Source organism: Acipenser ruthenus, chromosome 38 (genome assembly GCF_902713425.1).
Source record: "Acipenser ruthenus chromosome 38, fAciRut3.2 maternal haplotype, whole genome shotgun sequence".
Classification (NCBI taxonomy): domain Eukaryota; kingdom Metazoa; phylum Chordata; class Actinopteri; order Acipenseriformes; family Acipenseridae; genus Acipenser; species Acipenser ruthenus.
The window spans coordinates 3,330,864-3,390,249 of NC_081226.1; the positions used below are offsets into that span (position 1 = coordinate 3,330,864).

General features: G+C 40.5%; 5 protein-coding genes and 1 long non-coding RNA gene across 8 annotated transcripts; 4 read left to right on the plus strand and 2 right to left on the minus strand.

Moving 5' to 3' along the window:
* Positions 1-3,188: 3,188 nt before the first annotated feature.
* On the minus strand, positions 3,189-7,863 carry LOC117433972 (uncharacterized). Its single transcript, XM_034056448.3, has 2 exons — positions 6,672-7,863; positions 3,189-5,261 (listed from the first exon to the last, which is right to left on the minus strand). Exons 1-2 carry the CDS (start codon positions 7,590-7,592, stop codon positions 5,061-5,063), a joined length of 1,122 nt encoding a protein of 373 aa, XP_033912339.3. The 5' UTR covers positions 7,593-7,863; the 3' UTR covers positions 3,189-5,060.
* Positions 7,864-18,721: 10,858 nt separating this feature from the next.
* On the plus strand, positions 18,722-23,296 carry LOC131707106 (uncharacterized). The gene is made up of 3 exons (XR_009310977.1): positions 18,722-18,819; positions 22,711-22,785; positions 22,958-23,296. It is a non-coding gene; the product is annotated as an uncharacterized LOC131707106 (long non-coding RNA).
* Positions 23,297-23,826: 530 nt separating this feature from the next.
* On the plus strand, positions 23,827-28,534 carry LOC131706899 (uncharacterized protein C6orf132 homolog). The gene is made up of 8 exons (XM_059008842.1): positions 23,827-23,848; positions 24,577-24,936; positions 25,204-25,392; positions 25,850-25,891; positions 26,003-26,044; positions 26,162-26,203; positions 26,657-26,745; positions 26,912-28,534. The coding sequence occupies exons 1-8, from the start codon at positions 23,827-23,829 to the stop codon at positions 27,053-27,055; spliced, it is 930 nt and encodes a 309-aa protein (XP_058864825.1). The 3' UTR covers positions 27,056-28,534.
* Positions 28,535-36,281: 7,747 nt separating this feature from the next.
* LOC131707136 (major histocompatibility complex class I-related gene protein-like) lies at positions 36,282-39,712 on the plus strand. Its single transcript, XM_059009357.1, has 7 exons — positions 36,282-36,547; positions 36,745-37,011; positions 37,456-37,743; positions 38,355-38,462; positions 38,657-38,689; positions 38,907-38,954; positions 39,235-39,712. The coding sequence occupies exons 1-6, from the start codon at positions 36,361-36,363 to the stop codon at positions 38,951-38,953; spliced, it is 930 nt and encodes a 309-aa protein (XP_058865340.1). The 5' UTR covers positions 36,282-36,360; the 3' UTR covers position 38,954; positions 39,235-39,712.
* A 2,225-nt stretch (positions 39,713-41,937) lies between these two features.
* LOC131706936 (BOLA class I histocompatibility antigen, alpha chain BL3-7-like) lies at positions 41,938-45,572 on the minus strand. Its single transcript, XM_059008886.1, has 6 exons — positions 45,506-45,572; positions 45,135-45,353; positions 44,787-44,894; positions 44,232-44,264; positions 42,951-42,998; positions 41,938-42,859 (listed from the first exon to the last, which is right to left on the minus strand). Exons 1-5 carry the CDS (start codon positions 45,555-45,557, stop codon positions 42,952-42,954), a joined length of 459 nt encoding a protein of 152 aa, XP_058864869.1. The 5' UTR covers positions 45,558-45,572; the 3' UTR covers positions 41,938-42,859; position 42,951.
* A 153-nt stretch (positions 45,573-45,725) lies between these two features.
* On the plus strand, positions 45,726-57,953 carry LOC131706935 (uncharacterized protein C6orf47 homolog). Of its 3 annotated transcripts, XR_009310882.1 has the most exons (9): positions 45,726-45,828; positions 47,009-47,079; positions 47,834-47,892; positions 48,183-48,226; positions 48,871-48,920; positions 49,821-49,875; positions 50,105-50,156; positions 50,790-50,896; positions 57,090-57,953. XR_009310882.1 is itself a non-coding variant. In XM_059008885.1 (2 exons), the coding sequence occupies exon 1, from the start codon at positions 54,274-54,276 to the stop codon at positions 55,129-55,131; it is 858 nt and encodes a 285-aa protein (XP_058864868.1). In that variant the 5' UTR covers positions 50,944-54,273; the 3' UTR covers position 55,132; positions 57,093-57,953. The 3 variants fall into 3 exon arrangements, 2 of the variants coding, with proteins under 2 accessions (XP_058864868.1, XP_058864867.1); XM_059008885.1 differs by lacking the exons at positions 45,726-45,828; positions 47,009-47,079; positions 47,834-47,892; ... (3 more) ...; positions 50,105-50,156; positions 50,790-50,896 and adding an exon at positions 50,944-55,132 and having other exon boundaries at positions 57,093-57,953; XM_059008884.1 differs by lacking the exons at positions 45,726-45,828; positions 47,009-47,079; positions 47,834-47,892; ... (3 more) ...; positions 50,105-50,156; positions 50,790-50,896 and adding an exon at positions 50,945-55,132.
* Positions 57,954-59,386: the final 1,433 nt, after the last annotated feature.

The following is a 59,386-nucleotide window of genomic DNA, read 5'->3' on the forward strand; positions in this document are numbered from 1 at the left end:
TCTGTACAGATGTCCCCTCTGTACAGATCTTCTCCAACAGCCTTTTCAAGTTGTAAAAAGGGGCAAAATACAAGTTGCATTTGCTCAGTACTCTTATTTGCATGTTTTGTGTGCTGGTCCCACAAAGTCTGCTCACTAAAGCACCTTATGAATAAGCGCACTGTTAAAAAAACAAACAAAAAAAAAAAAAACTAGTTTGCATGCAGTCTGCCTGCTACACCAGGAGCATAATCAGGAGGTTTTTGCATTTATGAGAAGAGGCTGGCCTACACACAAAGGCTGCTTCAGATATAGATGTAATTCACCACATTAGAATTGTACATTTTATACCATGTTACTTTCATACACAGATTCAGAGAGGCATGGGTTTGAATCAGCTCAAGTCACAGTGGTCTCAATTAAATAGCCCCCAGACAGACAGTGGATATTAGTGTCGTCCTATTCAACACACAGGGCCAGTACTTTGTGTTCAGGTCAGCATTAGGGGTGTCTCTAGGACTCTGCCTTTGCTTGTGGAAGGGAGCAGTTCAGTCTCCAGGACTCAAGCCTGCCCTGGACTGGAAGGAGCTCTGCTAACTATTTGTTATTGATTTAGTTTCTTCTGCCAATGTACCAACAGCTATGGCTAAAAGATTTGCATCACCCTATAGAATTAACTAACTTCATAAAGTCGAATGAAACCTGCTGAATAATGTTAAGTTATCATATTGAATTACATACCGCTTTGTAGTTTTCCATATACTTAACAAAAAAATTGTGACATTTCTAAATCTAAAATGAAATACTTTCCTGTTATAGGCTTCCAGTAGACTTGCGATATCATTGTGTAGTTTTTTTTTTATTATTATGATATTAAAGATCTAAATTATGTTCTCATATATATATATATATATATATATATATATATATATATATATATATATATATATATATATATATATATATAAAGGGATCCCTGTACAAAAAGAAAGCCATTTTTATTACATCAAACATATTTAAGTAAAAATGAATGGCTTTTTGTGCACATTTCAAACTGGCAGATCATACTTGCATTTAAGCTGCCGACACTTCTGCACAGGCACAGCAACGTCGTTGTTCTACCAGATACAGGTTATGTAAGCACAGTAAATTACCAGAAGGCTGCAGCAATGCTCCGATCAGCCACATTCACTAAATCATCCATTTACAGTCTGTCTTCTGCAGTTACGTTAACACACTGCGAAACCCAGAAATATATTTTGTTGTTGATCTCTCTTTCAGGTGGACAATGTGCCTCGTTAAAGCCACCCACTCCTGTCTGTCCCTGGCGAAGCTTCTGTTTGCCCTGGAAGACGTATGAGTCGATGTATGGGGCAACTGAAGCCATTCCAGCTCCTACAGAATCAACTGGCTACAATGGCTAACGCAGCGACGTAGTTTCTTCATACTCAGGACTGGAACAACGATGTTGAGAAACTCATCTTAAACGTAGATCTTCTTCACGGGTCAATTGCAACGAACTGAAAGCAGCGTACTAACTGGGGATGAGCCAAGTTAAATACCAATTGCAACGAACTTGGAGGCAGAAGTTAGTCACCAGCTGCGTACTAAAAAAGGTCTCAATCGCAACGAGCCCAAAAATAACCGCTGCTGCCCTCTAGAGGATACTAAGTACGGGACTAACTTAGTCTAACTCTTGCTATGGACTAAGAATTTTAGTATCGTACTGTAGCGATCTGTGTATTGTTTGCGTAATGTATTCCCTCTTGTTTCTACTGTCTGTGATGTTAATGCCACTGTACTGTGTTCCTCTCCCCCCATCTGTATTACCTGTAGTTGCGAGCTATCCTGCACGCATGGTGCGCCCTGGTCCCTGTCATTGGCTGTTGTTTGTGTGTGCCCATTGGTCCTGGTGTACGGCTGAGGACCAATGGGATAGCTGTTCGCTCTGGCACTCGATTAACATAAAGGGGCGGGGCTAGGGTATAAAACGGGGCGTTGCAGGCTGATTGTGGTTTGGTCGAGAGTAAGTGGATAGGGTAGTGTGTTCAGTATGGTGCTGAAAAAGCCTAAATAAAGCCTTGAACCTGGAAGCAGCGTGTTGTCTCCTTCTTTTCTGTTTACTGCGTGAAACGCTACAGTACTAAATGGATTAGTGAAAGACATGTGAAAGTCCCAGAATGTACTGGCAAACTTTTCATTCCCTTTAATTTGATGGGACTCCACACTGGTGGTTCTTAGGGGCGAGCAGGGATATTGAGGTGTAGGGACACGGTGGGTAGAATGTGAGTTAAGTGTTATTTTACGTAGTAGGACCTGGGGTCACATTGAAAAATAAAATAAACAGTGCTCTTCTCAGGGTGAAGTTATCTATGATTCTTCTTCGGAATACCACCCTTCCCTGTTTTGTACTTGTTGTGGTCCAATGAGAACGGTGTCGAAACAGCCCGTATGTGTTGAGTGTCAAAAACCAGCTTTGCTAGTTTATGTCATGGCATTGCACTTGGCTGAGTATTTTACAGGCAGTCCGTGTGCCCTGATAGGGAGTATTTTACCATGCATATATATCTTAAATAAAATTTTAAAAATAGATATTACGTGCACACATATAAATATATGTTAGAGACGAATTCATATGTATGTATAAATGTCGGCCTATTTGTAACATTGTAAAAATGATTATTAGCTCATAATATCGTAAAATACATACATTACTGTTACAAATATTTCAAATGTTCTGATTCAGAGCCACCCCGCCTTGCGCCGTGTCTGGCTCCCTGTAAAAGGATGAAGCGGTTCGGAGAATGAATGAATGGAAGAATAATTCAGAGCCCCCTTCAGTTCCTGTTTGGTAACAACAACAATGCTTGATCCTTAGTACCGTACTAATGCTGGGTATCAGCTAGTCTCCAACTTTGTTCCTGTTACCTGTACATGCATTTCACTCGTTCTATGTAATACTGTTTCTTCTGTTAGAACTCCTTCTAATCATTTACACCCTGCAGGGATAATAAATGACGTGCTCAGAATTAGTATGTGTTTTTCATTGCTCACAGTAGTATTGAACAGAAGTTCCACTGCAGATCATAGGATTGTATAATGCTTATATCACTGCACAACATACATAGTATCTAGACACAATATACCAACACCTAGATTTGACAAGCATATTTATTAAGCTCTTATTTGACAAACTGAAGAGAGAGGAATTTTTCAAAAAACAAAAGTTTATTCGTTTCAAAGCTTCTCATGAAAGACTGGCATACACCAGACCGGGGGTGTGGGGGGTGAGGGGGTTCTGTTCTGGCAGGCCCTCAACGTCCTGCTTTATCTGAGCACCGTTTAGGGTTCTTAAAAGTACAGACAGGACTTCCAGTTGTCAAAATACAAGCTTAAAAAAAAAAAAAAAAGTCCTGTTCACATGTATACCTAAGAGTTCCTTTTGGAATTACATAACTTAAATTTTGCATTCTTTAGATTGACAAAAGAATCAGTACGATAAGGGTTAACATAAGCACTGAATTGGCTTAAGACATTACAAAAAAATCATTTTTTGTAAAATGACACTAATACTTTAGGCAGGCACACGGGGCCCTATTGCCAACACTCTGGTTTATTGAATGTTTGGTCACGGACATGTTATTAGTCCTTATAAACTAATTATATTAGGCTTGGAGTTCATGAAAACTACTTAAGAGCTCATTAGAAGCTCAAGTTTCAAGCAGCATTTACTGCAAGAGAATATTTACAAACACTATTCAAAAACAGTCCTATGGTGGGTTTTTTTTTCAAATAGAACCCACTGGGTCCCTTTGCTTTCTCTGCAGCACATTACAAATGAAATGATTCTACACAGACCAGCTGATCATTACAAATGAAATGATTCTACACAGACCAGTTGATCTTCCTACTGAGATGAACCAGTTAACAACATCCCCCACAACTTTTTTTCAACATAGTGCACAAACAAAACCAAAAAGATAATCATGGCTTGAAATGGAAACCCTAATAAAATGAGTTTCAAAATAAATACATTTTAGTTTCCAAAGAATACAATTGGGTGATCTCGATTCCTTTGTACCCTCTGTGCTGTGAATACTGTTTGTGTAGCACAGTCCAGGAGGTGCAATGGCAGTAATACAGATTCCTTCTGCTACAAGGATTATTACACAACCACAGTTATTTAAAGTCACTTTAAGCAATGCAAGATAAAATAAAACACATGCACTCTGCTACATGATCCAGCGAATCACGTTTCGTCAGGCAATTCACAGTCATTTTATACTTTGGCACTTTGCTATGGTAATGCTGCGTTATTTAATATGGGTGTAAAGACTCCTTTTAAATACGTGTGGATCGCTGTGTTCTTAACAGCACAGCAGTTTCAGCTATTGCAGGTTTTACTGCGATTATCTAAGCTCGTCCTTTGCAATGCAATTGCAGTCTCTATTAAGAGTAAGCAGATACTGTCTCCTTACCTTGTGTGATGTCTGCAATCCTTCTCATTGGTTCTTATTGCAATTACTCAAGTATTGTGCACAACAGAGTACTGCCACTAAACTAAAGGAAACGGGGTTCCAAAGTAGAAGACCATGCGATGGCCCAGGCTCTTAATTCTATAAAAAGACTTTGGCTGATGAAGCCTGGGTTACATCTATGGCAGGCAACCAGAACTGCAGAGCAGCTCCCGAGTTCAGGTGAAAGCACATGAACACGGACAAAAAACAAACAAACTGTACTTGAGTAACTGCAAATTACAAACATCATAAAAACGTGGCAGAAAAATGGATTTGTAGCTACTCTTTTAAACCAGACCAAACATAAAACGTAGAATGTTTCCTCCAATTCCAGGTTTTAATACCAGCTTGATTAGCCATAGTGCATAGCTAACAAGATCAGGTATGTCTCATTAAAAACTCAAGAGTAAAACCAGGACTGGATCAAACTGCTACGCAATGGGAGGCTTATTTCAATCCCTGGAATGGCTCAAACTGATCTGTAAGGTATTTATTAAGCTGACAGAATGTGAAGCATCAGTCTTGTGACGCCACGCAGACAGTCTGGGTGGTAGTGGCTGCTGTTCAGTCCTGTACTGAAGCCTGCAGGCGTTCTCTCTGTGTCCTCAGAGCTTCTATCCTGGGTTCCAGCTCACGCCTGGCCTCTTCACTCTGCGCGGGGTCTGTGCGTCTCAGCAGAGCCTCGAACTGCCTCTCCGTCTGCTCAACTTCAGCGTTGACCCTGGCCATTCCATCGGAGAAACCACCGCCCTCCCACTGACCGCTCTGAAAAAAGACCTTCCCATTTAAAAGCAGTGCCTTCTACAGTCCACTCACAACCATGTTCAGTATTATTGAGTAAAGCCAACTAGTTTCAAGGTAAAACTAAGTTTAGGTCAGTTTTTTTTTTTTTCAGCATTGAGTTGCACCTCAAAATGCAAGGCTGGTAATAAGACTCCTGTTGCACAGCAGTTTCATCCATTCCAGGTTTTACTACAAAAATGTCTAACCACAGTCTACCTGTAACAGACTCAGGGGTGTCTTATTAAACTACTAGTTCAACCAGGAATGGATCAAACTGCTATGCAAGGGGAGTCTCATTTCCATCCCTGAAAAATATTCAGTTTCTGAAGTGAATTATTATTATTATTATTATTATTTATTTCTTAGCAGACACCCTTATCCAGGGCGACTTACAATTGTCACAAGATATCACATTATTTTTTACATGCAATTACCCATTTATACAGTTGGGTTTTTACTGGAGCAATCTAGGTAAAGTACCTTGCTCAAGGGTACAGCAGCAGTGTCCCCCACCTGGGATTGAACCCACGACCCTCCGGTCAAGAGTCCAGAGCCCTAACCACTACTCAACACTGCTAAATTAAAACATCTGTGCTGCTGTACAATATATCGTGGGTGTGGTCTTTAGCAGGTCGGTCTACAGGAACAGTACTGTACACTAAAGGGGCTCCAGGCAGTGGTTTGCAGTAGTTATCAGTAAGGGTGGAATATGAAGCTACTACTAGCATAGCAGTTTGCGCCATTCCAGGTTTTATAATGAGCAGACACAACTGCCTGGAGCTTGCAATCTACACACTGGCGAGAAGTTCAAAGAACAAAAAAAAAGACGCTGCAGAATCTTAACGTGCGGCACTACTAACTAATAAAATACCAACACTGTACAATATAAATCTGTTGTAGAAGGCTAATCCATCTATTTTATTAAGTCACCCTGCACTGTGCAGCAACACTGCTATGTGTATTCTTTACGCATTACATTTAGATACCAAACGCAATTCTTTTTTTTTGTTTGTTTAGGGTAAAACAACCAGTACGCAGCTTACTTGGAGCGACGTTTAGTGTTCTTGACTCAAGAAGGTGAGCAAACTACTGCACTCACCTGCACGCCAAGGGCATATTAAGCTCCTTTTCCCACGAAGTAAAAACTACGTTTTAAAAAAAAAACAAAAAAAAAACAAAAAAACGTTTTGTGCACAATACAGTAATTTTAAATTGCTTATGTATTTCTCGAGTTTCAATGCGGTTAGGCCAATTTGCCCTTGAGTAAAGTTCAAAATCTGGCGTATTTTTTTTTTTAAGGACGGCCAAATCAGAACACCTCACAACGTATGTTGCACACATTTCTTATACCGTGCAGTTAATAATAATAATAATAATAATAATAATACTTACGGTTTCTTGTATCATTTCTTTTGCTCTCGTTGCCCGTTCAGCAACTGTATCCAACTCCTTTCTTAGGTGACCATTACAAATCGCAGACTTCATGGATATATCGACATTATCACTATCAGCAGCCCCGACCCCGCTGGAGGTCAGCGGCTTACTGCTGGATAGCTCCCCGGGTTTGTGGCTCTGAAAAACGGTACCAAAAGTCCTTTGGAAAGCTGAAGACAAGGCGTCGGTGCAACAAAAGCAGGCTCGACTAAAACTACTCCATCCCGACGGCCAACACAATACAGCGGCTCTATGTGAGCACTTTGACGGCAATAGAAACACGCTGATGCGAAGGATTGCATGTGTTGCCGCACTGTCATCATTACACGAGTACAAATCCACGTTTCTAGTATTGATTTTAGAGGCGTTGCTCCAAGCGGTCCATCTGTCCTCCTGTGTCGGATTGCTTGGCAGCCTCTTCCCCTTGTTTGTTCGAGAACCCAAAACTGATTGAAAATAACCACACAGTTTCCACATGGGGCACCGCTCTGTCTCTCCAGCTAAACCCGCTTTCTGACCGGCTGCGAGTCCACCCGCAGTCCAAAGTCCAGACCCCCGGGTTGGTGAAACGTGTAGGTTGAAACTAGAAGTCTGACCTGGACGCTGTTGTTGTTTCCGAGGACCGGTTTCCCATTTTAGCACGCATAGCAAGCCGATTTTAAATGAATTGTGTTGCTTTGTGTTCAAACCAAACGGAATCCATTTCCAAGTATCCGCCCAGCCGCGTCCAGTGTCCGTCGCAGCTGCTTTTACCTCCGGGGCAGACCCGTACTTTAGTCCGCTGTTGGAGGAGGTCTTCTTAGCTTGTTTTCTTCCAAATATATTACCCCGGCACCGGATAACGGCAGCCCTGGCAGACGAAGACGGCACAGATGCCATGACTGGGTGTCCAAACCCCCTGCAAAATTAAGTTTGCATAGACAAATTTAAAACATTATATTTGGCCTAAGTTCTGTAAATGCCATGCCTCCGACTGCTGAACGTGCTCCGTGCTTTTTAATTTAGGGGCGCAACATTAGGAAATGGACTCCGCCTTACTACTGCCATTGGTAGAAATAAACGCTAGACTACCCCGCGAAATCACCATGACTTCAGGGAGGACTCGCCTGTCACGTGTTATCGTTATTTTCGTACCAAGATGATGTAAGCGATACTGTACATTTGGCTAAAGAAGGGACCTGCGCTACCCTCGTGATTACGCGAGTGGACTGCTTTTCCCAAAGATAATGCTGAGAACTAGAAAGAAAAACGCTTGCCTGCAGTATGATACACTCCACATGGATCTCTGTAGTTCCAAAAAAAAAAAGAGGATAATAAAATATTTATTTGGCGTCTAACTGGCCCTACCCGGATTCTCAAAACGTTTTAAATAGTCGTAACTTGGACGATACACTCAGTTACCTCATGCATAAGTTATAAATGGTCCTGCGTATGCGCCATCCATGGCTCATGTTGCTGAATGCACTCAATGGCCTTAGAGAAGAGGCGGGACCGTCTGCCGTGTGCTTACCATTGGTGGAAAGAAATGTTACACAGCCCTGTAGAATCACCTTTTAAAATGAACCCACTGAACCACCCAGCCCCCCAGACTGGAACCCAGACCTGCAGAGAAAGGTGCAAGGCTAGTCTGATGCATTAACATTAACCCACTGAGCTAATGACCCTCTTAGATTGGAACCCTGTTTTATGAGGCAAATTTGTCATGAAGATAATAAAATGCTTGATTTAAATTAAAGTCAATGAATTGTTATTCATTACGGTAGCACTGTGTCTGTTTGTTAACAGTGAGCGGATGAGTCAGTAATCTCAGTGGAATGGGGTTCAAGTTGTTTAGAGGCATTTTAAATACAGAATGACTTCTTAAAATTATATCAATATATTATAACAAACTTTTCAAACAAATATTTAGTTTAAAACCTTTAAAAAAAAGAGCAGCATAATAAAAGGTCAAGCGAAAGTTCTCATTTCCTTGTTGCCATGCTTACAAAATTAAAAAGCAGAGCCTGCTTTCATTAGATTTGCATTAAACCTGCAGGTGCTGCTTACCAGCGTGTGAGAGAGAGAGAGAGAGAGAGAGAGAGAGAGAGAGAGAGAGAGAGAGAGAGAGAGAGAGAGAGAGAGAGAGAGAGAGAGAGAGAGAGAGAGAGAGAGAGAGAGAGAGAGAGAGAGAGAGAGAGAGAGAGAGAGAGAGAGAGAGATAGATATGAACAGAAGTAGACCGGCTGGGGATTGTGTTACCCACGCTACCCCACTAGACTGGGTTAGTGTGGGGGTCTGGGCACCACAACGGGTTCATGCATGAGTCCAGCCTTTCACCTTTCTCCGAGGCCTGGGTTCCAATCTAGCGGCACAGTGGCTTACTGTTAAAGCACTAGATTATCCTTTCATCTCTATACAACCCGGGGTAATTTAATGACACTTAAAACCTGTCTTGTAACATTTTTTTTCAATGAAAGTGCAATTCAACACAGCTTTAAAAATTCCATGTAAACGGTGGAATAATTTCAGGTAAAATACATTTTTATACATCTAAATGCTTTATTTTCATCAATATTGGTGAAACTGAGATTACTGTTAAGTGTTATTTACAAAACTCAAATGGAACCTATTGCAGCTGTCTAAGTAAGAACCCGATTGGACAGAACTGCATTCCGTAGGCGTAATCAAGACACGTCAGTCTCATTTGAATAGTCTATGTCAGTGCTGCCCAAACACAGTCCTGGAGAGCCCCTATCCAGTAAGTTTTGTAGGTCACCCTAAATCGCTAATTTCTGGTATCACATGGAAGACTGGGAACACATGGAAGTTATTGATCAATTAAGCAAATAACTTGTTCAATTAAGGGAACTCTGGTCATTGGGCAGTTTACATGCTGGAAAATGTCATGACTTGTTTACTGTCATGACTTATTTAAGGTGGTACGGTCTGGATAAACAATTTTAGTTAGTTTTGGTTTAGGTTTAGTTTCATGTTTGAATACAAATGTAATACATTATACAAAAATCAAATACAACATGAAGTTTCAAAGCAGGAATTTGGTTTGTTAAATTAAACAAACCAAAACTATCTAACATTATAATTCAGCTGCACCACCTTAAATAAGTCATGACAGTAGACAGATAAGTCATGACATTTTCCCAGCATGTAATCCAGGCCATTGAGGGCTGAAAAGGGTAGTTAATTTTTTGTACCAAATGATCTCTAAATGACTTCATTTAATAAATCACCTGCTTAATTGATCACAATGAAATTGTTCCAGCTGTTAAGAAATTGATGATTAAAGGTTACCTATAAAACCTGCTGGATAGGGGCTCTCCAGGACTGGGTTTGGGCAGCACTGGTCTATGTGGTCCCTCATGAGTCACACATGGGGTCTGTAGGTGATCACAACGCAATGAACACAGCTAGACAGGATGCACCCTGTAAACTTCAATTATATCTGTGTGGCAAAATAATTATACAAACGTGTTATACGCAATCCGGAGACTAATTATCTTACATATTTTAGAGATATGAATTATATGCTTGGTGTCAGTAATTTATTCAAAATACCTTGTGTATTTTTTATTTTTATTAAATAGTAATTCCAAACACAACACCGTACATTTTTTAAGATATTATTGTTTTTGTAAAATAAATGCTGTTCATCTTATTAGCATAAGTGTCGCTGACGTCACTGAGACGGACAGAGACATTTTCACTGAAAAAGAGATACCCCGTGTTTTACCCCCTAGCTCAACACAGGGGCGTAGCTAGGAATAGAAATTTGGGTGGGCCCCAACTTCGGGTGGACGGGCAAGTACCAAAGGTCTGACGTCACAGGAAAGCAATTAAAACTCTGAATACATCAAATATCTCCCCGGGGTTTGAGCAGCACAACGTAGCCAAGACTGAAAATGTATGGTGCCGAGTGAAGCAAGGCGAACATGTTTTGCAAAAACCGTTTCATTTGACAAAGTGCAAACAGAAACTAACAAAATTGTGAAAACAAAGTCATTACTTACAAAAATAACATAAAAGGTTTTTTTCACATTACCCTACTGCTTACATACAATTACCCACTTATACCCCTGGCTCAACAATCCCTGGGGCAACAAACTTGAGAGGGCTCGGTAGATGTCCAATGTCCAGCTAAAGAAAGCCCGCCGGCCACTCCCCCCCACGCACACTGGGGGTTGTACGCCCCTCGCCGGCCGAATGGCGAGCGTTTTCCTAAAGGGTTTTTTTGCAAACTGTATAATGGGATTTCCCATAGACTGATTAAAGAAGCATTTATTTAAAGTAACATACACCCCAAAATAGTTTTTTTTAAAGGATTGCTCTGAAATTTGGTGTGCAAACGTGTTTTTTCGTGCCCTACAGATGAATGGGATGGATGGTGGGGCTTTATTTGACGCTGCGACTCTGCAACCCCGAGAGATACAGCCTAAAATGCACTAATTACAATCAAATCCAATGCAATAATAGTGCTTTTGTTCCATATATTTTTTTCGAACCTCTCTACATAGAGATCAGAAGGCTTTACTGGCCGCTCTTACCTCGAGTACCTTAGTACTATATTCTGTGTAATCTAAGAATAATTAAACAATATAGCAAATTTAGTGTGTTGTCATTTCTGATACGAGACATCTGATATCTGATGCAGACATTTCAGATGACTGTATCACATCAGTATCAGGGTTACAATGTATATAATACATTAGTAAATTAATGTTCAATGCAAGTATATCGGAAATGGATTTTCTTATGAGGGTTGTAATAACGTCTGTCTCAATCTTAGCACAGTATTGATTTGCATGCTGGGTTGGGTGTGACAGTGCGATCTCGTTAATGTGCAGGTGTTAATACAGCAGCACCTTCATATCCAGCGAGCAGGACACAGAGACAGACAGCAGCTACTCCACTCTCTAGCAGGTAAGCACACATCTAAATTATGACACTGTAATCCGGATAGTTGTTGTGAACGATGGTGGATTGGAGACAAGTCCTCGTTATGTCTCCGCAGAGCAGGGATAACACAAGCAGAGGCAATGGAAGCTTTTTAAATTATGTGTTAGTTTATTATTTTTTTTTTTTAAGAAATAAGATTTTTTTGTTTACGGAACCTGCTTTTCTCTGTATTGTCAATGTTGTAACATGTAATATGCGCATTTTATTGATGTTTTTCAAATAATAAATACATCGGCATTGCGTTCTAAATAAACCATTTAATCATCATTACATTTATAAAGGCTGTATTAATTAATGCGCTTACGTTTCCATATAATATATACAAAAGTAATAATCGTTAATTATTTGCGGTATGTAATGTATGTAAAAAAAAAAGAAGACAATGTGCAAGTATTGTTGAGAATGGTCTGGATGTCAGCGTATTTTAAAAATATTGCTTGATACTCTCTGATTAATATACTGCGCTCCGCTTCTTTGGAAACTGTTCAATTATCCGTTTGTTTCTAGTGCAACAATACTGTTAAAACGGAACCCTATAAAAATGTACCACGGGATTTTGGAACAAGGTACGATGGTATCTGTGAAAGTACAATTGTATTGTATAATATATGTATCAGTGTGGCAGAATGAGGGTACTGGCCTGTGTATATGTGTGTTTTGTAGTGGTGGTGGGTAATTAAAGGGTTAATTCACTAGCACTTTAAAAACATGTGAGAATGTGGTGGAGGGTTTAATTGATTAAGTGGGTGTAAATTGCTGCACAGGTGTGTGTATATAAGGGAGCACTGAGAGCACAGGTTTAGTTGGTGTTAGGATTCTGGAGAGTGTAGATCTCTGATCGTGTGTGTGTGTGTGTGTGTGTGTGTGTGTGTGTGTGTGTGTGTGTGTGTGTGTGTGTGTGTGTGTGTGTGTGTGTGTGTGTGTGTGTGTGTGTGTGTGTGTGAGAGAGTGAGAGAGTGAGAGTGAGAGTGAGAGTGAGTGAGTGAGTGTGAGAGAGAGAGTGTGAGAGTGAGTGATCGATCGATCTGTGTTTGTTTTATTTAATAAATACGTGCCGTAGCGCTTTCCCCTGCACATCCTGACTCTCAGTCTCCTTACCCTGGTCAGCCTGTCACATTTGGCGTCAGAGAAGTGGGATAGCGCCTCTGGAGACTTGGAGCAGGAGTGCAGGATTTTTTTGCTTTGTTTAAAAAAAAAAAAAAGGAAAAAAAGGAAGAGAAGATGAGGTGGAAGAAGGCCCGGGAAGCGAGGGACAGGGAGGAGGAGGAGTACATCAGGGCCAGGTACCCGAGGAGCTGTAGGTCACCACTGTTGTGCCCCCTCTGTAACCAGCAACATCAGTTTGCCGCCTGTCCCTTCCGGTACTATGAGGAGCCCGAACATCCACGGCCCGAGAGGAAGGAGTCGGTGCGTCCACGGCCCGAGAGGGAGGAGTCGGTGCATCCACGGCCCGAGAGGGAGGAGTCGGTGCGTCCACGGCCCGAGAGGGAGGAGTCGGTGCGTCCACGGCCCGAGAGGGAGGAGTCGGTGCGTCCACGGCCCGAGAGGGAGGAGTCGGTGCGTCCACGGCCCGAGAGGGAGGAGTCGGTGCCACCTCCACCAGCAGGGGAAGATTACCTGCTGTCTCTTCCTCCATCGCCGCCACCAGCAGAGGGAGCATGCCTGCTGGTTCACCTGCTGCTGCCGTCCCGAGAGCTAGAGGGGGAGGAGCCATCGCTGCCGTCCCAAGAACCAGAAGGGGAGGAGCCATTACTGCCGTCCCAAGAGCCAGAAGGGGAGGAGTTACAGGCTCAACCCCCTGAATTTTTCTGGGGGGGAGAAGGGCAGGATGCTGGTGTCCCCCAGCAGCCTCTATTTATGCTGCTGAAGGGAGCACGGCGCACACCAGCCCAGCCGCCATGACAGAGGGAGCCAGCACCACCACAGCCTCCCTCTGAGTGGCCAGCATCAGCCCCATCACCACTGCCGAAGGAATCAGCAGCCTTTCCGCCACCTCCACCGCCAGGAGCAGAGCAGCAGGAGCTGCCTCTGTCTCCACCACCGCCAGGGGCAGAGCAGCAGGAGCTGCCTCTGTCTCCACCACCGCCAGGAGCAGAGCAGCAGGAGCTGTTCCCACCTCCGCCACCAGAGGGAGACGAGCTGCTGTTCCCGCCTCCGCCACCAGAGGGAGACGAGCTGCTGTTTCCGCCTCCGCCACCAGAGGGAGACGAGCTGCTGTTCCCGCCTCTGCCACCAGAGGGAGACGAGCTGCTGTTCCCGCTTCCGCCACCAGAGGGAGACGAGCTGCTGTTCCCGCCTCCGCCACCAGAGGGAGACGAGCTGCTGTTACCGCTTCCGCCATCAGAGGAGCTGGAGCGGGCTCTACCTCCTGTTGCCAACAGGAAAGAGGAACTCTGGCCGCTGCCACCCTGGCCGGAGGTTCCTGCACTATTGGCAACGCCCGAGGTTGCCGTGCTGTCTGCTGCTCCACCTGAGGTTGCCGTGCTGTCTGCTGCTCCACCGGAGGGTCCAGTGCCAGTGGTTCCGGAGGGTCCAGCACCAGTGGTTCAGGAGGACCCAGCGTCAGCACCAGTAATTCCAGTGCCAGCGGAAGGACCCAATCCAATGCCTATGCTGCTAGGGGCGGCCAACCTGCCTGGGCCAGCTGACGGGTATCCAGGAGGGACCCGAGAAGGGACAATAAAGACATTGGGTTTATGGGGTAGGCCGGGGGTTAAACAGGCACCCCCTTACATAAGATCAGGGGTCACCACGGAGGTTAAACGGGCGCCCCTTTACAGAAGCCCAGGGGTAGTCACGGGGGTTAAACGGGCACCCCCTTACAAAAGCCCCATGGAGGTGAAGGAGTGCTGGGGAGTGTTGGGGCCAGCGGACTCCAGACGGCAGGGTGCACAAGGGGGGAGGACTGGCCCTGCCCGTCTGGTGTTTGACAGGGGTCGACTGGTCCCCAACATTTCCTCCCACCCTCCCTCCCAAATCTGGTGGAATGGGGGGGGGGGGGGAGGTGGCCCGTTGAGGGCCTGTATGTGCTACGCACATAAGGGGGGAGGAATGTGGCAGAATGAGGGTACTGGCCTGTGTATATGTGTGTTTTGTAGTGGTGGTGGGTAATTAAAGGGTTAATTCACTAGCACTTTAAAAACATGTGAGAATGTGGTGGAGGGTTTAATTGATTAAGTGGGTGTAAATTGCTGCACAGGTGTGCCTCCGACTGCTGAACGTGCTCCGTGCTTTTTAATTTAGGGGCGCAACATTAGGAAATGGACTCCGCCTTACTACTGCCATTGGTAGAAATAAACGCTAGACTACCCCGCGAAATCACCATGACTTCAGGGAGGACTCGCCTGTTACGTGTTATCGTTATTTTCGTACCAAGATGATGTAAGCGATACTGTACATTTGGCTAAAGAAGGGACATGCACTACCCTCGTGATTACGCGAGTGGACTGCTTTTCCCAAAGTTAATGCGGAGAACTAGAAAGAAAAACGTTTGCCTGCAGTATGATACACTGCACATGGATCTCTGTAGTTCCAAAAAAAAAAATGAGGATAATAAAATATTTATCTGGCGTCTAACTGGCCCTACCCGGATTCTCAAAACGTTTTAAATAGTCGTAACTTGGACGATACACTCAGTTACCTCATGCATAAGTTATAAATGGTCCTGCGTATGCGCCATCCATGGCTCATGTTGCTGAATGCACTCAATGGCCTTAGAGAAGAGGCGGGACCGTCTGCCGTGTGCTTACCATTGGTGGAAAGAAATGTTACACAGCCCTGTAGAATCACCTTTTAAAATGAACCCACTGAACCACCCAGCCCCCCAGACTGGAACCCAGACCTGCAGAGAAAGGTGCAAGGCTAGTCTGATGCATTAACATTAACCCACTGAGCTAATGACCCTCTTAGATTGGAACCCTGTATTGTGAGGCAAATTTGTCATGAAGATAATAAAATGCTTGATTTAAATTAAAGTCAATGAATTGTTATTCATTACGGTAGCACTGTGTCTGTTTGTTAACAGTGAGCGGATGAGTCAGTAATCTCAGTGGAATGGGGTTCAAGTTGTTTAGAGGCATTTTAAATACAGAATGACTTCTTAAAAGTATATCAATATATTATAACAAACTTTTCAAACAAATATTTAGTTTAAAACCTTTAAAAAAAAGAGCAGCATAATAAAAGGTCAAGCGAAAGTTCTCATTTCCTTGTTGCCATGCTTACAAAATTAAAAAGCAGAGCCTGCTTTCATTAGATTTGCATTACACCTGCAGGTGCTGCTTACCAGCGTGTGAGAGAGAGACAGAGACAGAGACAGAGACAGAGAGAGAGAAAGAGAGAGAAGAGAGAGAGAGAGAGAGAGAGAGAGAGAGAGAGAGAGAGAGAGAGAGAGAGAGAGAGAGAGAGAGAGAGAGAGAGAGAGAGAGAGAGAGATGAACAGAAGCAGACTGGCTGGGGATTGTGTTACCCACACTACCCCACTAGACTGGGTTAGTGTGGGGGTCTGGGCACCACAACGGGTTCATACATGAGTCCAGCCTTTCACCTTTCTCCGAGGCCTGGGTTCCTGTGTTCATTGCGTTGTGATCACCTACAGACCCCATGTGTGACTCATAAGGGACCACATAGACTATTCAAATGAGACTGACGTGTCTTGATTACGCCTACGGAATGCAGTTCTGTCCAATCGGGTTCTTACTTAGACAGCTGCAATAGGTTCCATTTGAGTTTTGTAAATAACACTTAACAATAATCTCAGTTTCACCAATATTGATGAAAAGAAAGCATTTAGATGTATAAAAATGTATTTTACCTGAAATTATTCCACAGTTTAGATGGAATTTTTAAAGCTGTGTTGAATTGCACTTTCATTGAAAAAAAATGTTACAAGACAGGTTTTAAGTGTCATTAAATTACCCCGGGTTGTATAGAGATGAAAGGCTTGTTTTTGTAAAATAAATGCTGTTCATCTTATTAGCATAAGTGTCGCTGACCTCACTGAGACGGACAGAGACATTTTCACTGAAAAAGTGATACCCCGTGTTTTACCCCCTAGCTCAACACAGGGGCGTAGCTAGGAATAGAAATTTGGGTGGGCCCCAACTTCGGGTGGACGGGCAAGTACCAAAGGTCTGACGTCACAGGAAAGCAATTAAAACTCTGAATACATCAAATATCTCCCCGGGGTTTGAGCAGCGCAACGTAGCCAAGACTGAAAATGTATGGTGCCGAGTGAAGCAAGGCGAACATGTTTTGCAGTTTATAACAGTAGTGGCACGTACACACTACACATACAAAGCACATATGCATGCAACCTACAGAAATAAACACACTGTGCACAGTAACTGCGAAAACCGTTTCATTTGACAAAGTGCAAACAGAAAGTACAAAATTGTGAAAACAAAGTCATTACTTACAAAAATAACATAAAAGGTTTTTTTTTTCACATTACCCTACTGCATAGCACGACTTCAAAAATGAAAAACTATAATAAAACAAACACTTCAAAACAAAATATCGTGTAACCAGCTGTAAACTGGTTATAAGTAGGCCTACATACACAATTGTAAAATCGAAATAAAATGAAATGAAGGTACTTGCATTACTGGCGCGTTTGTTGATTTGTCGGTTCGTTTACTTTTTACAAAATTTGTCAGGCCATTGCTAATGCGTAAGACACAAATATAGCTACGGTTACTGCAAAGTTGGCTAAACATTCTGTATTATATTTCTTAGCATACGCTCTTATCCAGGGCGACTTATAATTGTTACAACATATCACATTTTTTACATACAATTACCCATTTATACAGTTGGGTTTTTACTTGCTCAGGTGTACAACAGCGGTGCCCCCCACCTGGGATTGAACCCACGACTTTCCAGTCAGGAGTCCAGAGCCCTAACCACTACTCCACACTGTTGCCCTCTGTAGGTACTTAGATAGCTAATTGCAAATGTAAAAAATAACTAAACAGCAGCTGCACAAGCTGGTTGCTTGCATGCCGAAAGAAACGTTCCTGTACGTATGCTGGCGAGTAATTTCAATACTATAGTATCGAAGACGTAAGATCTCATATCGCAGCCATCCTATCACCAATCTTTTTTTTTCATAACCACGACAACGGTGCTCAGGTGGGTGGGACGGATATATTTTTTGAACCACAAGGATGAGCTAGACTCGCCGCAGGGGATTACAGTCTGATACGGTTTGGTATGAAATGTTTTTAATTGTCAATCGCTCCATAACTGGGTGGGCCCATGAGCAAAATGGGTGGGGCCAGGCCCTTCAGGCCCAAGCGTGGCGCCGCCCCTGGCTCAACAATCCCTGGGGCAACAAACTTGAGAGGGCTCGGTAGATGTCCAATGTCCAGCTAAAGAAAGCCCCCCGGCCACCCCCCGCCCCACGCACACTGGGGGTTGTACGCCCCTCGCCGGCCGAATGGCGAGCGTTTTCCTAAAGGGTTTTTTGGCAAATTTTATAATGGGATTTCCCATAGACTGATTAAAGAAGCATTTATTTAAAGTAACATACACCCCAAAATAGTTTTTTTTAAAGGATTGCACTGAAATTTGGTGTGCAAACGTGTTTTTTCGTGCCCTAGAGATGAATTTGATGGGTGGTGGGGCTTTATTTGACGCTGCGACTCTGCAACCCCGAGAGATACAGCCTAAAATGCACTAATTACAATCAAATCCGATGCAATAATAGTGCTTTTGTTCCATATATTTTTTTCGAACCTCTCTACATAGAGATCAGAAGGCTTTACTGGCCGCTCTTACCTCGAGTACCTTAGTACTATATTCTGTGTAATCTAAGAATAATTAAACAATATAGCAAATTTAGTGTGTTGTCATTTCTGATCCGAGACATCTGATATCTGATGCAGACATTTCAGATGACTGTATCACATCAGTATCAGGGTTACAATGTATATAATACATTAGTAAATTAATGTTCAATGCAAGTATATCGGAAATGGATTTTCTTATGAGGGTTGTAATAACGTCTGTCTCAATCTTAGCACAGTATTGATTTGCATGCTGGGTTGGGTGTGACAGTGCGATCTCGTTAATGTGCAGGTGTTAATACAGCAGCACCTTCATATCCAGCGAGCAGGACACAGAGACAGACAGCAGCTACTCCACTCTCTAGCAGGTAAGCACACATCTAAATGATTACACTTTAATCCGGATAGTTGTTGTGAACGATGGTGGATTGGAGACATGTCCTCGTTATGTCTCCGCAGAGCAGGGATAACACAAGCAGAGGCAGTGGAAGCTTTTTAAATTATGTGTTAGTTTTTTTTTTTTTTTTTTTTTTTTTTTTTTTTAAGAAATAAGATTTTCTAAGGGTTTCGGAAGCATGTCAGTCTGGAAACTCATTTCCTTTCATAAAAAATAATGCATGTAGAAAAACGAAAGTGACGTTGAAAAATGAAAATAAAATTATATATATATATATATATATATATATATATATAATCATGCTCACCACCTAATGTTTAACCATTTGTAAAATTCAAATAAATAAAATGAAATACATACAAAAATACTCGCAGCTCTAAGTCTCAACATGTAAATTAATAGTGTGCAAACGATTTAGACATCCTTTATTCCCAATATAGTTTATTTGCTAAAGGTTAATTACAGTATATTTACTAAAGTACTACAGCATAAACTTATTTCTTAGTCTGCTAAGAAATAAATAATAATAATAATAATAATAATAATAATAATAATATTAAACAAATCTGCTTATCCGTATACGCACAAATACATTCCTCTTCAATCACTAAGAATAAGATCAAGTACATTCTCATCAGGAAACAGGTTACAATTCATTGTTTAAATGAATACAAAGTAAATAAGAAATACATATTTTTAAAGTGAATAAAGAAAATAATCGCCCTGTCACACACACACACACACACACACACACACACACACACACACACACACACACACACACACACACACACACACACACACACACACACACACCCATCTCGCACTCACGAGCCTCCTGTAATCAAATCAGGGAGCTGTTTTTCAATTTTGTAATCATGGCAACAGGAAAATGAGAACTTTCAGTTGACCTTTTTTAACTAGTCATTTATTTTCCTTTTAATGTTAATGTAAGATAAACTTTATGAAATGTTAATTTACTATATATATATATATATATATATATATGATCTTCTATTTAAAAAAAAAAAAAAAAACTAAACTGAATGGTTTTCTTCTGCAGATCTAGAAGCCGAAACGTCTTATATCAGTTATTGGAAACGAATACACAAATCCTGATGTCACTGAAAAGTTCGGTGTTATTTATTAATATTAGCATGTACATTCACCGTGGATGTGTTTAAACCTTCAATGCATCTCTCACTAGAGTTATCCAGGCAGGGGGGAAATTCCAGGCATTATTGCAGAGGCAGTATTTAACATTAAGTAGATAGATTACGTTTACAGTTAGCCATGCTTACAATGTAAACTTAGAGCACAGCACACAATCAGCAAGAAGTGAAGTGAACATATTTAATGACTGGTGAAATACAATTCAAAGCTGCTGCATTTCAAACCTTTCCACTAAACACACATTACACTTTAAAACTGCAGTGTCCAGCGCAAACCCACATCATGAAAAAACACATGTGCAGGTGAAATACGCTCAAATAGAAGTAGCTACATTAAAAAATATATATATAAACACGTGACATTTTCGGTCCATTAAAATAAAGGGCTTTACATAATCTCTGCAAGCATGACATTGCAGTGTCCAGTGTGAAAACAAAACCCGAAACATACATTAACAATACAAGACAACCCTAACCCTAACCCTATCCCTAACCCTCACCCTAACCCTCAATCATTCAATGCACAGAGCAACCACTTCTAGTTTTCTCTATCACGTCAGCAGCAACATTTCCTCCCATGCGTTATTTGCGTATATTAAAACACGGAAATTAACAACAGTGTCTACCTGCAAGACGGACGACACACGCCTCACACCCCAAGCCTGACACCCCAAGCCTGGTACCCTCATAACTCCGCCTCTACAGTGACGCAATTTCCAAGTCCTCGCATTGATGCTCTGATCCCACCCATGTGAAGTCTTTTTTTTGTTTGTTTGTTTACGGAACCTGCTTTTCTCTGTATTGTCAATGTCGTAACATGTAATATGCGCATTTTATTGATGTTTTTCAAATAATAAATACATCGGCATTGCGTTCTAAATAAACCATTTAATCATCATTACATTTATAAAGGCTGTATTAATTAATGCGCTTACGTTTCCATATAATATATACAAAAGTAGTAATCGTTAATTATTTGCGGTATGTAATGTATGTAAAAAAAAGAAGACAATGTGCAAGTATTGTTGAGAATGGTATTTTCAAAATATTTCTTGATACTCTCTGATTAATATACTGCCCTCCGCTTCTTTGGAATCTGTTCAATTATCCGTTTGTTTCTAGTGCAACAATACTGTTAAAACGGAACCCTATAAAAATGTACCACTGGATTTTGGAACAAGGTACGATGGTATCTGTGAAAGTACAATTGTATTGTATAATATATGTGTCCTACACCATCAATGTACAATTCCCTGTGTTACAATAATGCAGTACAACCATAATAATAATAGTATAGCTACACTATAGAACCGTGGTACATTTTTATAGGGGTATAGCTTCACACAATCTACATTTACTTAATCGCATTAAAGTAAGAATGATGTGTGTCATTCTCATCTTATTTACAATGTAAAATTGACATGCTTATATGTCTGTATAGGTTAGCCTAGGTATACACAATAAAATCTAGGAAGCTGAAGTTCAGGTAGTCACTCATATTATTTGCATCCCAGTTTTTGTTCTGTCCTTTAAGCTCATATGCCAATTGATTTATCAGAGTTGAATGATGATCCCTTTGTTTAAGTCCCTTTGGTCATATCCTGTTGACCTGCTTTTTGTCTGTGAGTATCCCACAAGGATCATCCCTTCTACAAGTGCATGTAACCTGGCCCAACATGGATTTGTGTGGTACATATGCCAATGGAGTTTGTATGTCATAGCTAAATATCCCTGTGCCATGTATTTACATATCCTAAATGAAATACAGACTGAAATTAGAATTTCAAAGTAGATGTAAAATAAAAATACAGACCTACGTAAATCAATAACATATATATATATATATATATATATATATATATATATATATATATATATATATATATATATATATATATATATATATATATATATAATTATGCTCACAACCCAATGTTTGTAATCTGTCAAGTGTTATTTAATCTGTAGTATTTTGTATTTAATTATATCCTGATGTAACTATCACTGGCACTGTTATCTGCTCCGTTACTGAATCGTATTTTGTCACACTTGTACTTGCTAGAACCAAAGTGATTGTATTTATCTTGCTCTTAATTGTGTTATTACTTGTACTGTGATTCTTGAAATGTATTTTTGTTTACAACTGTAGGTCGCCCTGGATAAGGGCGTCTGCTAAGAAATAAATAGTAATAATAGTAATAATAATAATAATAATAATAATAATAATAATAATAATAATAATACAAAAACCACGTACAGTAAATGCAAGTCTAATGTAGTAATGGTACAAAGGTATATACTACTCTTTTCGTATTCTTAATTATGTTAACAAAAAAAGGGGGAACCAATCTAAATACCAACGAGCTCCTGAAACCAATGAACAAGCCACGGAGCTGACTCTAGTGATTATGAATGCATTTCTAGCTTTCTATCAGAATCCAGCTGGCATTATCTGAGCCTGTAGAATCCCAGTAACCAGCTCCTGATACAGAGAATAAAGATTCAAACTCAATATTTGAGCAACAGAACTCAGAACCAGTCAAACATCATAAAGGTGAAAATAAAATGCCATGTGATGCTCTGTCCCTGTGAAATACACACTGAGGTGCGCTACACTGAAGGGCATGACATCATGGCTTATTCTTACTGACATCATCGTTGCTGGTAATTTGTTTTTTGTTTGTTTCTAGAAAACACCCCCCGGAGTGACAGGGCATTTCTGAGCATCGCAACGATGTGCAGACTGACGGTCTTCATTGTGGCTGGTAAGTTCCAGTCTGCCATACTGTCCATTCTGTGAGGTGGGGACGCATATCCCGAGGTGGGTAGCCAGAACCCGGGTCGGGACCTGGGTGGGAGTGCCAGTGTGAAATGGGGTTTGGTTACATATTCTTACACGAACACTGCACTAGTCTCTTATTACTACTGTCGTTGTAGTCTGTGCATTGATGGTGGGTCTCTCAGTCTGCTGCCCCCCAAGAAGATACCACGTCAGCAGAGATACAAAGACCTGGGACCAAGCTCGTCAATACTGTCAAAGTAATTTCATTGATCTGGTTAGTGTTCCCAGTGAAGAGGAAATGCTGGCAGTCAAGGCACTGATTTCCCGGGTCTCAGAGTACACGTTTTGGTTGGGTCTGCGCAGAAACACAGTCAGCTCGCCTTGGGAATGGTCAACCGGTGTGGCCTTTCAATACAGCAAATGGCTGAGTTGGGAACCAGATGCTAATGGAGATTGTGGAGTCATGATTCCCACCGGAGAGTGGGGAGCTGAACCTTGTGCTGACCTTTACAGCTTCGTCTGCTTGGCAGGTAAGGAGAATCGCTTTTTGAGAAGAGTTCATACGGATGTTTACAATCAATCGATTGATCTGCATGTTGCATCATCTCTGTTATTTTAAAGCTTGGGGAAACTGTCAGAATATTTTTGGGTGCCACAGTATTGTGTACTATTATTATTACAACTCCTACTAATAATATACAATACAAAGAAATACTGTCCCCTACAGCACTGTATGTGGGGAGGGGCGTTTGCTGTAAATCACAACATGGTGCAACTTGTCCAGCCCTCTGTTGCTATTTCATTAGCACCTCTCCTTTCTTTGAATTGGAAACTGCCTGTGTGTGATTTGTCCCCAGGCAGCAGCTTCACTTCCCACTAAAGTGTTGATATAATATTGAGAAGTGCAACGCCATTAGAATGTAGGAAAGAACATGGAGATGCCAAAATAATTCCAGTAAATCTCATCTAATATGAATTATTATCATTTTGTAGGTCTCAATTTTCCTTTATTAAAGATGTAAAGATGTATTTGACTTTTTCTATTGGTAAGCTGCTAATTAACTAAATTTACCAATCGCTCCTTCCATTTTACAAGAGGTGAGACTGAAAACACGCGAGTCAGTGGAGAAGCAGTGATTTTTTTACAGCAGTGAGTTTTTACAGGAACTCAAACAGTGTGTTCTCTCCTGAGACCTCTTGAAGAAGAACGCAGGGACAGCTTTGAAATATCTGAAAGGAAGGATCAGTACATCTACTCCATTAGCAGCTTTGAAAAAAATCCATTCCAAAATTCCATTAAAATAAATCCAATACAACTTTATCATAATGTGTGCATCTTTTATATAGGGGAGCAGGGTGGAGTAGTGGTTAGGGCTCTGGACTCTTGACCGGAGGGTCGTGGGTTCAATCCCAGGTGGGGACACTGCTGCTGTACCCTTGAGCAAGGTACTTTACCTAGATTGCTCCAGTAAAAGCCCAACTGTATAAATGGTTAATTGTATGTAAAAAAGAATGTGATGTCTGTATAATGTGATATCTTGTAACAATTGTAAGTCACCCTGGATAAGGGCGTCGGCTAAGAAATAAATAACAATAGGAAACTGTGAGAAATAATGGGAATATTTAGAGGACATATTTGGCTAGCTCGATGTGCTTCAACATTTGAGACATTGTTATTGTAACAAGTCTGTGACAAATAAAATATTGGGCATAGTAAAATGGACATCTACTACTAACCCTTGTGTCCACTGTACACTGTTGTGTTTCTCTGCAGGACCTTCTGCACTGTGTGGTCAGAGGGAGTACTTCCTGGTTGACACAGTGAAGAATGCGGACCAGGCCAGAGAACACTGCAGATCTCTGTACACAGACCTGGTGAGCATCACAAGCCAAGACGTGCTCCTGGATATCGAACAGCTGATGAATAAAGACACTTCCAATATTGACTACTGGATAGGACTGAGGAGGGATGGTGTGTCTTGGGGCTGGGGAAATGGGGAAACCTTCAGCTACAGCAACTGGGGAGAGACATGGAGCACTTCAGACTGTGTGACGCTCAAGACCTCTCATTGGAATTTTGGGGCATGGCAGGTGAACAACTGCAATGACAACAAGAAGTTCATCTGCTACAAAGGCAAGTCACTTCTGAGTTATAGAGACACTTTATATAAGTGTGGATGTGTGTCTCCATTGTTGTTTCTTCTCATTGCTAGCAGCTTCTGAAGAGGCATATGTTCTGGATCAAGGCTAGGAGTCATATTAGTCATATGCTAGTGATTCATTACAGTATTTTGTGTGATCGAAATGTAATCAGAAAACAGTTAGAGACCCAAAAGCAGTGCGCATCACAGTGCAGCAATTATGAGATTGGTTGATTCTTTCTATGTGATCCTTTCCACAGATCTACAGAACCCCACCACTGTTCAGTCTGACTCTAAGAGCTCTCCAACCACCCGGCCAGCCTCTTCTCAAACACCAGATGGAGGAGAACAATCCCAGCAGCCTTCCACGATGGGCGGCACCTCTCCTCGAGCCAGCTCCCCTGGACACTCAAGCTCCTGGCTCTCTGGCACTTCACCCGCAGTAACAGGTGGGTATACTCTGGCCTTAGAAAAGAATGTGCTACTACAGTAAACAAATGCTTCTAAAAAAACTCCTCTAGACTGGGAGTGAGGAGGGGAAGTCGTAGAGCTGTGCCGTGCACTGAAGCCCATCACTTAAGCATTGTGCACTGATATGAGTCTTTTCAGAAGCAGTTTTGTTAGAATATTTCGTTCATAGTTGGTTAACTAGGCAAATTCTTTAAAATGAAACTCTGCTTGTATGACAAAAGTTGGTAAGGAATTTCAAAGGCTAGGGGTGAGGTAAGTAAATGATAACATTAATTATTCAATATTGCACATTGTGTCAAGAATATTAAACAAAGAGTAGACAAGACATTTTCAGTATGGTTCAGATTCCGATCAGTACTCTGAACAAATCACTGAACTGAGCAGCTTGTTTGGATCAGCAGCTGTATTCATTATTTGTATTTATTTTTCTTACAGATCCAAAACCCTCAAGCCCACCTTCTACACCGGTCTCTAAAGGTATGGAGTGGAGTCAGTTCAATGTAATTCACAACTCATAACATTGGCTTTGTTATAAATGACTTAATTCTTTTATTTTACTTATTTATTGATTTCATTATTTCCTTACAGATCCAAACCCCTCCGACCCTCCTTCAACTCCAGTCTCTAAAGGTATGGAGTGCAATCTGTCGAGTGTAATTCACAACCCTAATCAGGACAGTGGCTTTGTTATAAATGACTTAATTGTTTAATTTTACGTATTTATTTATTTTCATTATTTCCTTACAGATCCAAACCCCTCAGACCCTCCTTCCACTCCAGGATCTAAAGGTATGGAGTGAAATCAGATCAGTGTGATTCAAAGCCCACCTCATGTTTCATGTGAACCACTAGACCTATTTAAGCCGTTTAAGATTTGTGTGCAACTATTCAGCAACAATAATGGGAAAGCTGAACTACTCATTGTAGATGTGTCAATGCATTGAAAACCACAAATGGGAATGTCAATGAGGCCTAAACTAGCATGCAGGCATTCAAATGGTGCCTAATGTGCAACACTTCTATACTTCAGAAAATTGCCCTAACACTAGACAGTCATTTAAACATCTTAAATGACATCTTTAAAAATCTACCTCTATGCCTGCTTCTTGCGTTATTGGTAACAGCCCCCCATCTGAGCCTTGCACTGAACGCACATACTGTGCTGCACATTGAGGGGGTCCTCTTGTTTTATATTGTTTTTATATAATGTGTGTGTGTGAACTCTTCTGTTTGTCTGCACAGATAACATGGCAATCAGAAGGGTCAAACTTACTGCACCAAAAGGAATGAATCTTGAAGACCCCAAAGTGAGCGAAGCCATTTTAGAGCAGGTAGGTGACATTCAGAAATACAAACTGAGAATTTCCTATGCACAGGACTTTGTGTCAAATTATTTATCTCATAGTTTATTTATTTGACGTTGTTCTCTCATTTCCCAGCTAGATAGACAGACAGAACTTGTGTTCATTGATACCATTATGTGTCTTGCTGTTTCAGATTCGGGAGCACCTCTCCCAGACGTTTCCGATGGACGGCATGAAGATGCGCTGGAGAAAACAAGATGGAGAGATTTTCCATAAGGATGTGGGAGAGGAGGAGGAGGAAGATGAGGAAGATGAAGAGAAGTGCTCTGATCCGTGAGATACCAGGGTTTTGGGCTGTATTGCCAATATATAAACAAATCAATATTCTATTCTATTCAATTAGTGGATGGATTAAGGTAAATAGATTCAGTGGGATTAAGGTTTAATTTAGGCTTTTGAGTATGCATTTTAATTGTATGTTAGCAACTACAACTAGATTTTAAATAAGGTGTATTGAGGAAACAGCACTGATTTATATTGTGGAGATGGGTGTATTTCCAAGTGATAATTCCAATATATACAACATTTGTTATTTGTAATATGATTTATAATAAGATTTTTTGGTTTTATTTTAATTTATTGTAGGGTTAATCAATTGGTGCAACACTGATTTATATTAAGGTGATGGGTCTAATTTTAATTTATAATAAGTACAATATATTACATTAGTTACTAGTGCAACTCTGATTTATAATAAGGATTTATGATAAAGATTTTTTACATTCTAAAAAATGTAGGGATAAAAAATATACGCAGAGTGATTACAAGTAGGTCAGTTTGCAAAGACAAGATCGGAAAAATGGACGACTTGCATGTTGCTGTACAATCCCATAGGGGGCGCAATAAAAATTACTACGGGAGAGGGTGGAGACAAAAATGAATAATGGAATTATTAAAGCTACACTTTAAGAACACCAGGTTTAATTGCTTATCAGATACTGGCAGATAAAGACCATTCATATTTGCACTTGACTATAAAATGAAAGGAGTTTGACAGCTCTTGATCTGAGCCTCTTCCACAAATTTGCAGAAGTTCTGAGCAGGAGCTGCAAGGGAGCCTGGGTAAGCGAGACTAGTTGCCCTATGCAGGGGTCAGTAACATTGACCCTTCCAGTCCAGGTCTTTGTTCCAACCTTGTCCTTAATCACTACCTGGATGAATGGCCCTCCAGGACTGGAGCTGCCTATCGCAATGGAAGCAATCCTGCAGCATAGTTTAAGAGTGGTGGCGCCCTCTGTGGGCTTTATAATCAGCCTGTATTTAAAAAGAAACACCAGCATGTAGAGTGAAAGGACAGCAGTGTTTAGATCCACTGCTGTTTATTAACCCAATGTTGCATGACAGTAAACTGATAAACAAATTAGATATATTAGTCAAAAGAAAACCCAGCTAAATGAACTGGGGATATTTTTGTTATAATTCATACACACTGGACAAAAGCTTGAAATGATAATGCATTGAAGGAGAGTCATGCAGCATCATTAAACGTTTAAAGTGAAAATAATCCAACAAGCACAATTTATTATAAACACTTGTTCTGTTCACAAACACACAGTCAGGTGCGCCTGATTCAATGTGCAGTCTGCTGGACGCAATGCAACATGGGGTTAAATCATTAAGGCTATGGTTAAGGGTTTGTCTGCTGTTTATTAATATTAATATGTAATGAGTAGTGATATAGATTTTCTCATTATTCATATTCTGTACTTCTGACTGTATTTTTTGCAATATTATTTCAATAAAGTTTTCATTTCAATATCTGGCTTCTTTATTGACCATTTCATTGACACAAGATAAGATTATGCTCTGAAAAAAAAGTTCTCTATCAATTTATCACTTTCTATATACAGTTTATCACGAGACATAGTAACAAGACAAAGTGACGGGCAAAACAGGGATTTCAGCATCCCAACTGGTGGTGGCGCTGTGTTCACTAACTCTGTGACCTCACCAAGATGGAACAGACCTTAAGTCTATGGTTGGCTTGTAGTGGCCATCTTGGTGGAGTCAAAACTTCCCCTCATAGAGTCAGCCATTATCTGATACACCTGCCAACTAGTGATAGGCGTGTCACTGATTCTAGGGGTGGAGCTCGGCGCAGATAAGGGGAATGTGCAGGTAAGAGAGTTAGTACTGCAGAAGCAATGGCATTGTTATTTGCGATACATAAAGTGTTGGAAATAAAAACAGACAGAGTAGTTCTGTTTACTGATTCTTTGAGTTCACTGAATGCTACTGAGACAGGGAGTGGAGTTAGAAAATATATTATATTTTATATTTTAATAGCATTAAATGAATGTGCAATCAAAGATATAGAGATTATATTAGCATGGATACCAAGGCATTCTGGGGTGTTAGGCAATGAACAGGTGGATTTTATGGCAAAAAATGGGTTCTTGAGAAAGGAAGTGGCACTCCCTCTATGCCAGGCAGAAATAATTGCAATAACTAAACAACCAATCCGGGAATTATGGCAAAACCAATTGGAACACATTCCTAAGGGAAGGTTTTATTATGATGTACATCCAAAGGTTAGATTAGGGAGTGAAACATCTAGAGGGGAATTGAACAGGGTGTAAGAAACTATAATGAAGAGATTGAGAATTGGACATACGGCATTGAGTCAGCATCTTTTTAGAATAGGGAAACACGTAGATGGATTATGTGTTGATTGTCAAAGGTTGGAAAACTGTAACTGAACAACATTATATTTTGGAATGTAGTAAATTCAAACAACAAAGAGAACTGCATTAATAAATCAATACCTGGGTAACACCTGGGTAAATGAGGGACACCAAGTATATTGAAAGCAAGGGCTTCCACACAGGTGTGGCTCATGCGTTAATTAAGCAAATAACATCCCAGCATGCTTAGGGTCATGTATAAAAATGCTGGACAGGCCTGGTTGCCTATAATTATGGCTAGCATGGCTACAAGAGGAAATCTCAGTGACTTTGAAAGAGAGGTGATTGTTGGGGGTGCGCTTGGCAGGAGCTTCAGTGACCAAGACAGCTCAACTTGCTGATGTTTCACGAGCAACGGTGTCTAAGGTGATGTCGGCATGGAACTCCGAGGGAAAGACATCATCAGCAAAGGGCAACAGAGGGCGGAAGTGCATACTCCAGGATCATGATGTCCGTGTCTTAATTCGAAGTGCAGGACAAAACAGACGAGCAACTGCAGCTCAATTGACTGCAAATTTTAACCTGGGGCGCGAGCAGCCAGTTTCTTCAAAAACGGTCCGCGAAAACTCCACAGAGCGGGATACCATAGTGGCCCAATGCCCTATTAAGTGACTTTACATTGGTGTTTTGTCCACTACCTGTACTGTTCCAAAAACATTTGGAAAATTACAGATTGATAGAAATTCCAGGTTTTAATACGAGCACGATTAGCCCCAGTCTATAGGTGACAAGCTCTGGTGTGTCAGCTTCAACTAAAACCAGTAGATCAAACTGCTCTGCAATGGGAAGCTTACTTGCATCCCTGATGTCAGTTTCACTGTCCATCCATTCTGTGTTGCTGTGTGTCACACGACCAGTTGAATAAGATAACGTTCTTAAATTTGCAAGCTGACATAGGTTGAGTTTAAGCAAAATGATTCTAAAGCCAGGACTTAACCAAGTGTATCTCCCCAAGATTCAGGGCTCTAGAGGTTTTGTGTTCTGTCACTGTCCTGTTGCCCTCTCAGTTTCAGCACCACTCACTTTGGTCACACAACTGCTTTGCTCTCTCTCTCTCTCTCTCTCTCTCTCTCTCTCTCTCTCTCTCTCTCTCTCTCTCTCTCTCTCTCTCTCTCTCTCTCTCTCTCTCTCTCTCTCTCTCTCTCTCTCTCTCTCTCTCTCTCTCTCTCTCTCTCTCTCTCTCTCTCTCTCTCTCTCTCTCTCTCTCTCTCTCTGTAATTGACTGTCAAGGAAAAGAGAGCGGTTATAGAGCCTTTAGCAATGCAGCCCCTTGTATTTGCAGTACCTCTAGGAGTGTGATCACACCCGTAGAAATGTGTTCCTTTTCAACAGTTTCAGATTTCATTTTGCATTATTCTTTGTTTTTAAAGACTTGCACGTTTTTCTTGGGTGCTTTGGTGCAGGTTGGAACACATTTCTGCTCTCAGTACATGTGTGCACTGCTCCACAGGCGACATAATGCAAAATGTGGCAAAAAATGCATCCAAAGTAAAAAATGTATATCTTGTTATTTATGTTATAACTCTTAGTAGTACTGGACCCTAACCCTAACCCTAACCCTAACCCTAACCCTAACCCTAACCCTATGTTATAACTCTTAGTAGTACTTGTTTGAACTGATGGCCATGTTAATACAACCAGATACTGGCTATCTTTTGGTGTAAAAACAAAACCAGTAGGTTCTCCCAGTAGTACTGAGAGAATTAAATTGTCATGTGAAGTCGGGTTGGGGCAGGTTGTCACACAGTTTTTGGGGTTGGTTGTCACATGTCAATCCTATAGGAAGAAGTCTTATATATTATTTTCTTTCTACTTTTTTTTTACACCAACATGTGGGATATGTCACCATATAATGCTTATTTAAGTTATTTACTGTTTGTTCTCCGGTTCTGTGGAGGCTGTGGTATTATTTTGTAGCAACATTTCAAATATATATATAGGTCTATATTTTTTATGTAAAAATACATCATTTTCTGTCATTGTACACAGTAGAAACTTTGTTATTTTATAAAAAAACAAGAAAATGTTGCATTATTGTCTACTGTAAAACCAAGAACATACTTTTTGACAACCAATTTGTACGTGAAGAGTTATTCTTCAATATAACGAGGCACAGAACCTCTCAGAATGTCACCAGATTGAGGAAAATAATAAAAAGTAAAAAGTGTGACAACCAACCCCGGTCTCCCCTACTATACAACTTTAAATAACGCACCAACTTATGAACACTTAAACTATATTATACTTTCATTTATGAAAGTGATAGAAAGTGGGGGGAAATCAGTTACATATTTGTTCGTTTTAATGAAACTGGAAAATTTCAGAATGCTCATAAAATTGCTAATCGCATAAGAAACTCTTGGCTGTAGTACATGGGATTTCAAAGGGGAATTAATTCAACATTTTCAAATATTAAAAATTCATATTTAAATAGTTACAATTGAAAAAAAAGATTTATAATTCAACTGAAAATATTAGCAAACGATATTTGAAATCCTAATGTTACTGAAATTACTAATGTTTTAAAACAATGTCGGCCTATTCATATTTGAAATTAATTTATTAGCTAACAGATATAAATACAACTGTAAAATTCCCTTTCGGCACTTCGTATGTGTAATCAATCACCCGGATATTGTGCAGGTAACCCATTCTGATTCAGTTGCCAGTTTGATCTGCACCTTGCATTCAGTTTGTCTGCCAACTGCGCTTTGTTTGTCCTTGGTAACTACAACAGAACAGCACGTGATATCCGCTACAGAAACAAAAATAGTAACTAGGGGAATTTGCAGAGGTTCAAGCACGAGAATATATATATTGAATTTTCAGGCGACTTTAGATTAAGTATCATATTTGCTTGCTGTGCATCATCTTTTTTGACAAATGAAAACAAAACTGTCTACAAAAATATTATAAGGACTTATTTATTATACCACTTCAAATGATAAAGGAACTTTGTCCTCAATGAACACCTTAGATATTTTGCGTTATAGTTTTACTTTTACAATATTAACAACATAACTGCATACCATTTGTAAATGTTTAATCTGACCGGAGTTGCTTATTTGCTCTTACTGCTTTAGGAGAGTGTCAATAGCACGCAGTATAGGGTACACAATGATTAAAAGTCACGCCTCGCAATTTTACCTTTGTTTACAAGTCTTGTAAGAGCAAATACTTCATTGGTTGTCGAAGACGAGCAACATTTAAAAGATTTAGAGCCTACTGAAAATACATATTTTTAAATCACATACCGAGATAACGACGTCTGTCGTTGGTTTTATTTTTTTATTTTTTTGTGCCAGCAGAAATGGCTGATGTTTTGGCTGTGCTACTAGTTTTTTTCCTGGTTCAGGGTGCTTCAACCGGTAAGTTTTAAGTTTTCTTCATACGTTGAAATATTTAGGGAGGCAACAATGCGCAAAAACGACATTCTAAAAGGTATAGACAATGTCCACCCAGGGGACTTTTTCAACCTGAAAAAAGAAACAAGGACCAGGGGTCACAAATGGAGATTAGATAAAGGGGCATTCAGAACAGAAAATAGGAGGCACTTTTTTACACAGAGAATTGTGAGGGTCTGGAACCAACTCCCCAGTAATGTTGTTGAAGCTGACACCCTGGGATCCTTCAAGAAGCTGCTTGATGAGATTCTGGGATCAATAAGCTACTAACAACCAAACGAGTAGGATGGGCTGAATGGCCTCCTCTCGTTAGTAAACATTCTTATGTTCTTAAGATCTTAAAACAATCCTTTAAAATGTGACCGGCTAGTCTGCCCCCAAATTGATTAATCGATTTCAATAGTCAAAATAACAGAATTACAGAAACAAAACCGGGTTTCGTAGCATTTTGAAAACTACCTTTATTTTTGAGATGTAGATACGTTTCTCGAACATTATACTCTATTCATCATGTCGGTGTTCATTTTAAACGTTTTCAAATTTTTTGATTATATGGTAAGTGAAAAACGACATTCGGAAAGCATTTCCTGTCACATTTTCATTATGTTGTAGGCTATGTATAAATTAAGTATGTTTCACATGTGGACCGCTTTAAAGGCAACCTGATTTAAATGAAAGCTACCTCACTAGTTTGTTTATTTATGTATTGGTTGTGTGTGTTTTCATATACTGTCAATCACGTTTGATGGCAGTCGTTGTTTATTAGGGTTGTGGGCAGTTTATATTAACTATGACGTCACATATTTAGTATTCAGATAATCTCACGCGTCGCAGTTTTAAGAAAGATGTGCTTGGTCAGGTTTAAAACTGAGGCCCGCGCAGACCTTCAGAGTTCTTTGCGTGTTTGTCTCAGGAGCTGCTGATCAATTGCACCTGCCGTGCGTACCGCAGGAGCAGGGTTGCCAGATTTCTGATAGATGGGGGAGAGAGAGATTACTTTCCTTTCTGCTATTAGGCCTACTTTTCCAACACAGTAAGTAAAGCAGCAGGCTCAGAGGTCGGTGTTTTATTCCACAATGCACATTATTATTTATTACAAAACATCTGAAAACATGGTAACGAAGGTAGCCTATACATATGTGCTAAAAGATCATTCTATTCCAAAGATCTCTTGATTGTTTAATACATGACTTATCTAATTCCATTTATTCTAATTGGAGTTCCCTGGGGGACAAAGCTTTCATATTATACTTTGCACAGGGGGTAAAACAAAAGGGCTGCTGTCTACACTCTATACTCACTTAAGAGCCTTGTATAACCCATTGGTGATTGATGCTATTTGGAATAGGGACCTACCTTCTGCAAATGCAGACATTTGCTGGGATACTGTCTGGGATAATCTATGCTGTGCTTCTGAAAACCCTAATCACCAGCTGATCCATTTTAATTTTATTCATAGAATAAAATCCTCGGAGAAGATTCCAAATGATACCCTGTTGTGTGCACTTTGTCCCCAGGGAGCCATGGGCCCTTTTTTTCACATGTTTTGGGAATGTCCGGATGTGGCTGTATTTTGGGATCGGGTTTGCTCGACTTTATCCACGATACTCAGGAAAGTCATTCCTTGTTCTCCTTTGGTCGTGCTGCTAAACGATGACTTTTCACGTGATCTGTCACTACAACAAAAGTGGATTTGGCTGGCCGGTCTTACTGCTGTAAAAAAATTTTTAGCGCTGCGATGGCAGCCTCTGCATTCCCTTCCCTGGTGCCAGTGGTCCCTTACATTCCTGGAACACAGAGAGGTTTTATTTTTCCTCTGAGGAGGCAAGTCTCCGTTATAAACTCCTATCTGCTATTAAGCACAGTACTAGCAGTAGCAGATCACATGATTTGAGAACAGGTATTAATTGGAGGAGCCCAGAGATTTTTTTTTTTTTTTTACTCAGAGGCGGCATGCTTCTGTTGTATACTCATCTGCTTTTAAACAGTACTAGCAGATGACATAGTCTGATCCCTGGTTTTAATTGGTGGAGCCTCTCACACCTTCCCACCCCCTGCTGAAGCAATGCTGTAGCGTTTCTATGCACGATTATTGAGTTAATTATTGAATAATGGAAATTGCATCAATCGGATGGTGACAAAAAATAAACTGTCACTGCTCGATTGCATGGAAAACCCCTTGACAGCAAGTTAAATGCGAATTGCATATTGTTGAAATGCGTGGATGATGGGAGTTGTAGTTTTTGCATTTCTGTTGTTTGGAAACACCTTTCAGCATGTTCCAGATAAACTACTATTCCCAGAACACAAAAGCGAGCTATATTTTCAGTTTCATATTATGATACCACTTTCTTTCTCTGGAAACAAATCTAGTTTTTGGTGTTGTTTTTTTTTGCTGTTAGTGTGGAGTAGTGGTTAGGGCTCTGGACTCTTTGTAGGTTTGATCCCAGGTGGGGGACACTGCTGCTGTACCCTTGAGCAAGGTACTTTACCTAGACTGCTCCAGTAAAAACCCAACTGTATTAATGGGTAATTGTATGTAAAAATAATGTGCTATCTTGTAACAATTGTAAGTCGCCCTGGATAAGGGCGTCTGCTAAGAAATAAATAATAATAATAATAATAATAAAGTCATATTTATATTATTGTAGCCCTTCCCCAGCAGTATTTGTTTTTTTCTTCCCTGCGCAGGTAAACTCATTCACTTTTGGCTAGTGGAGAACTGTTGGCTTGTAGAGAAAATGCGTTTAACACCCAAATTGGGGTAAAACCTGTTTAGCCTGCACTTGTAGATCAACCCCTCCTGATGCACTATCCTTGCACTATTGCACTACTACAATGTTTTTGTAGATATAACTTGTTGTAATCCTAACTTGCTGCATCCTATTGTATTTTAGTAATATTGTTTGCACTTACTGTAAACTACACTGTATTTAAATATTAATCTTACCTTGTAACCTTGATAAATTAATTACATAATAATAATAATAATAATAATAATAATAATAATAATAATAATAATAATAATATGAAACGTGTTGTCAGTGTGATTACAATAATATGATTCTACAGCTGCTGGGGGCTTAAGGGTTTTTTTTTTGTCCACCTATTGCATTTATCTCTACCTTTACCCTAACGTAAAAAAAAAAGGATGGGATGGGGGAGGAGAGTCACAGCCCATATTCCACATCACAGACCCCAATCCGGGCCACTTCGGGGGGTGGTCTAACGACTCGAGGTGGTCCGCCCTCCACCTCCACTGATTTAATGAGTTGTTTAAAGAACGTTTTCTGTAGGCTGTATCTGGTTTGTGTGCATGAAACTCTTCTTGACTGTAAAAGAAACCATCAACAGACTTGAGATTATATTGATACAGCTTTAAGCGTTCAACAGTTTATTGTTGTTTCCGTCCTCTTTCAGGAACAAACACCCTGACATACAGTTTCACTAAGATCTCTGGAGATACATGGCTTCCAGACTTTGTTATAGTAGAGATGGTGAACGATGTGCAACTTGTGAGTTTCGACAGCAATATCATGAAGCTGAAATCCCACCAGGACTGGACAGAGAAGGCTGCTAGTCATGAAGAGTGGGAGGCACATACTTCACGTGCTTTCCATGAACAGAATTTCTTAACAGAGAGGCTGGGAACTGTGATGAATAAATTTAACCATTCGGGAGGTGAGTATAGAGACACACGCTATCCCTATTGCTGACTGAAATACACTGGTAACAATATTTCAAAGCCTTTGCCAGAGAACCACAAACACACATCCTAGTAGAGCTTATCCATTGTGTTTTATAGCACATATCCATTGTGTTTTATAGCGCATATCCATTGTGTTTTTGGAGATTATCCTTGATGTTTTACACTCCAGGAGTTCACACGTTCCAGAGGGTGGCTGGCTGCGAGCTGGATGATGACGGGACCTCACGGATATTTTATCGGGATGCGTACGACGGGGAGGAATTCCTTAGTTTAGATTTGGAGAGGGAGACCTGGATTGCCACCATGCAGCAGGCAGTCTTCTTTAAGCAGATATTGCAAGCCAGTAAAGCTTACATACTCAGCAGTTATAAAGAGGAGTGTGTCTACTGGCTGAAGAAATACCTGGAGAAGGGGAGAAACACACTCAAGAGGAGAGGTAACAATCTCACTGTGAGCCACATTACAGAAAACTGACTATTGAAAGCTTGGCGATATTCTAGAGGTGGGGCGACCCACAATTGTTGTAAAGCTTTGACTTCCCACTTTCCTTCTGTTGGAAGGTTTCTTTCTGCCCTTTTTTGCATCTCCTTTTCGTGTTTGATGGGTCCCGTCAACCTGCCTTGATTGATCTGTGAGAGCTGTCAGGGGTCTCATAGGAGGAGGCTCTTTTCAGGCCGAAAGGCAAGATCCTGGCCCACACCTGTCCACTCATCCTCTTTAATCAATATGTAATGCTTAACCATGACTGGTTTGTTGAATAGGACGTTATTATTTAGAGGCAGGACAGTCCTAACAACACTTTATATGTCATGTCATATGTACTGTATGACGTGACTTTTCGCAGAAGGTTACCTAACAAATCCATGTTCTTCATTGGCAGTCCGACCCAAAGTGAGGCTATTGGAGAAGAAAGCTGTTCAACCTGCAGGGTCAGAGGTCACCTGTCACGTGACAGGGTTCTACCCTCGAGAGGTCGAGGTGACCTGGCTGAGAGACGGGCAGGGTCCCCTGGAGGAGGGGGTGTGGAGTGGGGAGGTGCTGCCCAACATGGACGGGACCTACCAGGTTAGAAAGACCCTGACAGTGAGCCCTGAGGAGCAGGAGAGACACAGATACACCTGCCAGGTGGACCACGCCAGCCTGGAGGAGAAGATAGAGAAGGAGTGGGGTAAGACAGAGAGAGGGAGAGCTGATACATATTGCAGTGGCTTCTATGTACAGATCCGCTTTGTGGTGAGCCAGTAAATGCTGCACCCCCAGTGATTTTAATGCCCCTGTGAGATGGTTGGCTCATTAAAATAATCTGCATGGGGATGATTATATTCAGATTATTCAGATTATATTGGTGAGCAAGCTGTCTAATTGGGGTAAAATGGGCAACAAGTACCCTATCCCCACAAAGAAATTGGTAAGTGTTCAGGGTATGCAGCTATTTCAAATGTGACACTCTAGATAAACTGCTGGATCTCAGTACCTTTGCTGTAAGTCATATGGTTTGATTGAGGATAGACCAGTATGAACAACATCACATGAAGTACCATGAAGTTTCTGCTACTTCACATGTGGCATTGTCTTTGAGATCTCTGCATATACCAAATGTAATAAAATATAAAGAACTGAAATATCTAATATTGCCAATGACAGTAGATTGGTTTAAAACCTTGGTTAGCACTGTCTGTAAGATGAAATGCTCATTTACTAACAGGTGCACAGCTCAGTGCTGCAGAGGCACAGATTTGTCTTCATGGATTCTGAGCTGCTTTGTGTTTGCTGTTCCAGGGACTGGTTCACACACTGGGATTATCTGTGGGGTTGTGGTGTCTGTACTGCTCCTGATCACTGTGATGATGATCGCTGGAGCTCTCATCTGGAAGAAGAGACAAGCAGGTGAGTGCACTGGGAGACAGGGCTAGGAGCTGCTTTATTAATGTCACGTTTATAATATCTCTCTCTGTACTTTAAGAGAATAAATTATAGACATTTATTTTAATATCCCCAAAAAGATGAACAGTGAGTGATGTTAGCACAGAAGGCTATGTTAGCACAGAATAGAATATTAATCCTGTTTTATTCACTGCCAGGTGCCAAGACCACGGACTACACAGCAGCTCAGAGTGAGTATTTAATATGTTTAAAATTGAAGAAATATGGAAAGACTAATCAGAAATTCTAAATGTGCTCTAGACCGGCATACATTTTTACGATTGTTAGTTATACCACATTGCACAATGGATTTGAGGTGTCATGTTTAAAACCATGGCACCTTTTTCAATTGTATGTTAAAGTTGTGTTTTTTTTCTTATAATGGTCCATTCCTTCCTGATGTTTCAGCAACTGAACAGAGTGATGCATCTTCCAGCTCCTCCAGCAATTCTTAAGGTAACGATCCATCTTCATTCATTGTCACTGACCAACTAATCTGATCCCCAGCACTGTCTGTAAATACTGCACAACAATACACAATCAGTTCTGAATTAACTCCTATAATTTGCTGTGTCGAGTTTGATTATGAATGCAGTAATGACCTCGTCTGAATGGTATTCTAGCTAACGACAAGAAGTTAGAACAAGTGAGGCTGATTATCTGGTTTACTCTCAACCCACTCAGTACTGTGCTTGACTAACTACAGTCTCCATGTCCCATATCTGCTGTGTTTCAGGAGTTGCTGAGATGCTGCCTGCAGAGAAAGTGACACAACACAGCTGAGCTTCAGCTTTTACAAGAGGCTGCCCATCACTACTGCAGTGCACTACTTCATAATAACATCACATTGCAAACGCATTGCAACTGCAACAAACGCATTACAACTCCACTAACAACATGGGGCCCTGTTCACATGTCATGTAGACAGTTTTACCTAGAAATTCACATTTAATCAAATGCAATCCTAATTTCTTTCTGTACATCACATTGTTATTTTACTTCACCTGAATCAAATCGACTTTTGAAAATTGTTCACATAGTTTAATGTAAGTTTATTTACTGTGGAGTGTCTGTATCTACACTGGGCTGGGTGTTTGTAGTTATTATTTGTAGTTATTTGTCTGAAGGGATTGTAGTTATTATTGAAACAGAGGAGCAGTGGTTAGCTGTAGCATTTAAACATGTTCTTCATTATTTTCTACCTCAAGGGTTTGACCTACATTGTGGTTGACATGAACTGTATAGAATGGTAATCAGATTGATATGATCTCCAGAGTTATTGTACAATCAAGGTGATGTTGTAACCCTAAAACTGCATTGGAAAGGGGGAACCAAGTCAGCTATCATATTACTGTAAATCCGAAATGGTCTGCAGTACTTTATGAAGCTTGAATTGTTTTAAATGTAAATGCTTAATTACTTTTTTTATTTTGGTGTTTCGGTTTATTTTAAAATGATGTAGGCTTCAGATTTCTGTTTTGATAAAAAATACTTTTCAAATGTTTATAAAAAAATATAAGTTGGTGTAATGTATTACAGTATATTAAAGCATAATGCCATTTGTATAATTGCAAGGTAATTTTTTTTTTATCATGAAAAGGCGATATATAAGCAATAAAGATTGATTGATAAGGACGTTTGTTTATTTGCTAGGTTTGGGGCACTGACTAAAAAAAGTTTTTTGTCAATGATGTTTCTTTTTTATTTGCAATGTATGACCTATAATTAAAATACCATTTCATGTCCCTATATCAACAAGTATGTTGGTGGCATACAAATTCAAAATTCGAGCTATCAGTGCCATGACAAAGTGCATACACCCACAGTATGCATATGGAAAATGCTAATGCACACACATACTGTACACCGTGCCATTGCAGGGGCGGTTCTACCATAAGGCACCCCAGATTTTTTTGCATGCCCCTAGCGGGGATGGTTTCAGCACACTGGCACAATCCAGGTGCAGTTTTATTTTTATTGCAAGGATTTTAATCTGAAGTTCAGTGTTCAATATGCTTTTTCTATTTACAACCAGAGATGATGTCTTTAAATTGATAATTTGCCAGGGCTTCTTACAGAGGCATATTAGTTAACACCTACTACACAAATTACTGACTGCTTCAGAAGATTTAATTACGGTGTACTTAGTGAAGAAATTATAAACCTGCAAAACTACTGGCAGAAGCAGACGTATTCAAGACAAGCAATACTAGTAGTACAGCTAATGTCTGATATTGCATTACCAGCAGCGATACAGCCATCTCTGCTCCTCAGAAACCAAACCAGTAATAAACCTAATCCAGATACTTGCATGAAAACTAGTTCTGTCACTCTTTGAAATGGTATACTGTGATATGTTGTATGCATTTTTGCACCTTTAGTTACCAAACTGAAAACACTCCTTTACAGAAGCTTTTTCAGTGGAGAATAACGTGATTGGCTATTGAAATGGGTCTCAGCCAATGGGGAGCGTAGTCAGCAGTCGTGAGCAGAATTCAATTTCTCAGGTTTGTAAAAATGAAAGTATTCTGATAAAAAAAAACACCAATCACGCATGCATAGTTTATGCAAGTAACTCACATTTTCATGAAGACCTCCAATCTTACATGCCCAGTCTGGCTCTTCTGGAGTCAACCACATTACTATGAATAAATAAATAAGTAGCATGTTACCTGAAAAACATAATTAATCAATATAGGCTTTAAAACTATTTCTAGTTTATGAGAAAACAATTTGGTTTTAGGGTCTGTTTTTAAAAGAAACTCGGGAGTAAGCTGAACCATGTGAGAATTATTTAAATCCCCCCTTCTGTTTCCCCTTACCTTATTTTTCAGTTAACACTTCAGTTTTTCAGATTTTGTTTTCACTTTAAGCTGATGCTTCCAAAACACAGATTCAGCAAAGTGAGTGTAAAGCAGGGACGGGGGTCCTAACATCTGTGCACAAACTAAAGAGAAACTGCATGGCCTGCCAGCTTGAAAACATTGAAAAGAAATGTGCAGTCAAAATGTTTGTCATTGGTTTCCTTTAATATTTCTAAATGTACCATATAGTTATGGATAAACTACAGTGTAGCAGTGGTAGGATGAATTAACGTGTCAAAGTGAAAATAGAAGCTATACATCAACAACAATATAAAAGGGACATTCTGCAGGAAATATCAAGTTGCAGCTAAAATAGTTTGAGATATTAGCCGGTGGATTTGTAAACTCATACAAGATCCCCTTACAGGGAAGCCAAATTACTAAAACAAGTGGTTTGTATAGAATGTGATGGTCATAGCAGTTCATAGTCCATTACATATTTTCTAAACACCTCTTAGAAAAACATACCAAGGTTGATACTACATTTTGTCTGAATGGAAAATGAGCAATGAATTTTAAAATGCTGTTAATTATGTGAAACAAAAAATACACTGAAAACAAACTCTGATCTCAATGTGTTTTATTTATTTTGATCACTGCCACAGATAGTGAAAAATAAACAATAATACCAATGCCTTTTAAAATAACACAATTGCCACACTTTGAAACCTAGCGGTTCTTGTGCTATGGAGTGAATTCTAGGGCTGGAAGATGCTTATTAAGAAGACACTCGGGTAGATTATTATTATTTATTTCTTAGCAGACACCCTTATCCAGGGCAACTTACAATTGTTACAAGATATTACATTATACATTACACAGATATCACATAATTTTTTACATACAATTTCCCATTTATACAGTTTTTTTTTTTTTTTTTACTGGAGCAATCTAGGTAAAGTACCTTGCTCAAGGGTACAACAGCAGTGTCCCCCACCGGGGATTGAATCCACAACCCTCCGGTCAAGAGTCCAGAGCCCCAACCACTACTCCACAGCGCAAACATACTGTAATTTACATTTTCGTTGCGACAATTCGCAAAGTAAACATTTTGTCGTATGTGTTAAGAGAAAATATGTTAATGAAGAGATCCGCAGTATAGAATTTAGTGAGATCTCTAGCATCGCACCACATTTTTTCGAATAAACAATGAAAGGCAGTTTAATCCCATCAGTGGGGTCCCCACTTTCACCCCCAAATAAAAAATGTGTTTCTATTCAAAAGCTTTTCATAATCATACAGTAGCCCCTCGCTAAACCGGACGTGTTTGTCCGACATAAGGAGGTGTCGGGTTTAAAATCAATACAATAAAATCGCACACACATACATTTAAAGTGCTCAATGTGTAGGAACATTAAGTTAATTATACTTTTATGCAAATTTGCATTTGATTAGTTCCAATTGAATACGTTTGTTAAGATCAAGGAATTATAATGAACAATACAACCAAAAAAGAGAGTGTTTTCACTTCCTTTGCATTCAGCATCACAGCAACTCCTGAAACAACACAGATATGGATGAACAGATTGAAAACCTCGCAGAGTGATTGTATTCTACGCATGACAGAGGAATGAAGAGGGATCTGTACCTTAGGAGCTGTTGGATGAGTTGGATGACACCTCACTCTGATCCTTTCCTATAAAGAGAAAACAGAATCAGACATCAGGCAGGGAAGGACCTTTAATAGATTTAAACACAGTAAAGACAACACAGAACAAATGCAGCTCAGAGTACACTGGGCTTACTAATCAATTCCAGCCTTTTCTATAGCATTTGTTAACAAATAATGTGTGAATGACTTTTGCACTCTTTATTGTGCTGAATTTCCTCTTGAAGAACTTCTGGGAGTCTTTCTTGTAGGAAAAACTTTTATTTTTATTTTTTCCAGGGCATTTTTTTTATAGTGTAACAGAGCAAAGGTTCTGTAGGTAAATAGTCTGGGTGTTGTGTGTTTTTGATGGTGGTTGACAGGGACGGGGTTAATTCCTCTCCCTGCCAAAAACATGCGAGAATGTGGCTGTTCCCAAACGAGGTAATTGGTGTTGATTGCGAACACCCACAAACTATAAAAGAGAGCTTCCAGCTCCATGAAGGGGAGATCACCAGGGAGCTGGGATAGGAAGAGTTTGGCTGTGTAAGGTAAATGGTTTGTAAAAGTGTGTGTTGATAGGTAAACGGCTTAGCCGTCCTGTGTGGGAGTCAGGGACCTTTAAAAACTTTAAAAATAAAAACATTCTACTGGCTAGTTTCAGACCCTGAGTAGCACTAATCAGGGACTACCTTGACTTAGATATGTGAAACAGTCAAGTTTGCCATTCATATTCTTTAAAAGAACTCAAACTCCCAGCAGCTTTACACATCGGCTCACCTTTGAGTACCAATCACTACATTTCCATGACTGACGTCTCTTCAATGTTGACTACACTCTGTCATGCAGCCTCTCAAAGCTGACCGGCATTGAACTATCTGCGTTTTCTGCACTAACAGCTTCAAATACATGAACATCAAGCAAATCTAATTCACGTTTACCATAATGTGTGCGTTTTACACATAGAAAAATGTGAGCCCGATGAAATGAGGCAAAACATATTGGGTAAGATTTAGTGTAATTGTTGTGTTTGCACCATGTACTAACATTGCTCCAGTTTATTGCTCAAAATTGCACCTAAAGATCAGCCTTCTTGATCAGCAATCTTATTTATACTGTGCATCATTTCTGATTACTGTTGCTGTTTCACCTATATACATTTTATTTTCAAGCAAACATAGCTGTGGGAATAATCTCAAGGAGATGTGTGTTGTCTGAAAGCCATACCTTCCGGATATCCTATTTAAAGCAGTGCAGTTAACACATCTCTATAGTACTCACTGTGAGCTGGTGTGTAGTCAGGCTGGTTGGCACCTGGAAGTGAACAGCAAGACACAGGATTCAAGTTCAATTCTGTCTCATTTTTAATACTCTACTGCACTACAACTGCTGTGGATTGAATGTTATTTTTTAATTTAAGATCTTTATGATTTTAGCACCCAATATGTCACCTTTTTTCAAAGTCCTTTTCAAGAAAATGCCACACACACTATCTTTGACACTAAAGAGTTATTTGGATCCAGTACTTTATTAACTGACCCAGTGAAGGGTGTTCAAAGAGCCAGTTTAAACTGACACACCTGAGCTTGTTACCTATACACTGGACTAATCACGCTCGTATTAAAACCTGGAATGAGTGAAACTGCTATGCAATAGGAGTCTTATTTCCATCCCTAGACATGATAAGAGCTTAAGGGTCCACATTTTGAACAAGGACTAAAAAACTTTTTTATCAGTTATATCCTGAAATTCCAGTGTTATAAGCTGTCAATTTGTTCTTTCTATGTAAATTACAGAAATAAAGGACTAGGGAAGGCTTGCCCCTCTCAAACTCACCTGCTTGTCTCTTCTTCCAGATGACAAGTCCAGCGATCACTGCAATCAGACCCAACACACCCACGACAACTCCAGCAATGAGCCCCGGGTGCAGTCCAGTCTCTGGCACTGTAAACACAAAGCAGGCATTTAAAGGGTTACTTCATATCGTCTTCATGTTCGTAAAATTTCATTTCTTTCCTGTCTGTCCAGCTTTCAGCAGTATTTTCAGAATTCACATTTTTTGCTGGAATAATTAGTAAGCATGGCAAGTAATAATCTAAGAAGAACAAACCATCAATAATGATACAACACACACATAACAGAGACTATCTGTTTAATCTAAAGCAATCAGGCGCTGTCTCTTACCCCACTCCTTCTCTATCTTCTCCCCCAGGCTGGCGTGGTCCACCTGGCAGGTGTATCTGTGTCTCTCCTGCTCCTCAGGGCTCACTGTCAGGGTCTTTCTAACCTGGTAGGTCCTGTCCATGTTGGGCAGCACCTCCCCACTCCACACCCCCTCCTCCAGGGGACCCTGCCCGTCTCTCAGCCAGGTCACCTCGACCTCTCGAGGGTGGACGCAGTTCTCTGGACAAAAATAAATAAATAAATAAATAAATGTAAACATAAGTAGCACTTTGTGTAAATGACCCTTCTTTCGTGGGTGTAGTGCAGACTCCACCTCGCGGTCTTTTCCCTGGCGCAGGTTTTAGTCAAGAGAAGCAAGACAGTAGACGTACCTAATATATTAGACTTAGTTGCATTAATTAAACACGTGATTGCTGTTCGCATTACGTAATATTGAGCGCTTGCCGTTGTGTCGATTACTTAATCTTCATGTATTATGTCCTTGTGTTCGCGCTGCAATAGACCAGTTTAATATTGGTGTCTAGTTGAGAGAGCGTTAGATAAATGGTTCTGGCAATGCAGTTTACAGCTTGGTATTTTAATCAGGCAATCTCCCGAGTACCTTTCATGACAGAGTGTGCAGACAGGCCCGCTATAAATACCACGGTCGACACGCTAGTGGGTCTTTCTCGCTCGGCACTGTGTGTAAAGAGAGGTAAGAGCATGCGTGGACTGTGCATGCGTGTAAGCACGAAATGTTCCTGTTTTGCGTCTTTCTTGAATGATTGCTTAAAGAGAATATTTTAGAAATTAGGCAAAATGTACGTTTTCATGCAGTAGAAGTATATTTGATATATTTATAGCGTGTTTTTATTTTCTTGAATACGCCTGAAACGTTTTAGTAGACTTAAATATTTTTTTAAATTTGCGTGTTAATGATATTGGAATCTTATTATAATTAACGTATTATTGTTTAGAAAAAAAGGTGTATATACCGTTCGCATAAAACGTGTATCACCGAAAACGAAGGCCCTGCCCCATGCATTCAAAGTTTAGGAGGCTTACAGCATTATGACACAGGACAAGATGGCGGAGTATGACTATTACAGTTATTTGTTAGTAAAGTTGAAAATAGCGCTATTTAAGTAACAAAGGCGTTTAGCATTTCCATCATTAAATAAACTGATTTCACTTTGAGGGTAAAATAACTGATAGGCGTGGGCGCGTTGTTTTAAACCAGGTACTTACTACACTTTTGCTTATATTGGGTCAAATGAATGAATGAGAAGTCTGACGGCAGTGTGTTCTAACGCCACCTGCAGGTCAGCATTGAAATATGTGTACATTTATGGGTCAGAGAAGTGGCGCTCTTTTTTTGTGAGTGGGGTAGGTAACCTAAATTGATAGCTAAACCTGCATGCTGTTTCTCTTGTCTGCTAGAGATACATTTCGAAATGCTCAGTATTGATTAGGCCCTGGGGTAATTTCCTCGGCCTCTTGTTGGGCATGCTGAGGAGTGTTGATGATGAAAATGCTTTCTGGTTCACTGATTCCACTGTGAAGTTACTCTCGCAGCGCACTGAAACACTCCTGGGCTGAGCTCTTTAACGCAAAAGACAATTTCATGTTTAGTTTGCGATGTGGCTTAAGTCAAATCCACCGATCAAACCTCGCTTGTTACCCGAGATCACGTGTTACACAGTTAAAGGCTACAGAAGCTGTAATTGGCTTGCCCTCTACCCCATCCAGCCCAAAGTGACCCTGAGCATTTTGATGAATATCAGTCGGTTGGAGGGCACCTCTAATACTGTCTGTAGGACGGGTAGAGACACTTCTAGTGGTACACACAGTACTATGAGAGGAGGACCTTCTAATTCCCCTTTTCTTTCCTTTAGCTGGAAATCAATGCTGCCTTTTACTCTTGCAAAGGGAAGTGGGCGAGTGCTGGAGATGGCATCCATTTCAGGTGAGGCTTATTGCTAGTGGCGCAGGGAGGAGTTTCTTGTTAATTTCATTTATTGCCTGTCCATTAAGTAATGTAATGGCCTCTTGCCTTCCAATCTGTGGGTGATCGTGGGTTAATTCACTAGACTAGTCTTGGGTTCAGTTTCACGAAGAACTATGTAGCAGTCTGTGAATCCCAGTTCAATTATATTACAAGATACAGAATTGAGGTGGTCTTTTAACTCCTGAGTGGAATATCTACAAAAGCAATATTTTGTGGAACGAGCAGTGAGAAGATGGTTTTAGTTGCTGACAAACTGCTTTGTGAAGCTGTGTCTAAATCGCTAGAATAGCCTTTCACTTTTCAATGAGACAGGTTTCTAATCTGGGGATCAAGGTGGCTCATTTTGGTGAATTATGCACCAACCTACCCATTCATGTTCGTCTGTCTATTTGAATGGTAGGGGGCAGACTAGGTCTGGTTAAGAACTGCCTATTCCGTTGTGGATCCTTGTTTACCATAAATGATCTGGGGATGTATGGAGGAACATTTTAAACCAGGCAGGCTGTGTTGACAGACTTGTTTCTAAATGATTCTGAATCTGCTGGAGTGTGTTCATGATGATTGCTAACAGACTAGAGTTTCTGAATACAACGTGATGCTCTTTCACAGTGCACTGAAGAAACACACTCCAGGCAGGAAATACAGACTTGCTGCCTGGCTGCCATGTGGTTGTGTTTAGGGCCTGCAAACTAATTCACTTTCATTCCTGTAGATGGGCGAATCCTGCTTCATCAAAATGGGCAATGTGTGGACAGATGAGATAATTTTTGGGTAAGTTTAACAAATGGGTTTTTGCACTGTAAGATTGTAGAATGATGTATGTTCACTAAAACAAATGTTTATTTGGCAGACGTCTGCTTACTGGGTAGTGTTCTCTATATAAAATGTAAATGCATGTTATCTGCTGGAGTGTGTTCATGATGATTTGCTAACGGACTAGAGTTTCTGAATTCAATGTGATGCTATTTCACAGTGCACTGAGCAACACACTCTTGCAGTTTAAACCCCTAAGATTTCCTGCTTAGTGTCCTGTTAACTAACTTTCTCTGCTTCAATTTTAGGCAGATCCGTCCTCTGGATTCCTTCTACTGAAAATTAGTTTCAGGTAAGCAACTACTGGCTGTAATTTGGACAAACTCCTTGAAATGTTTGCCCCTTTTTGTGTTCAGGATTAGAAACTCTCTAGTCCTGCACCCGCAACTAATATTTGATACATTCTTTTAAAATCTGTTTTAAATTGTTCCTTCCTTGTAGCTGCATGACCTAGATCCTTTTGAGACCTATTCTAAGACATTTTATAGAGTGTTGGACTGGCCAGCACTCAATCTGGCAATGCAAACCCAAGTGTGAATTTTTTGCTGTATCAACTGGAGTGTGTTCATGATGATTGCTAACAGACTAGAGTTTCTGAATACAACATGATGCTCTTTCACAGTGCACTGAAACACACTGCAAGTTAATGCAGAAGAGGGTGTTTTTTTTAATTGAGAACTATCATTCAACTGACTATTGTAATGACTTGTATATGGTCCAGTGCTTGACTGACCTATAAAACCAAATTGCACTTGCCTATCCAATGGGCTTGCTTGTGTTCCTCTTCAGAATTCAGCATGCTTGCAATGTATGTCTTCAGAGAACAGCCTTTCAAAATGTGATTTGAACCTGGGCTTGACCTTTAGTAGAAGGTTATGAAGCCTCAGAACCAGGTGATCTGTGTTGCTGACATGCAGTTTCTTTTCTCTCCTAAAGGTTTGTGGATGCCGCGTACCTTCCTGTTTTGTGAAGGGGATTTCTCTCAAGTGAGTTGAATCTTGTACATTATTTCAACCAGAAGTCTGTCTGGTTTTTATAGTATAAAGATGTAAATAAGAGCCTTGCTACTTAGGGGTTCAACCCATTCCAGGTTTTACTACAAGCTTCATTAGCCACAGTGTAGAGGTAATAAGCTCAGGTGTCTTATGAAAAATTAGTAAAAGCAGGAACGGATCAAACTGCTATGCAATGGGAGTCTTGCTTCCATGCCAGTAGTAGTCTGTCTTCTGTTTTTAAGTTTGAAATCTTCCTGTTGTCTGGAATGTCCATGATGAAGTCTTTCAGACTAGAGTCTCTGACTTCACTGACTCGCTGTGCACCGAGCTGCTCCAGAATAACATTCCTATTTGGTTGTTTCCAAGGCACGTTTTGCTGTTAAGTGTTCTTGGTTATAAATGCATGATAAATCCCAAAGTAGCTACTTGTAGATTCCTAATGGCTCGTGACAGATGGATAAATGTGATTTTATAGCTTCTGAATACATGCCCCATACTGGTTTTAGCATGGTCCAAAAAGTTATATGGTAGATACCCTATAGAGTAGCCTATTAGGACCACTGAATGCACTGTGATGCTTATTGAATCGATGATAGAACTAAGACTCTTTTTGCATAGCCGTTTTTAATGCATGCTTTATTAGCCACAGTATAGGTAACCAGCTCAGGTGTGTACAAAAAAATAGTAAAACCAGGAATGGATCAAACTGCTTATTTGAGTCTTATTTCCGTCCTTGATGATTTAAACCAATAGGAACTAAAGTCATTTTTAAAAGTTGCAAAGCTCCCTAAAGATGGTTTGTTTCATTAACCAATCCTGGTAGTGATCACAATAGAGAAGTGATTCCACTGCATCTGTGTACAAGTTTCTGACCCTCTTTCTATCCTATAGGCACACTCTGATGGTTGAGGCTGGTGCAGGTGGCTCTTGGGAGGCAGTGTATATGGTGAGTTCAGTGTGGGTGTGTAATGGATGCTGTGAGCTTATACATAGGGCTGGAGTGTGTTCATGATGATTGCTAACAGACTAGAGTATCTGAATACAACATGAAGCTCTTTCACAGTGCACTGAACAACACACAGCTGGCTTTAACTATAGATGGTGGGGTGGGGGGGGGGGGAGGTGAAGAAGCCTGGCTGTTCCATCAGCAAACTCACTCCTAGTTTCTCTTGCAGGATAGAAATCGTGACCTGTGCTGATCTGGTGGGGAATGTGTTGGCTTTTGAGGTGAGTTTTATAACGGTACAAAACCTGTTTGCTGTACTCTTCGAAAGTGCCCACATTTAAATTCCGTGTTATCCACCTCCAGTTCAAGGATGTTTCTTATGCAATAACAAGACATGTCTGTAGAACAGTGTGTGAGTCTGGCCCCCTTGAGGCTCCAATGAAGTAAGCAGTTGACTTTTTTTTTGAATTTGCACCAATTGGAGCCAAGATTGCTGGTGCAGTGAATTTCTGTTTTGAGTGGTGCTGAGGAGTGTTGATGATGAAAATGCTTTCTGGTTCACTGATTACTCTGTGAAGTTACTCTCGCAGCGCACTGAGACACTCCTGGGCTGAGCTCTTTTTAAAGCTTCATGTTTAATTTGTAATGAGACTCAAGATTCAAGTCCACTGATCAAACCTCGCCTGTGATCTGAGATCCCATGTTACACTGTTGAAAGACAGAGAAGCTATTGAATTATCCTGACCCAAGCTACATGTAGCCCAAATTGACCTATGGCATTTTGATGAACATTGGTCAGTTTGAGGGACCTCTAACACTACTGTGTGCAGGCACAAGGGTAGAGTGTACACCAAAACAGCTGAGATTTCAAAAACATGTCGCCTCTGTGTTGATGTACTGTATTGTGTTCACAGGTGCTGACTGACGGAGCTTGATGCAGTGCAGATGGCAGATATCCTCATGTTCCAGCTGTTTAATGGATCCTGTTTTAATAAAGTTAAACTAATGTACACAGTTTCAAGTGTGTTTCTGTTCATCTAAACCAAAACTTTTACGTGACTCCCAACTTTAATTTGGCATGTTTAAACACGAACCGCATCTGATTTTTGGTTTCAACAGATTAATAACCACAAAAAAAACACCCCTGAAGACCCACTTAGAAAATGTATTTTTGGCAATATATTTTAAATATTATTCATGCTTTACTCCCTTTATACATGAAGGCGGGCAGTGTGCAAAGACATTGCTCCTGACTAGTCAAATGTGGGCCTACAGTATGCAATAGGATACTCCATTAGTGACTTGGATGGTCTTAAACAAATCTGGACTTCTTTTATGACCAGTAATTTAAAAGCTTGGTTGACTTTTTATATTTACAACATAATTAATGAGAAGAATGAACCATTAAGACTAATGCATTCATCCTTCTACTGTGGAGTTTACCATTAGTGTTATAGGACGTTTGGGTAATTTAGTGTTTATGAACAATTATTCGCGAGTTGTGTCAAATCTCCTAATCGGAGTAACCAAGCCCATCTCCACATAGAGTATGTGTGGTTCTTTGCTGTGTTTATATCATGCATGGGCTGCAGCAGTTGCATTTCTACTGGGAGGACTGCTTTCCTTAAATGGGTTGGTAGATTTGGACTGAGAGGTAACTTGCAGTTTGAAATCAAGCCACGTGGGGTCAGTCAAAACCTTAGTTCAGAGGGAGACAGGTAATCTTCCTGTGAAGTATGTCTTTTCAGTACTAAATTTAAAGGATTTGTTTGAGTTAAAGGTGATACCTTTAGATGAAAAATGTGGATCTTTACTTGCATGGTATTTCATATACTTTGAAATAGATCGTCAGAAAGCAGACGCTGCTTTCAACCCCCTTTGGTCTTCAGCAGTAGTATGGAGCAGAATTACTACATCACGTGACTTCAGAAGGATTTTACATGCTCAGATAATGCCAGATGAATTCTGAGCAGAGATTAACACAACTTTGGTCTGTCTGTCATGATTAAAGCAGAACCTCAAATGATTTGCATTTTGGCTGCATGTGCTTCTAGCCTCCGACTGTCCTTGAACGGGTTAATTAAAGGTTAAATCATAAGAACCATACGCTAATGGTTAGCTCGAGAGGCGTCGCTGCACGTAGGGACAGGCTACTTACCGGCTGTATCGTTCATAGGGTTTGCTAGGCAAATTTAGTTCTATGGCAAGAAATCAAATCGTGGTTGACAGCCTTTTGATGTGCTTTATTATATCTCATAATGTGCGCCAAAAATAAATCGTTTGCAAGAACACGGTGCAGGGCGCGTCCCTTGTTAAATAATTCTGATCCTTTTGCGCTGCCGTAGTTTTCACCCAGTTGTCTCCGGGCCTGCCTTTCACAAGCTGGCAGCTGTACTGAAGATAGGAAAAAAAAAAACTTGGGAGGAAGAACTGAAGGAAGGTCGGTCTGACTGGACGAAGCAGAGTGGGAGAGGAAGGGAAAGTCATCCCAACAAGACAAGACAAGACGGACGTGGTAAGCCCGACTATAACGATGGAAGCACGATTTCCATTAGAAACAATATATCTACGCAACAGAAGCTACTGTGACTAACCCGCGTTTCTTGATACAAAAGAACCAAACAGAGAACAACAAAAAAAAACTAACTATACTTTTTTATTAGCATTTGTTTTTGTGCTGTAAAAAAACGGATTTACAGAGACAACGCTGAAAAGTACGTTTTCCTATTTTAAAAAAAGTGAAAGAAGTTTGACATACCACACCTGGAAGTTAAGACGACTTCTAAAATATTATTTCAACTTTTTAAACCTCACCAGCGTGTTTCCTTTTTGTCTCGTTAAACGGAGTTGGATTCTCATTACGCTTCATCATGTTCAACTTTGTTTGGTGACATTTTCCTATTTGTTTTTGGACAATAAGGTTCCGAGACCAAAAAGGACATTTTTGGGGGAAAAGAGCAACATATCTGCTTTATACAAAATAAATACAAAAAAAAGAGAGAAAATAAACTGTGGATACTGGAAGAGCCCTCCGCTTTCCAATACAGCAGGAAGACAATTATTTTAAAAGTAAAAGAAAATGCCAGACTACAGAGTACTATTGACAAAGTAAAGGAAGGTAAAAATTAGTAAACGACTTTTCTCGGTGCCCGCTGAACTCTGAGTGAACGACAGGAAGATTTTTTTAAGTGTAGATCCAAGGCGTATTAATATACAAGGGAAATGGGGGACGTGGCAAAATATTTAAAGTTTTTTGCTTATGTTTTAATGTAATAAGTTATCTATTCAAAATTATGCTATGACGTTTTTGACCAAAATGATTTCAATATATTCAAATTTTACAGTTACTGTAAGCTTGTGAGAGAGAGAGGGGGCAGAGATACAAGGTGAAGGTGCATTTCCACACAGAGCCGGCTTTGTGTACCTTTTTGATAAACAAAAACGTTGTTGAGAAAGAAAAAAAAACAGAAAAACAGCTTCCGGATAATATTAACACACAGGTACTAACAACGTTGAGAGCTGGTTATATTCACACAAGGCCTTTGTGGTCCTAACAAAAGCCGCTTGACTTGAAATTTATGAAGCAAAACTTGGAATTCGGCCAGACTACGAAAAAGGTGAAACATCGCCCTGGGTGTGGTTTGTGAGCATATAGGCGAAAGGTCATCCTTTTAATTAGAGCGACTAGAAAACTAGAGAGAGGGCTTAAACCATTTCCACAGTACCGAGTTTTCAGAAGCGAAAAGAAAAGCGATTTGAGAACGATTGGAAATTGACAGAGAAATCGATTAGTTTAATAACAAATTAACAAAAAACTCTGAAATAGAAAGTTTGCAACACAGTCGACAGCTGTGTGTTTTGAGGTAGGGCGAGAGCAAAGCTGAACTCATGAATAAATAAGCAATCGGTAAGAGAGCTTGCGTTTTTACAGCTGCTTGCCAAGGGGTAAGGGGACTGAAGCAATCGACAGACGGTTGATAAGATAAACAAACCAAATTCCATACTAAGACAAAAAAAAGCCACATCGTCCTCTACAAACATTGACGTATTACCGCAAAAAAAAATCAGTATATTACACGTTTAGATACGGTTTTGTTTGTTTGTAATACATAATAGACTATTTAAACAACCTTAAATTAAGATTTCATTTGTAGCACATATTTATAGAGGACCCACTCAATTACACGTATTGCAAATAGAAAATTCAAGTAATCAACGGATTTTTGAATCTGTGATTTTAAATTATAAGTTAATACTTTTAAATTGGCTTACATGCATGGATAATGCAGGTTAGTTTGAACAATTAAGAAAAGGTATTCTATTGAGACCATTTTACGAACCCAGCAGTTATACATTAAATAATAACCAAATCAAACTCTTTAAAGAAATTTGGGCAGGATGTCTTTAGTGGGGCGAGCTTGGGGCTGGGTCAAGCCTGTGTTGTACTATCGACCATGGGGCAGCAGAAAAGGGGTGAAGGAACTAGAGCTAGCGAAAGAGAGAGAGTTAGAGAGGGTGGAACGAGAAAAAGCAAAGGAGGGGGAGAGAAAGATGCTTCTGAAGATAGAGGAGCTGGGTCCTGTCAAAGGAGCTGTGATCAACAAGAGCTCCCCCCAGAGGTGGTGGCAGGCACTGCCACTGATACGCTGGTACTGGAGGAACCCAGAGCAGCTGGAGCCTGTAAAAAACATTACCCCCATTCCCTTGAAAGAGGCAGACTTTTCAGGAAGTGTGTATTCCATGGCCCCCTCCGGATCCCCGGACACTACACCCCCTGCCCTTTTTAAAAAGACCCCCAAATGGGACCACGTAATCCTCCCGGAACATTACGACATCTCCTTCAACTTCCTGCGGCATCTCTTCGATCTGTTTGTCGTCGGCTTCCTGTACGTCAGCTCCCCGGTTGTTCGAGTCTGCCTGGATGTGTTTGGCCTCAAGGGCGCGCTGAAGCTCTGGATCCATGGGATGGCGCTGTTTCTTGTGTCCGTCTCTGGAATGGGCTTGCTGCTGTGGCTGGTCCAGGCCTATCTGCCCCAGTTTGCGCTTGTCTACGGTGTGCTGCAGGCCCTGGTGATCTCGGTCAGTGTGAAACAGAGTCTGATGGCTAAAGCCGAAGGAGAGATTGAGGGACAGCCAGGGGAGAGAGAAGACAAGGAGGGGACAGTGCTGGACAGCAGCGAGGGAGAGACGGAGAGGGAGTTGGAGAGCGAGGAGAAGGAAGAGGGTGGAGCTCGCATAAGCGATGCTGTATTTTGAGGTGAGTATTTGGTGCAGGTGGTTTTATGTGTCATCATCAACCATATGCAGAGGAAACACCACCCCAGAATGGGGTCCAATTAGGATCAGGCAGTTTGCACCCACATTTATGCCCTTGTGGAGTCAATACTGAATAGTTGCACACAACTGTCACATGGCTTGTGCAGGTCTAGTGGTTCAAGTCAAGTGACCAGAAAGATTTGTTTTACATAATAAATCCTACTTTGTCTTTCTCAATGTCTTCAACATGTCAGTCAAAAAGTTTTTAAATAAGTTCATTTTCGTATTGCTACAAATCCTACCATGATGTTTGAAATGAAACCTGCACCCAGCCTGGTTATTATTGGAACTACCTTGTTTAGAAGAAGTATTAGTAAAAGGGTCGGGACTATGCCAGCAGCAACCTGAACAAACACCAAGAGAATACAAAAAAAAACTACAGATCCCAGCATACCTTTACCCTGATAGTAACAGCGAGGAATGATGGGATATGTAGTCTTTATGCAGGCATATGCAGATAGCTTACTAAAATGACCAAGACTGTGCCAACATGCTAAACCCCTCTTGATCTTGTAGTGTCCCTCCCTTTGGCTGAGTTTCCTCAGAACAGGATTTTTCTCACATAGGCTTGGTGGTCCAGTGGTTAAATAAAGGGGCTTTACCACGAGGTTCCTGATTCAATCCCAGCTCCGACACTGATTCACTGTGTGTGACCCTGAGCAAGTCACTGAACCTCCTTGTGCTTCATCCTTCAGATGAGACGTAAAACAAACGAGGTCCCTTTGTAAGTGACTCTGCAGCAGCAGTTGTGATGCATAGTTCACCTCCTAGCCTCTGCAAGTCTGCTAAATGATTGTGTCACTGGTGCCTGTCTGACTTGTCAGACGAGGAATTGGGCTGGGTCTGTGCACAACACAGGCATTTGCAGTGCACCTCACACACTGATGTAGGTACTAGCAGTACACCGATAGTGACTGGAGTTGAGGCTTGTAGTGGTTTTCAGCCCAACAGGAACAGTTTTCCACTGTAAGGAATACAGTGAACACTGGAGTCAGTATCTGTTTTATTAGATTTATTAAACTCTTATTCAGAATTATGCCGTGGCTGGTCTGCAGTTTTGTTTCTTTGTTTATTGTGGGATGGTGTCGCTATTGACCGTTCAACTGGAACGGCACAAACTCATTTTGGTCTTGTGACCCTGCATTAGCCAATTGGAATGCAAGTTTCAACCAGGGGGTTTCATAAAAATGCATGTTGACTTTTCACAGGCGACATCACCTGACACTAGGTCATCCAAGATTGCTCATAATCAGGATCTGTGAAGCCAGCATTCATAGTTTTACCGAAATAGATTTATACAAGATCTCTCACACATCACATGGGATGAAAGCATTCCCCAAAATGCTTGTCTTGTCAAACTTTGAGTTTCAGTTCTCAAATAACACATCCGCACTACTTTACATAAAGACTAACTTGGTGAAACTAATAAAATAGTTTCTGTGTCCAAACTATTTTAGTACATGAGTATATGTGTTATCTTTCCTATGCTTCTGGATCCATCTACATGTTTGAGTGGAGTTATCTTTCCTAGATCTGTATACAAGTGAACAGAGAAAGTTGCAACCCTTTCATGCAAGAAATAGTGAAAATAGCTGAAAAATAGTAGTTTTGGACACCGTTTTTCTTTGACATTTTTTCCATTGCTTTATATGGAGCAATGTCATCCTCATATGAGGTCATCATGCATTTGTGTCTTCCATATGTCTGCATATAAAAACCAGAAGAGTTGTTTTTTTATCCTTCCCTATAGAGGTCACCATACATGAAAGGACAGGGATACAGAACTATGTTTTTCTATATAAAAATAATCATTTGAAACAGACTGCAGATAGTGTGTTTGTTTGAATTTTCTTTCAGTGCAGAACTGTACTAATGAAACTGTCTGTCTTTCCTTAAAGCAGGGGAAACAGATACTTCTGGAACCCTATCCAAAAATCTGGGATTGAAGACTACTTTCCTGGAATTTTCAGGATCCCACACAATGACAATTTCTCGAGATCTTGTTCCCCTGTAACCTGGATGGATTTGTGTGGATGGCTAGATCAGGAATAAGGGTCTGTTTCTGACACTGGAGCCTTTATTTAAAACCACTGTGCACATCAATGCCGTTACACCTGTTACAAACAGCCTGGAGTGGATAGCTGTGAAAGAGTATGACTTTTTATTTTTATGGTTGGAATCTTGGAATCTTTAAGGGTTTCAAAAATGTCCTGCATTTTGTTTCTGCATGTCGTCCCATCTTTTTCCAAAGAAAATCTATAGATGCATGAAAGAAAGCCAGTGGTTTCCTCACCATGGTACAGAAAGCAAGATGAAGACTCTCCACAAAGGCTTTTAATAATCTTGTTTAGCACACTTATCATTGCTGTGGGTCTTTCCACTCATTTATCGCTGCCTATCGATTTTAACATAACTGCACATTTTGACTGATTCATTGGTGTTTTTAACCAGTTTATCCATCAATCCCAAATGGAGTTATCTTGTGCTGTTATACACTACAAACCAGCTTCTAGACGTTTGGTCAGGGAGCTACAAATCCAGCTAATCAACATATGCTGTTCTGAAATGGGGGATGCGAACGCATCTGACAGTGTTATCATTATCTGTATACTAATAACAATTTTAATGTATGAAAAAATACAAAGAACACTTCTTAGACCACAGTTTAACCAAATAATGTGTGAAATTGACTCTCAAATCACTGTGAAACCTTGTTTTTTTTATACTACATTAAAATTTCACGTTGTGGTTCACTTTTAAAATTGAGTTGAAGTCCTTTGTTTTTCACTAAGACCCTTGCTGTTTACTGCTCTGCTGTTCTGTATGCAGTTTTCTTGCCCTGTGTAATTTTAGGCTCTGTATATTTTTGCGGTATTGCTTTTTTATAGTACGGTATTTTAAATGGGGCACTGACTAGTAACTCTAACAGAGTCCAGATGGACTAACCTAGATCATTTGCATGTAGAGTGTTTTTTGGAGAGGTCAAATCTTGATTTAAAGTGGTTGTAGTTAACAGAATCAGTTCCTATATGTTGTATTCACTAGACAGGTTTTTACTATGCAGTTTACATCTTATAGCAAACATGACATGTGGTTCTTCTACACGAGGGTAAAGAAGTTCTCAGTTGAAATGCTTCTGGCTCGCTGGTTTTCAGTTGACATGCTTCTGGATCTCTGGTTCTCAGTTGAAATGCTTCTGGCTCGCTGGTTCTCAGTTGACATGCTTCTGGATTGCTGGTTCTCAGTTGACATGCTTCTGGATCGCTGGTTCTCAGTTGACATGCTTCTGGGTCTCTGGTTCTCAGTTGAAATGCTTCTGGCTCGCTGGTTCTCAGTTGACATGCTTCTGGATCGCTGGTTCTCAGCTGACATGCTTCTGGATCGCTGGTTCTCAGTTGACATGCTTCTGGATCGCTGGTTCTCAGTTGACATGCTTCTGGATCGCTGGTTCTCAGTTGACATGCTTCTGGATCGCTGGTTCTCAGTTGACATGCTTCTGGTTCTCAGTTGACATGCTTCTAGATCACTGGTTCTCAGTTGACATGCTTCTGGATCGCTGGTTCTCAGTTGACATGCTTCTGGTTCTCAGTTGACATGCTTCTGGATCGCTGGTTTTCAGTTGACATGCTTCTGGTTCTCAGTTGACATGCTTCTGGATCGCTGGTTTTCAGTTGACATGCTTCTGGTTCTCAGTTGACATGCTTCTGGATCGCTGGTTCTCAGTTGACATGCTTCTGGTTCTCAGTTGACATGCTTCTGGATCGCTGGTTCTCAGTTGACATGCTTCTGGATCGCTGGTTCTCAGTTGACATGCTTCTGGATCGCTGGTTCTCAGTTGACATGCTTCTGGATCGCTGGTTCTCAGTTGACATGCTTCTGGATCGCTGGTTCTCAGTTGACATGCTTCTGGTTCTCAGTTGACATGCTTCTAGATCACTGGTTCTCAGTTGACATGCTTCTGGATCGCTGGTTCTCAGTTGACATGCTTCTGGTTCTCAGTTGACATGCTTCTGGATCGCTGGTTTTCAGTTGACATGCTTCTGGTTCTCAGTTGACATGCTTCTGGATCGCTGGTTTTCAGTTGACATGCTTCTGGTTCTCAGTTGACATGCTTCTGGATCGCTGGTTCTCAGTTGACATGCTTCTGGTTCTCAGTTGACATGCTTCTGGATCGCTGGTTCTCAGTTGACATGCT

Bases quoted from the DNA above. Each gene is read 5' to 3' on its own strand.
- LOC117433972 (XM_034056448.3), bottom strand. From the start codon at position 7,592: ATGGCATCTGTGCCGTCTTCGTCTGCCAGGGCTGCCGTTATCCGGTGC. The intron at 5,262-6,671 runs GTAAGTATTATT...GTCTTTTTTCAG, and splicing joins AAGAAATGATACAAGAAACC to AGCGGTCAGTGGGAGGGCGG.
- LOC131706935 (XM_059008885.1), top strand. From the start codon at position 54,274: ATGTCTTTAGTGGGGCGAGCTTGGGGCTGGGTCAAGCCTGTGTTGTAC.
- LOC131706899 (XM_059008842.1), top strand. From the start codon at position 23,827: ATGTATTTGACTTTTTCTATTG. The intron at 23,849-24,576 runs GTAAGCTGCTAA...GTTTCTCTGCAG, and splicing joins GTATTTGACTTTTTCTATTG to GACCTTCTGCACTGTGTGGT. The intron at 26,746-26,911 runs GTAGGTGACATT...TTGCTGTTTCAG, and splicing joins GCGAAGCCATTTTAGAGCAG to ATTCGGGAGCACCTCTCCCA.
- LOC131707136 (XM_059009357.1), top strand. From the start codon at position 36,361: ATGGTGAACGATGTGCAACTTGTGAGTTTCGACAGCAATATCATGAAG. The intron at 37,012-37,455 runs GTAACAATCTCA...CTTCATTGGCAG, and splicing joins AAACACACTCAAGAGGAGAG to TCCGACCCAAAGTGAGGCTA. The intron at 38,690-38,906 runs GTGAGTATTTAA...CTGATGTTTCAG, and splicing joins GGACTACACAGCAGCTCAGA to CAACTGAACAGAGTGATGCA.
- LOC131706936 (XM_059008886.1), bottom strand. From the start codon at position 45,557: ATGCGAACAGCAATCACGTGTTTAATTAATGCAACTAAGTCTAATATA. The intron at 44,265-44,786 runs GTGAGTTTGAGA...GTTCACTTCCAG, and splicing joins CTGGAAGAAGAGACAAGCAG to GTGCCAACCAGCCTGACTAC. The intron at 42,999-44,231 runs GTGAGTACTATA...TTCTCTTTATAG, and splicing joins TGACTACACACCAGCTCACA to GAAAGGATCAGAGTGAGGTG.